The sequence below is a fragment of the Zingiber officinale genome, chromosome 11A (assembly GCF_018446385.1).
Source record: "Zingiber officinale cultivar Zhangliang chromosome 11A, Zo_v1.1, whole genome shotgun sequence".
Classification (NCBI taxonomy): domain Eukaryota; kingdom Viridiplantae; phylum Streptophyta; class Magnoliopsida; order Zingiberales; family Zingiberaceae; genus Zingiber; species Zingiber officinale.
The window spans coordinates 5,964,326-6,036,414 of record NC_056006.1 but is presented as its reverse complement, the minus strand read 5'-3'; the positions used below and the strand labels follow the sequence as shown (position 1 = coordinate 6,036,414).

Genomic DNA, 72,089 nt, shown 5'->3' with positions numbered 1-72,089 from the left:
GAGTCTTGTGTATACAAGAAGTGTAACAGAAACGTGGTGGTATTTCTTGTACTATACGTAGATGATATTTTGTTAATTGGCAACAATGTCAAGGTATTATTAGACGTAAGGGTATGGTTGTCCAAACAATTTGATATGAAGGACTTAGGAGAATGTGCACATATTCTTGGGATCAAAGTTATAAGGGATCGCAAGAAAAGAATATTGTGCCTATCTCAAGTTTCATATATAGATACAATCTCTGCTCGTTTTAGCATGCACAACTCCAAGAAAGGTTTCTTACCTTTTAGGCATGGAGTAGCATTATCTAAAGAGATGTCTCCGAAGACATCAAAGGAGATAGAGGATACGAAGACAGTTCCTTATGCTTCGGCTGTAGGAAGCCTTATGTATGCAATGTTGTGTACGAGACCTGATATTTGTTTTACCGTGGGCATGGTTAGCAGATATCTTAGTAACCCTGGACAAGGACATTGGACTGCTGTAAAGCGTATATTGAAGTACCTGAGAAGGACTAGAGATTATATGCTAGTTTACCAAGCAGACGATTTACTCCCTATGGGTTACACGGATTCAGATTTCCAATTAGATAGGGACAACAGTAAATCTACATTAGGCTATGTGTTTACTTTAGGAGGTGGAGCCATTGCATAGAGGAGTGTTAAGCAGAAATGCGTTTTAGACTCAACCATGGAAGCTGAGTATGTGGCAGCCTCTGAGGCAGCCAAAGAAGCTGTATGACTCAGGAACTTTCTAATGGACTTAGATGCGATTCCTAGTTTGCCCAAAATCATCACAATTTATTGTGATAATAGCGGTGCAGTTGCAAACTCGAAGGAACCACAAGCCCATAAGGCGAGTAAACATATAGATCGTAAGTACCACCTGATACGAGACATCGTCAAGCAAGGAGAAGTTGTCGTCATCAAGATTGCATCAGCAGATAACCTGGAAGATCCTTTCACTAAGGCCCTTCCGGCGAAAGTTTTTGATCGGCATGTGGAAGGGATGAGAATCAGATGTAAGGCAGCAGATATGGCAGCTTAGTCTTTTATTATAAGTGGAAGATTGTTAGAGTGTAAACTAAAAGCCTAGCTTTTGTAAACATTTATTTTTGAAATAAAAGAATCACACTAGTCAAATGTCTATATTTATTTGTTGAATATAGTTGTTCAATTAATTTATAAAGTAGATAATATGGTGTGTGACATCATACACAGAAGATCATGTTATCAGCTTTTTATAATTTATAAATAGTTGCTCATGACTAAGATGGAAAGGAACAAACCATTGGTATAGTCATAGAGTAATTATGTATTAGTTTATCTTGACTAATAAATTACACTAGTACACTCTAAGTGTATTGAGTATGACCATTTTAGGTAAGTTCTTTTTATACTGACTTAATAAAAGAACTAGACCTTAGTTATTATGGAAGTGTACTCTTAATCCTAATATAATAACAAGCATATGTATTTAATATCTATTTCTTTAACTTATCAAAGGGTGAGATTTTGCTTGATAAATCAATAGGCCCGATAAGTTGGGAAATGATATTACTTATAGTGTGTGTTGTTGATTATAGAAGGAAACTGTGTCCTAGTAATCTAGGTTGAGAATGTCCCCAAGAGGAGTTCAAAAGGATTGCCATGTTAAACCCTATAGGTTGACTTAGTCCGACATGACAATAAAGTTGAGTGGTACTACTCTTGGAGCTAGATATTAATTAAGTGAGTTGTCAGTAACTTACTTAATTAGTGGGCATTCGTTATCTTAAACACAGGGAGACTAACACACTCATGGTAAGAAGGAGCCCATGATATAATTTGGGATTGGTGCGGTAGTGCAACAATAATTCTCTAGTGGAATGAGTTATTGTTGATTAACTTGAGTTGTGTGTTCGGGGTGACCACAGGATACTCAAGCTCATCGGAAGGCCAAAACCAATTTCTCCTCTAGGTCCCTGTCATAACCTCATTAGTGCCTTATAAACCACTCATTAAAAGCCCTTCTTGGTATCCAAGAAAGGAGGCCGCCCCATTGCTTGGTGACCAAGCAATGGCCGACCACCATCTCCTCTATGGGGCTGACCCTATTGCTTGGTGAACAAGCAAGTAGGGGCCGACCATAATAAATTCAAATAGGAGGGGTGTTTTGAATTTTTAAAATCTTCTCTTTAAAGAAAACTATAAGTTTTAAAAGAGAGATTTTAATTTTTAAAACTTTCCTTATTTGAATTAGGCCACATGGTTTAATAGAGAGTTTTAAAAGTTTTAAAACTTTCCTTTTTAAACCATCCTTATGGTTTTAGAAAAAAAAAAAAGAAAGTTTTAAAAATTAAAATTTTCTATTCATGTTAAAAAGGAAAATTTTTGAAGAGAAGTTTTAAATTTTAAAACATGATTTTAATTTTTAAAAACTTTCCTTTTTAACATGCACTTTAGGAAAGAGAGCTTGTAAAATTTTATAAGAGGATTTCTTCTTGTAAAATTTTATAAAAAAATATTTTCTTATCCTTGATGAGGTGGCCGGCCACCTTTCTTGGTGCCCAATCAAGGGGTCGGCCAATCAAATTAAATCCTCAATCAATCCATGATTGGTGATTGATTCAATCAAGAGGAAAGAAAAGGAAAAAGGAAAAACTAGAGGAAGATTTTAATTTTTGTATAAATTATTCCCTTATTTGCCTTGGGCAAGTAATATAAAAAAAGGGGTGAGGATGCCTCATGGAGAACAATTCTTATTCTCTTGCTTGGTGTTCCTCTTGGTGTGGTCGGCCCTCTCTCTTCTCCCTTTCCCTTTGCTCTCTTTTGCTATCTGTTGGTGGTGGCCGAATATTAGAAGAAGGAGAAGAAAGCTTTGGGTGGTGTTCATCTTGAAGGATCGTCGCCCACACGTTGTCCAAGGCGACGCGAGGAATACGTCAAAAGATCTTGAGGTCATTAGCTTGCAAAGAAAAGGTATAATTAGCAATTATTTTCCGCATCATGATAGTTATTTTTCTTTGTTAGAATTCCAAAACACAAGAGGCATTAGATCTAATTTTTTTTGAATTAGTAATTCGTGTTTGTGTTTTCTTTATTTTTCGAATTTGTGATTCGATTGTTCTTTTTAGTTAAATCTAGAGTTATATAAGGAAATTAAATATTAGCTTTCCTTAAAAGACTTTGTCTAGGCGGTGGTGGATGCTCCCATACCCAAGAAGGCCATGTGGCTCGCCATGAAGTCTTAGAAGCCAATTTTGGAAATTAATATTTAATTGAATTTATAACGTAAATGGGTTTGGATCAATAGTGTTAAGTTTCGCTTGCGATCCAAGTCTAAACCATTAAGAATATATTAGTTTAATTTGGAATCAATAATGTTAAGTTCCGTTTGCGATTCCTAATTTAACTTCTAAAGAACACAATAGGTTATTTAAGGAAAGGTTCGACACTTGTACAAAATTTTTGTACAGTGGAACCGGTACAATTTCCTAGGACTAACCAACAATCTTGACTTTGTCCTTTTTTAGTTCTGGGCAGTCTTCTTTTAAATGTCCTTCTTTTTGACATTGGTAGCAACACATCCTTTTTCTATTTCTTGGATTCTTTTTATTCTGCATTTCTTTAAATTTATTAGATCTAAAAAACTTTTTAAAATTTCTTACCATATATGCTTCCTGATCCTCTTTTGAATCTGACTCGAGTTCATCCTTCTTGGTTGCGTTTAGTGCGATCATCTGGCTTGATTCCTTTGTTGTCCCTGCACACCTGGTTTCATGTAATTCAAGAGTAGAGAACAATTCTTCTAAAGTACTTACCTCCAAGTCTTTTGAAATATAGTAGGCATCGACGATTGATGTCCATTCTGGAGTTCTAGGAAACGCATTGAGTGCGTAGCGTATGGTGTCCCGGTTTGTTACCGTTTCACTGAGGTTCTCGAGACCAGTAGTCAATTCCTTTACCTTCGCGTGTAGATCGGCTACCTTCTCACCTTTTTCCAGACGGATGTTCGTCAGTATATTCCGGAGGATGTCTCTTCTTGCTAGCTTAGTTTCGGATGTTCCTTTGTGAAGCTCCAGAAACTTCTCCCAGAGTTCTTTAGCCGACAAGTAGCTTCCGATGTGGTTGACTTCTTGAGGCAGCAATACACTCAGCAGGTGATATTCCGCACGGTTGTTCGCTACGGAATCACTCTACTCCTTCTTTATCCACTGGCTTTCTTCTTTTTCTTCTCCATTCTGATTCGTCGGAGCTACAAAGCCATACTTTATAATTAACTAAATTTCAAAATCAGTTTTTAGGAATACCTCCATACGACGCTTCCAGTGTGCGAAGTCTCCCTCAAATTTTGGTGGAACAATGCTTGGTCCGGCCATCTCGTTGCTTCGATCCGCGGTTAGTCCTCCTGAAGCGCCTTGCTCTGATACCACTTGTTGGTCCCTTTGGAGGTCGGCAAGAGGGGGAGGGGTGAATTGCACTACAAAAATAAATCTAACATTTCTCGGATTTTCAACTAATTAACAAACACTTGTAATCATAAAAAGAAGAGACTAATTAAAGAAATCAGATACAGAGGGTTTACTTGGTTTGCAATCAGAGGATTACGAATCCAAGGAAAAGATGGCGCACTATCTGAAAATCTCCTCTGGGCGGAGTAGCATCTTACAACGTTGACAGCACAAACAAAAAGTTAAAGCACAGAGAAATTGATTACAAGTTGAATGATTAAGCTGTGCAAATCAGTGCTATATTTATAGCACTGTTCGGGGCGCCCCGAAGGGTTCCAGGTGCCCTGGGGGGATAAAACTTTATCCCTCAACGTTCAGATCGAGTCAAATCTCGATCTGGTCAAAATCCACTTCCAGGCGCCCGGACGGTCCGGGCGCCCGGAATGGATCCGAGCACCCGGACCACTTAAGTCATCCCAGTTGATTTTTTATGGTCTGGTTCCACTGCTCTGATTCAGCTCGTCTTGGTCCGGGTCTTCTGTTCCTGCTCTATTAGCTTGGGTGATCTCGGGCATCCGGAATAGGGCTCACCCAAACCCAAGTTCCGGCCTTCTCCTCGAGCAGCCTTCCTTCCCGATTTCTCATCCCTCGAACATCGCGTACGTTCTTCTCATCCACCGGTGTACTCTTCCGATCACCTCGTCTCTCGGACGCACCGAGCCCGTTGGCTCTCTCTCCATGCCGTCCTTCTCGTTAGCCATGTCTTCCGCTCCACTTCCTGTGTTCCTAAGATTCTGCACACTTAGACACAAGGATTAGACAAAATAGGACCTAACTTAACTTGTTTGATCACATCAAAACTCCTTGGGGTTCCAACATCCAGTACCTCTTAGGAGAGTTTAGGAGTCACTTATCAGAAGCCGGGATTTAATCCCAACTGTCTACACCTGGTACACCCCAACAGAATGGTGTAACAGAACGAAGGAGCAGGACTCTTATGGAAATGGTTAGATCAATGATGAGTTATTCAGAATTACCAAATTCATTTTAGGGATATACTCTGGAAACGGAAGTGAATACCTTCTAAGTCAGAACCCTCTACTTCCATAGAATTATAGAATGGGCGTAAGCCTAATCTGAAGCATATTCGGATTTGGAGTAGTCCAACACATGTTTTGAAGGGAGACACTGATAAGTTGGAATTATGAACAGGAGTTCACTTGTTTATGGGTTATCCTAGAGAAACGAAAGGAGGTTTTATAGTCTTAAAAAAATCAGAAGGTCATTGTTAGCATCAATGCCCTATTTTTAGAAGAGGATTATGTAATGAACCACAAGCCCATAAGTAAAATTATTCTTAAAAAATAATAAAAGGCACGTCTAATCTAGTACCAACAGTACAAGATAAGATACCACAAGAAACTGCAACATGTATCACACATGATGCACTATTACAGACAGTGCCTCGTCGTAGTGAGAGGGTTGTTAGGAAACCTGAAAGATTCATGTTTTTGGAGAGTCGTCGGACTTCATCCCAGGTAAACATGAACCTGATCTCTGAACATATGACGAAGCACTCCAAAATAAAGATGTAGCATCTTGGCAAAGAGCAATGAATATAGAATTAGAATATATGTATTCTAATAAAGTTTGGAAACTTGTAAAATCACCAAATGGAGTAAAAGCCATTAGGTCTACAATAGAAAAAGAAGGACAGACGGGAAGGTGGAAACTTTCAAAGCAAGGCTGGTTGAAAAAGGGTATCGATTATGAGGAAACATTTTCACCAGTAGCCATGCTTAAGTCTATCAGGATACTCTTATCTATAGCTGCTCATATGGATTATGAGGTTTGACAAATGGATACCAAGACAGCTTTCCTTAATGGAAGTCTTGAAGAAAACATCCATATGAAGCAACCAGAGGGGTTTATTACAAAGGGCAAAGATCATCTAGTATGTAAGTTCAATCGATCTATTTATAGACTGAAGCAAGCTTCGAGGTCTTGGAACATCCGGTTTAATGAAGTAATCCAGTCATATGGATTTATTCAGTGTCCGGGTATGTCTTGTGTATACAAGAAGTGTGATGGAAACGTGGTGGTATTTCTTGTACTATACGTAGATGATAATTTTGATAGTTGGAAACAATATCAAAGTGTTGTCGGAAGTAAGGGTATGGTTTTCCAAGCAATTTGATATGAAGGACTTGGGAGAAGATGCACATATTCTCGGGATCAAAGTAATAAGGTATCGCAAGAAAAGAATGTTGTGCTTATCCCGAGCTTCATATATCGATAATATCCTAGCTCGTTTTAGCATGCAAGACTCCATGAAAGATTTTTCTACCTTTTGGGCATGGAATATCTTTATCTAAAGAGATGTCTTCGAAGACACAAAAGAGATAGAAGAAATGAAGGTAGTTTTTTATGCTTCAGCTGTAGGAAGCCTAATGTATGCTATGTTATGCACGAGACCATATATCTGTTTTGTCGTGGGCATGGTTAGCAGATATCAAAGTAATCCAGGACAAGGACATTGGACTACTGTAAAGCATATATTAAAGTACCTAAGAATGACTAGAGATTATATGCTGGTTTACCAAGCAGATGATTTGCTCCCTGTAGATTACACGGATTCGGACTTCCAATCAGATAGGGACAATAGTAAGTCAACCTCGGGGTTTTGTGTTTACTTTAGGAGGTAAAGTCATAACTATGGAGGAGTGTTAAGCATAGGTACTTTTTCGAACTCCACCATTTAAGCTGAGTATGTGGCAGCCTCTGAGGCAGCCATAGAAGTTTTATAGCTCAGAAACTTCATGATGGACTTAGATGTGATTCCTGATTTGCCCAAAAATTATTACAGTGTATTGTGATAATAAATGGTGCAGTAGCAAATTCGAAGGAACCACAAGCCCATAAGGCGAGTAAACACATAGAGCGCAAGTACCACCCAATACGAGACATCGTATAACGAGGAAAAGTTGTTGTCGCCTAAATTGCATCAGATGATAACCTGGAAGACCCTCTCACTAAGGCCCTTAAGGCAAGAGCCTTTGATGGGCATGTTGAGGGGTTGAGAATCAGATGTATAGCAGGGTATATGGCAGCATAGTTTTTTAGTATAAGTGGGAGATTGTTGGAATGTATACTAAAAGTCTAGCTTTTTGTATAAACATATAAGAATCACATTGGTCAAATGTCTACATTTATATGCTAAGTGTAGTTGTTCAATTAATTTATATTGTAGATAACATGATGTGTGATGTCACATACAGAAGATCATGTTATCAGTACCTTATAAATTATAAACAGTTGCTCATAACCAAGATGGAATGGGACAAACCATTGGCGTGGTTGTAGTGTAATTAGGTATTAGTTTATCTTGACTAATAAATTACATTAGTACATTATGAGTGTATTGAGCAGGACCATTTGAGGTAGTTTCTTTTTATAATGACTATATAAAAGAACAATACCTCTATTATTATGGAAGTGTGTACTCTTAATCATGATATAATAACAAGCACATATACTTAATACTTATTTCTTTAATTTATCAAATGGTGTGATTTAGCTCGATAAATCAATATGCCCGATAAGTTGGGAAATGATATTATTTATATGGTGTATTGTTGATTATAGAATGAAACTGTCTCATAGTAATCTAGGTTGATGATGTCCCCTTGAGGAGCTCATAAGGATTGTCATGTAAATCCTGCAGGTGAACTTAGTCCGACATGATGATAAGGTTGAGTGGTACTACTCTTGGAGCTAGATATTAATTAAGTGAGTTGTCAGTAACTCATTTAATTAGTAGACATTCAATATCTTAAACACAGGGAGACTAACACACTCATGATAAGAAGAAGCCCATATAGTAATATGGGATTGGTGCGGTAGTGTAATAATAACTATTTAGTGGAATGAAATATTGTTGATAAACTCGAGTTGGGTGTTCGGGGCGAACACGGGAAGCTCAAGTTCATCGGGAGACCAAAACCAATTCCTCCTCGCGGTCCCTATCGTAGCCTCTTATTTATAAAATCTTATACCCATCTAAACCCACCTTCTTACCCATCTAAAGGTGGTCGGCCAAGCCAAGCTTGGAGCCCAAGCAAGGGTCGACCAAGATAAACCTTGGATGGATCAAGTGGTGGCCGACCCTAACTTGGAGCCCAAGTAGGTGGCCGGCCATAATAAAAATAAAAAGGATTTTATTTTAAAAATATTTCCTAATATGGAAGACATGATTTTAAAAGAGATTTTTAAAATTAAATCTTTCCTTTTATAGTTTCTACAAAAGGATTAAAAGAAAGATTTGATATCTTTCCTTATTTGTAGTTAAAAGGAAGATTTTAATTTTGGCAAAAATTTTCCTTTTTGTAATCATCCACATGTTTTAATAGAGAGATTTTAATTTATAAAAGTTTCCTTTTATAACCAACCATGAAGAGAATTTTTAAAAGAGACATTTTTATTTTAAAAATTTTCGGAAACAAATTAGAAAGTTTTAATTTTGTGTTTAAAACTTTCCTTGTTTGGAGGACTTGTAGGGGCCGACCATTAAAAGAATAAAAGGAAATTTTTAATTAAATTTTTCTTGTGTTCATTGGCAAGTGAAAATAAGGAAGTTTTAATTACGTTTACAACTTTCCTTAATTGCCAAGATTAAGGAATATAAAAGAGATGGTAGAGGTGCCTCACCTTACAACACATCTATTATTTTCCTCTCCTCTCTTCCTTGGTGTGGCCGGCCCTCTTCCATAGTTCTTCCTCTTCTCTTCTTCTTTAGAGGCCGGCGGCATCTAGTCTTGGAAAGATTTTTGGTGGCCGGATTTTACTTGGAAAAGAAGGAGAGAAAGGAAGCTTTGTTTCCTAGCATCTCTTAGAGCTTGGTGGTGGTGGTTAAAACTTGCAAGGAGAAGGAGGCATGGGTGGATTCGCATCTCGGTAGATCGTCATGTACACGACGTCCGAGATAAGAAGAGGAATACAACAAAAGATCGTGAGATCTATAAGCTACAAAAGGTATAACTAGTTATTAATTTCCGCTTCATAACTAGTTTATTCTTTTGTTTAGATCTTGAAATACCAAACACAAGAGACTAACGATTCTAGTTATCGAATTTATGTTTCGATTTTGTGTTTCTTTTGTTTTTTTGATCTTGTGATTCGATTGTTCTTATTGGTTAAACCTAGGGTTACTATAAGGAGATTAAATATTGAATTTCGTTGAAAGGCTTTGCCTAGGAAGTGGTGGATGATCCCATACCCAAGAAGGCCTAGTGCCTCACCATGTTTAACCTGGAAGTTGATTCTTGAAATAAATATTTAATCAACTTTGTAACATGGGTGGATTTGGATTAATAAAGTTAAGCATCATTTGCAATCCAAGTCTAAACCTCTAAGAACAGATAAGTTGAATTTGGAATCAATAATGTTAGGTTTCATTTGCGATTCCAAATTTAATTTTTAAAGAACACAATAGGTTGTTAGGAAAGGTTCGGGACTTGTACAAAATTTTTGTATAGGGAAACTAGTACGATATGTAGGTCCCTTTGGAGGCCGGCAAGAGGGGAGGGGTGAATTGCCCTACAAAATAAAACCAAAAACCCTTCTCGGATATTCAACTAACTTAAAATAACTTGTAATTAAAAAGGCAGAGACTAATTAAAACAGAATATAGACACAGAGGAATTACTTGGTTTGCAATCAGAGGATTGCTAATCCAAGGCAAAGAAGGCGCACTAATTGATTCTCCTCTGGGCGGAGTAGCCTCTTACAGCGTTGAAAGCACAGAAAGAAATCACACAAATGAAAGCATTGGATTACAAGTAGTTGTTCTTAATTAATGATTGCTTCTGGACCAAGGCTATATTTATAGTGTTGGTCCGGGCGCCTGGAAGGGTTCCGGGCGCCCTGGGGGGGGATAAATTTTATCCCCCAACGGTCGGATCGAGTCAAAACTCGATCCTGTTGCAAAGTCGATTCCGGGCGCCCGGAAGGGTTCCGGGCGCCCCGGTCGGTTCCGGGCGCCCGGAGCCCTAAGGTCAACATAGGTTGACTTTTCGACTCCGGTTCAGCTCGTCTCGATCCAGCTCATCTCGGTCCGGGTCTGTTTGCTCCGGCTCCGTTTGCTTGGGTGATCTCGGCCTTCCGGAATAGGGCTCACCCGAACCCATGTTCCGGCCTTCTCCTCGAGCAGCCTTCCTTCCCGGTTTCTCGTCCCTCGAACGTCGCGCACGTTCTTCTCGTCCGCCGGTGTACTCTTCCGCGGTTACCTCGTCCCTCGGACGCACCGAGCCCGTCGGCTCTCTCCCCGTGCCGTCCTTCTCGTTAGCCGCGTCTTCCGCTCGACTTCCTGTGTTCCTAAGCTCCTGCACACTTAGACACAAGGGTTGAACAACGCAGGACCTAGCTTAACTTATTTGATCACATCAAAACACCTCGGGGTTCTAACAATCTCCCCCTTTTTGATGTGAGCAACCCAAGTTAAGCTAGGGAAAAAACAGATGCAATAAAAATAATTTATTTGCAATTAAGTCCAAAGATATTTCAAAAAAAATTTATATACCTCCCCCTAGACTTAACATTCTTCTCCCCCTTTGATCACATTAAAAATAGGGGTTCTTTAAACAAGTCTAAGGTAAACAAAAATTTAAGTGAATTTAAAAAAAAAATTCTAAGGCAATTAATATTAACTTGTAAGGCAATGTTTCAAAGGAAAAAATATATAGGACAGTATTCATAGAAAAATTTCTAAGTAAATAAAAAAATTTATTTTCCAATTTTTTTTTTAATTATAAATTAATTTTAAATATTTTCTAACACAAATTGAATAACTCTTTTAAAGCATTAGGTAAATTAAATTAATGCTTTTTCAGTTAGTCAATTAAACTTTTCATTTCGATATTTGGCTTCCAGGTCGTGGTGAGACACTAGGCCTTCTTGGTTATTGGAGCAACAACCACTTCCTTAGCCAAAGCCTCATAATGAAATTAGTCGTTTAATTTCCTTGCTGAAAATGCTAAGTCTAAATTTAAATTAAATAGGTTTTTGGAACCCAGTAGAGGTCCCTACCTACAGGGTTAACCAAGTATTTCCTAGGTACATAGATTTTTGATATATTTCTAATTTGACTTTGATGAAATCTATAATACCAATTTAAACCTCTATAATTTCTAAAAATAGAAATATTTGAACTTTTATATTTTTTCAATCTTTCTATTTCTTCTTTTAGTTTTTCATTTTCAATTTTCAATTTATCAAAATCCTTTATAAGACATGATTTTGCTAAAATTCTTTTTGTTTCAAAAATTTTATCTTTTAATTTGATATTTTCATTTTCTAATTTATACATGGATTTAGTCATTGCCTTAATCCCAGAATAAAGTTGATCAGGGGGTAAAAGGCATACCTCACTTACCATATCGGACTTGAAGCCTAAATCTCCCCCTGCTTCGCTGCCTTCATCTGAGGTCGCTCCCCCTTCATCGATGCTAGGTTCTGATGAGCTTTGCCCTTCGTAACTTGCCATCAGCGCTATCCCAGCATATTCTTGAGCTTCTGATTCGGATGAAGAAGTGTCGTCCCAAGTGGCTTTTAGGTTGTGTTTCTTGGGTGTCTTCATTTTGACCTTCTTGAGTTCTGGGCAGTCTTCCCTTAGGTGTCCCTCCTTTTGACACTGGTAGCACCATACCTTTCTTTTACCTTTTTGATTCTTGTTATTCTGCATTTCAAATTTATTAGATCTAAAAAACTTTTTAAAGTTTCTTACCATGTACGCTTCTTGATCGTCTTCGGAGTCTGACTCGGGTTCATCCTTATTGGTTGCGTTCGGCGCCATAGTCTTGGTTGTGTCCTTTGATATCTCTGCACATCTAGTTTCGTGTAATTCAAGGGTAGAAAACAACTCTTCTAAAGTACTTACCTTCAGGTCTTTTGAGATGTAGTAAGCATCGACGATTGATGTCCATTCCGGAGTTCTTGGAAACGCATTGAGCGCGTAGCGTATAGTGTCCCGGTTTGTTACCGTTTCACCAAGATTTTCGAGACCAGTAACTAGTTCTTTTACCTTTGCATGTAGACCGGCTACTTTCTCACTTTTCTCTAGACGGATGTTCATCAGTTTGTTGCGGAGGATGTCCCTTCTAGCGAGCTTTGCTTCGGACGTGCCTTCGTGGAGTTCCAAGAACTTCTCCCAAAGTTCTTTAGCAGATAAGTAGTTTCCGATGCGGTTGACCTCTTGAGGCGGTAGGTGATGTTCCGCACGGCTGTTTGCTACCGACTCATTCTGCTCCTTCTTTGTCCAATCGCTCTCTTCTTTTTCTTTTCCATCTTTATCTATTGGAGCTACAAAACCATATTTCATAATAAACCGAATTTCAAAATCTATTTTTAGGAATACCTTCATACGACGCTTCCAGTCTGCGAAGTTCCCCTCGAATTTTGGTGGGACGATACTTGGTCCGGCCATCTTTGTTGCTTCGATCGGTGGTTAGTCCTCCTAAGCACCTTGCTCTGATACCTTTGGAGGCCGGCAAGAGGGGAGGGGTGAATTGCCCTACAAAATAAAACCAAAAACCCTTCTCGGATATTCAACTAACTTAAAAGAACTTGTAATTAAAAAGGCAGAGACTAATTAAAACAGAAAGTAGACACAGAGGAATTACTTGGTTTGCAATCAGAGGATTGCTAATCCAAGGCAAAGAAGGCGCACAAATTGATTCTCCTTTGGGCGGAGTATCCTCTTACAGCGTTGAAAGCACAGAAAGAAATAACACAAATGAAAGCACTGGATTACAAGTAGTTGTTCTTAATTGATGATTGCTTCTGGACCAAGGCTATATTTATAGTCTTGGTTCGGGCGCCTGGAAGGGTTCTGGGCGCCCTGGGGGGGATAAATTTTATCCCCTAACGGTCGGATCGAGTCAAAACTTGATCCTGTTGAAAAGTCGATTCCGGGCGCTTGGAAGGGTTCCAGGCGCCCCGGTCGGTTTCGGGCGTCCGGAGCCCTAAGGTCAACATAGGTTGACTTTTCGACTCCGGTTCAGCTCGTCTCGATCCAGCTCATCTCGGTCCGGGTCTGTTTGCTCAGGCTCTGTTTGCTTGGGTGATCTCGGCCTTCCGGAATAGGGCTCACCCGAACCCATGTTCCGGCCTTCTCCTCGAGCAGCCTTCCTTCCCGGTTTCTCGCCCCTCGAACGCCGCGCACGTTCTTCTCGTCCGCCGGTGTACTCTTCCGCGGTCACCTCGTCCCTCGGACGCACCGAGCCCGTCGGCTCTCTCCCCGTGCCGTCCTTCTCGTTACCCGCGTCTTCCGCTCGACTTCCTGTGTTCCTAAGCTCCTGCACACTTAGACACAAGGGTTGAACAACGCAGGACCTAGCTTAACTTGTTTGATCACATCAAAACACCTCAGGGTTCCAACACGATATTCCAGGTAGCAACCAACAGGTAGTAGCTTACCTTTTTTTCAATTTTTACACTTTATTGCAAAATTTATTGCTTTTACTTTATGTTGGTTTACGCTAACTTAACTTGGGTTGCTCATATCAAAAAGGGAGAGATTGTTGGTACCCCAAGGTAATTTTGATGTCATCAAACAGGTTAAGTTAAGTCCTGTTGTGGTTAACCCCTGTGTCTAAGTGTGCAGGAACTTAGGAGCACAGGACATCAAGCAAAAGACGCGGCTAGCAGGAAGGATGGCACGGGAAAGTGCTGACGGGCTCAGTGCGTCTGAGGGGCGAGGTGCTGCAGAAGAGTACACCGATGGATGAGAAGGAAGCGTGTGGTAGTTCTGAGGGATGATAAATTGGAGCGGAAGTTTGCTCGAGGAGCAAAAGATGTAGCTGTCCGAGGGATGAAAAGTTGTGGAAGAGTACGCTGACGGAAGAGAAGGAAGCAAGCAAATTTTTCGAGGGACAAGAAGCCGAAGTGGAAGGTTGCTCGAGAAGTCCAAAAGTTGATTTCGAGTGAGCCCTATTCTGGATGGCCAAGATCACCCAAGCAAGAGGAACCGAAGCAAAAGACCCGGACCAAGGTGAGTGAAACTGGAGCGGAAGTCCCGGACTGGAAAAAGTCAACTTGGTTAACTTTCCTGGTTCAGGTGTCCGGACCAGGAGTTTATCTGAATCACGGTCAAACATAATCTGTTGTGAAGGGGATAAAGTTTTATCCCCCTCCAAGCACCTCGAGCAGGGCTATATAAGTAGCAACACTCCAGAAGTTAAATGTAGAACAAGAAAAAGAGAAACAACACTTGTACTCGTTCGGTTTTCTATTTAGCTTTCTATTTCTATGCGTTCATTATTGTAAAGAGGTTTCTCCGCCTAAAGTAAAAATTAGTGCAACTTCATCTGCCTTGAATTAGCACCCCCCCCCCCCCCCCCCCGTCGTTATAATCGAGTAATTCATTGTGCCTCTATCTTTCAGTTTCTTTCTATGTTTATGCAAGTGTTTTAATTAAGTTATAAGTTCGAGAAAGGTTATTTTATTTTTTATTTGTGAAGGGGTTATCCACCCCCCCCCTAGCTGACCACCAAGAGTCCTAACAGGAACTAATGCTAGAATGGGGGGATCATTCAAAGAGACAATGATGAAAGAATATGAGATGACAAAGATTGGATTGATGAAGTATTTTCTTGGGATTCAAGTGAAGTAATCAAATGGAGAGGTTTTCATTTCTCAAGCAAAATTTGTAGTAGATTTGCTCAAAAAAATTCATATGGAAAATTGCAAACCAACAGCAACTCCTATGGCTTTCAATGAAAATTACAACATGATGATGGAGCAGAAAAGTGTGATTCAAATATTTATAGAAGCCTTGTTGGTTTGTTGATTTATTTGGCCAATACAAGACCTTATATTGTATATCCTATCACCTTAATATCCATATTTTGTAATTCTCCAAGCAAGATTCATTTTGTTGCATTAAAGTGGATACTTTGTAACCTTCATGGCAATAAAACATTAGGAATCAAATATTTGAACGAAAAGGATAGCAAATTAGTCAATTTCTGTGATAGTGATCGGGTCGGAAGTCTTGATGATAGAAGAAGCACTTCAGCATATGTGTTTTGTTTGGGATTTAAAATCATTTCATGGAGTAAAAAAAAATAATTGCATTATCATCTACAGAGGCTAAATATATTACAGCGAATGAAGTTGTTTATGAAGCAGTTTGGTTATGAAGAATTTTTGTTAGTTTATAGCAAAAAGGTGCAAATCCTACTCTTATTTACTGTGACAATCAAGCTACTCGATTTTTTAACCCATCTTGGACTTTGACTAACACCAGTGCATGCCTATTGGTCCCACTGAAGGGTGCTTTCCTATTTACCACATCAATGAGAGATGTGAAATTTTTGACAAAAAATATGGTGAACTAATCGTTGTGGTGCTGACTTCTAATAATCTTTTTCCCCTCAATATGAAATCACTTCAAAATACTTACTTTAGGAGTGAAAGTGTTGATGAATCTTATCTTTGACATTTGAGATATGGTCAATTAAATCTTGCGGGCCTACAATTATTGAAAAAAAAATGAATATGATTGTTGACTTCCAAAAATTAATCAACAACATGATGGCAAAAGGCAAATACGTTCACCCCGAGCCCGCCAACCCGTCCCAGGGCCAAAAATTAATCAACAACATGAAGTTAGTGAAGGTTGCATTTATGGGAAAATGCATCAGCTTTCATTTCCAAAAACAACTTAGAGACCTCAATTCCTTCTTGAGCTAGTGCATGTAGATATTTATCGTCCAACTAGAACTCCTTGTCTTGGCAACAAGAGGCATTTTCTTCTCTTGTTGATGATTTCACTTGAATGATTTGGGTTTATATTCATGAGAAGAAATCTGAGCTTTCATCAAGTTTCTACACTTTAAGTCACTTGTTGAAAAGCAAAGTGGTTGTGTTTTAAAGACCTTAAGAACAGATCATGAAGGAGAGTTCATTTACAAGCCTTTTCTCAATTATTACAAAGAATAGGGTATTCAAAGATAGCTTTCAATCAGATATACACCGCACTAGAATGGTCTCATCAAAAGAAAAAATAAAACAATTGTAGAAATGGCTAGAAACTGTTAGAATAAGTAATGTTAGAATAAGTAAAGGGGTATTTTTGTCTTTTGGTGTATCTCTTCTTTTCTATATAAAGGCCTAACTCGTGGTATCTCTTGACACGAGATTTTAGGTTTTGCTTTGAACATGGTATCAGAGCCAAAACCCTAATTTCTTTTTCTACCCCGCCGAATTCCTACTGTGCCCTAATTTCTTTTGCTTTAAATCTTTTTTCCTTTTCTCCCGACACCTTCCTCTCACGCCGAAACCCACTCCAAGCCGCGGCATCAGCGCCGACGACATCCTCGGTCCGCCGCATCTCATCTGTTGCTGCCTCCCGCTTCCCCTTCGATCGGTGGCGATCTCGCCCTCGCTTTAGAGCTGCGCCTCCCCGCTCCGCCGACGCCGCGCTTCACGATGTCATTGTCGTCGGCGCTGGGATCGTGTTGAGCACCAGAAGGATCCCGTTCTGTTTGGCGGCACCGAATCGGCACTCCTGTTCCGGCTTCTTCTCCTGTTCCGGTTTCTTCCCCGTGGTTGGGTTTCTACGGGGTCCTTGCGGCCTGCTTCGCCACCGCTGCCACGCCCTCTTCGGTGTTTTTCTGGTCGGCGTCTTCATACCTAAGGGCGGCCCATTCGCCGGCGTCCTCATCGAGCCCTCTGGGTCCTCCTCACTGGCGTTGCCATCTTCATCGATCATGTGCTCTTTCGAACACCAGAAGCTAGCTGCTGTTCCCATGCCCTAGAGCGATCTCTCACTGCTTTCTTCCGAGCAGCCTCTGCCGCTGTTGGTTGTCTTCTGCCCGATCACCAACAGCCAACAAGTTAACGCCGATCTCTCGCTGCTTCCTCCCGAGCAGCCTCTGCCGCTGTTGGGTTTCTTCTGTCTGTCACCAGCAGCCAACAAGTTATATTCATGGCTACATCTGGCGCCCCGAAACCAGATACCTCAATCTTTACCAACCATATCACTGCACCCCTTTCTTCCGAGCAGTTGGATGGTAAGAATTATGTCTCTTGGGCATCTCACATTGAGCTTTGGCTTGTTGGACAGGGATATGAGACACATCTCACTCAAACTGAAGAAGATGTTCTAGTTGCCGATCGTCCTCTATGGAAGAAAATTGACGCTCAGTTGTGTTGTATTATCCGAGCTACGATTCATCCATCTCTTAGGAATGTCTTTCGTACTCACAAAACCTGCAAAACCGTTTGGACACAGGCTCAACAACTCTTTACAAACACCTCTCGACGACTCTATCAGGTTTGTGAAGATCTCATGACCATTCTCAGTGCCCATCAGATTAAGGATTCAATGTCAACGTATCTGGGTTCGGTTTCTAGTCTTCTTTGTGACTTTAATGAATTGCTACCGCCTGCGGCCACTCCTGTTGAAGAACTTGAAAATCGGAAGAAATTTTTTATGTCTCTGGCTTTATATGGTTTGCCCACAGATTATTCTCATGTTCGTGATCAGATCCTAGGCAGCCCCACCGAAGCTACCATGGACAATACCTGGGCGACTCTCCTCCGTGTCCCGGCCAAAGTCTTGACAATGCCTCCTTTAGTGTCCGTTGACTCGTCGGCTTTGGTCTCTCGACGCAACAACAAACCTCCACCTCACAAGGGTGGCAAAGGGCGTCCTTGGTGTGATCATTGCCACCGACCGGGACACACGATTGATAAGTGCTGGAATTTACATGGTCGACCGCCTCGCGCTGCTCAGATTATTCAGAGTTCTGTTGCTTCCGCAGCTTCTGCTTCACAATTAACACCGGAGCCGACCCCACTTCCTTCCTATAATGACTTTCTAAAATGGTTTGAGGATCGACAGGCTTCTGATTCCACTGCTACTGTTGCACATGCTGGTAATTCCTTTGCTGGCATATCTCGCTCTTCAGATTCTTGGGTTCTTGATTCAGGGGCCACCGATCATATCACTGGTAATGATTCCCTATTTTCTTCTCTTACTACTTCCGGTTACTTACCAATGGTCACCATGGCCAATGGTTCCCAAACTCAATCCCAGGGTATTGGTATTGTTCATCCTTCTTCGTCTCTTTCCATTCATAATGTTCTTTATGTTCCCAGAGCTCCATTTAATTTGTTATCAATAAGTCAACTTACTAGGTCTCTTGATTGTGTCATTTCTTTTACTAAAACATCTGTCTCCTTACAGGACCGGAGTACGGGGAGGATGATTGGCTTCGGATGTGAGTCTCATGGTCTTTATCGGCTTCAAAAGCCCTCTCTTGTTGGTTCGGCGGCGGCATCCCCACTTCTTATTCATGCTCAGTTGGGGCATCCAGGTCTTGATAAATTGAAACAATTACATCCTAGTCTTTCTCACTTGGAGTCTTTGTCTTGTGAGTCATGTCAGTTAGGTAAGCATGTTCGTAGTTCTTTTTCTCCTCGCACTGTGAGTCGGGCTATGTCCCCCTTTGCCTTGGTTCATTCTGATGTTTGGGGTCCGAGTCGTGTTCCTTCTACATTGGGATCACGATATTTTGTTACTTTTATAGACGATTTCTCTCGTTGTACATGGTTATATTTGATGAAGGAGCGTTCAGAATTGTTTTCTATTTTTCAATCTTTTTTTCATGAAATAAAAACTCAGTTTGGTATTTCTCTTCGTACTTTGCAAAGTGATAATGCACGTGAGTATCTTTCTACTCAGTTTCGTTCTTTCTTGGCATCCCATGGTGTACTGCATCGCACATCTTGCCCTCATACCCCACAACAGAATGGAGTGGCAGAACGCAAGAATCGTCATCTCCTTGAGACCACTCGGACTCTTCTTCTTCATTCTCATGTCCCTCTTCAGTTTTGGGTGATGCCGTACTCACCGCATGTTATCTCATCAATCGCATGCCTTCATCCACTCTTCAGGGCAAAATACCACATCATATCCTTTACCCTCGTCATCCTCTTCATCCTTTACCACCTCGGGTCTTTGGTTCTATATGCTTTGCTCATGATCTTGATCCTAGCATTGATAAACTCTCTCCCCGGTCTCATAAGTGTGTTTTCCTTGGGTATCCACGATCTCAGAAAGGGTACAAGTGTTATTCCCCTACTCTTTGTCGGTACTTCATCTCTGCTGATGTCACATTCTTTGATTCAGTTTCATTTTTCGGGCCTTCCGCTTCCCAGCCCGAGGTTTCTCCCTCTCCACCAACACCAGTGACTATCTTTTGTCCCCTAGAGGCGTCTCTGTCATCCCCAGCTTCGTCTCCTCCTTTACAGGTTTATCAACGTCGTTCCCGTTCTGCTTTGCCGCCGACCAACACTGACGTTGCCGTAGACACATCTCTGGAGCCAAGTCCTTCGCCAGTTCCTCCGGTCCCATCTGCTGACTCTGATATTCCTATTGCACTTCGAAAGGGTATGCGTTCCACTCGTAATCCTTCTCCTCACTATGTTTCTTTGAGTTATCATCGTCTTTCTCCTTCCTATTATTATTGTCTTCCTTGTCGTCTGTTTCTCTTCCAAACACTGCAGGTGATGCCTTTGCCAATCCAGGATGGAAACAGGCTATGCTTGATGAAATGAGTGCCTTACAGAGCAGTGGGACTTGGGACCTCGTTCCTCTACCTCCTAGGAAGTCGGTGGTTGGTTGTCGATGGGTGTTTACGGTGAAAGTTGGTGTAGACGGCACGGTTGATCGGCTTAAGGCTCGTCTTGTTGCTAAAGGCTATACTCAGGTATTTGGATTGGATTATGAGGACACATTTTCTCCTGTTGCCAAGATGTCTTCTGTGCGTCTTTTTCTGTCTATTGCCGCAATTCGCCATTGGCCCCTTCATCAGTTGGACATAAAAAATGCATTCTTACATGGTGACCTGCTCGAGGAAGTCTACATGGAGCAACCTCCGTGTTTTGTTGCTCGAGGAAGTCTACGGAAATCTTTATATGGTCTCAAGCAGTCACCCAGGGCATGGTTCAGTAGATTTAGTACTGTCATTCAACAGTTTGGCATGACTCGAAGCGAGGTTGATCATTCTGTTTTTTATCGCCACTCATCTACTGGTTGCATCTATGTAGTGGTTTATGTTGATGATATTGTCATCACAGGTAATGATCATCTTGGGATTTCACAAGTAAAACAACATCTTTTCAGACATTTTCAGACAAAAGATCTCGGCAAACTCAAATATTTTCTAGGGATAGAAGTGGCACAGTCTAAAGATGGAATCATTATATCCCAAAGGAAGTATGCAATGGATATTCTGGAAGAAACAGGAATGTTAAACTCAAATACAATCGACAATCCCATGGATCCTAATGTCAAGCTTCTACCAAATCAGGGGGAGCCTCTTTCAGATCCTGAACGGTACAGGCGATTGGTAGGGAAACTAAGCTACCTTACTGTCACTCGTCCGGATATCTCATTTGCAGTGAGTGTAGTAAGTCAGTTTCTTAGCTCTCCATGCAAAGAACATTGGGATGCAGTGACTCGCATTGTTCGATATATCAGGGGAGCACCAGGAAAGGGTCTTCTATATGAAGACAAAGGACATACTAAAGTCGTAGGATACTCTGATGCAGATTGGGCAGGGTCTCCCTCTGATAGAAGATCCACTTCTGGATTTTGTATATCTGTCGGAGGTAACCTTATTTCTTGGAAAAGTAAAAAACAGAATGTTGTGGCAAGATCCAGTGCAGAGGCAGAATATCGAGCTATGGCTATTGCTAGTCAAGAACTTATATGGTTAAAACAGTTGCTTCAGGAACTAAGGTTTGGAGATGTTACACAAATGTCACTCATATGTGACAACCAGGCCGCTATGCATATTGCCTCAAATCCAGTCTTCCATGAGAGAACAAAACATATTGAAGTTGACTGTCACTTTGTCAGAGAGAAAGTCATATCTAGAGAAATATCTACTAGTTTCGTCAACTCAAATGATCAGCTAGCAGATATATTCACTAAATCACTTAGAGGTCCCCGGATTGACTACATATGTAACAAGCTTGGTGTATATGATCTATATTCACAAGCTTGAGGGGGAGTGTTAGAATAAGTAATGTTAGAATAAGTAAAAGGGTATTTTTGTCTTTTGGTGTATCTCTTCTTTTCTATATAAAGGTCTAACTCGTGGTATCTCTTGACACGAGATTTTAGGTTTTGCTTTGAACAGAAACATATTAAAACTTAAAGGACTTACCAATAAATTCTACATTAAAGCTATTATTGTGCATATTCTCAATCATTCTCCTAAAAAAATGGTTCAAAATAAAACTCACTTGTAAAATTTTGATGATAGACTTCACCACTGGTTAGTTCGGCAATTATTAAGAATGAAATAATATATAGTGATCAACTTCGATTATAAAATTGATGTAATAAATATCATTTAAGAATTCATATGTTAAAAAAAAAGTGGGCTTCACTTTTAATTTTAAGTAGCAATTTTCTTCGTAATATTTCTTCGATGAAGTAATAAGTCTTTAAATCAAATTTATAAGTTAAATTACTGAAGTAAACAATTTGAATTAGTTAAAACATAAATTGAATCGGTTAATATTTTTTTATTCGATAGCTACTTTGCTAAAATCCTAAGACGACCCCTTTTTCTCCAACTCATTTCACCGATTGACTCTTCTTCTTTTCCTTCAGTGACCTCTGTTTCCCATCCTAATCAAGTACGAGTAAGATACTCTTTCTCGCAAGCTCCTTTCATGTGTTTTTTTTCTTATTCTTGTTTATTTCTCTCCTTCTCCTCCTCCTCCTCCTCCTCCTTTTCGTCGCCAGTGGTAGCTAGCATGACCATGCCAGAGTGCAACCGCCCTCTCGAGTTGCATCCACAGGGTCTGTCTTTCCCTCAACGACCAGGCCTTCGTCGGGGCCTCTACGCCTGTCCTTGGTCTTAAGGTGCTCGCTTTTTACCCTTTTCTCTTAGATTTTAGTTTAGGTTAAAAGTGGGTACCTTTGATTGGCCACAAGGCAAAGACACTAAATGGGTGATAGTGGAGCTTGGAAGCTCTAACCCAATACCGGACTGGAGGCACCTTCCAAGCCCTTTGGAGGCGCTCTCAAGCTTCGGATGAGATTTTCTAGGGGCTATAAAAAGACCCCTGGATCTAGGAAATTAGTATCAACTTCTGTAATCAATTTTCTAGCAATAGTATGAGCTATTAAAATGTGTAAGAGGTTTCTCCACCTTCATAGAAGGAGATTCTTTTATATCTTTCATTTGTCTTGGATTAACAATCACATAGGTTGTAACCAAGTAAATTCTAATGTCTCTTTCTTTAGTTTTTTCTTTGTTTATTTTATTTATGCTATTGCTACTAATCTAAGTTAAAGAACGAGAAAGGTCCTTTTTGTTTTTATTTTTTATTTTTAGATGTTGCGCCCTTTTACTGGCCCCGCCACTACGCCTACAAGTGGTATCAGAGTCCAACCGTCTCAGAAGGACTAATCGCCGACTGAAGCATCAAGATCAAGATGATGGCCAGTGCAAGCATTCAACCACGAAAATTCGACGGAGACTTCTCACAATGGAAACGCCGAATGGAGGTATTCTTCAAAACAGATTTTGAAATTCTGTTAATAATGAAATACAGTTTTGTAGCACCTTCGGATCAGCACGGAGCCAAGAAAGAAGAATATCAGTGGACAAAGAAAGAGCAAGCAGCCTTCGTGGCGAACGGAAAAGCAGAGTTCCATTTGCTCAACGTCCTTCCGTCCCAGGAGGTCAATCGAATCGGCAGCTACGACTCTGTCAAAGATCTCTGGGAGAAGATTCTAGAACTTCATGAAGGCACCTCGAAAGCAAAGTTAGCAAGATGAGACATTCTCCAAACCTAGCTAACAAACCTGAGGATGAACAATGGAGAAAAGGTAGCGCAACTCCAAGAATGAATCAAGGAACTGATAACTCAGTTAAGTAATCTCAAAGAATCGGTAACAAACAGAGATTCAATCCGGTATGCGCTTAATGCCTTCCCGAGAACTCCAGAATGGACGTCCTGTTGGTTGCTACTCGGAAAACCTAATGGTTCCACTGTACAAAAATTTTGTACAAAGGTCTGAACCTTTTCCTAGCTATCATGTGTTCTTTTAAATTAAACTTGGATCGCCTGCAGAACTTAACACGTTTGATCCAAAGTTTAATTTATTTGTTCTTTTAGGTTTAGACTTGGATATCGTGCGGAACTTAACACGTTCGATCCAAATCACCTAGGTTATTAATTCCATTAAATATTAATTTCCAAAATTGGCTTCCAGGACTGCATGGCGAGGCACATGGCCTTCTTGGATATGGGAACAACCACCATCGCCTAGACAAAGCCTTTTAAGGAAAGCTAATATTTAATTTCCTTAAATAACTTTAGGTTAACCAAAAGGAACAATCAAATCATAAGGAAAAGAAAAATAAAAGAACACAACATCGAAAACTAATTGAAAATACTAGAATCACATGCCTCTTGTATTTGGTATTTTACAAAGAAATAAAACTAGTATGATGCGGAAATTAAATACTAGTATACCTTTTCTTTTGCAAGCAAAAATCTCTAGGTCTTCTACCGTATTCCTCTTCTAACCTCGGACGTTGTGTGGGCAACGATCTTCCGAGATGAGAAACCACCAAAGCACCTTCTTCTCCTTTCTTCAAGTTTCGGCACAAAGCTTCCAAAAGATGAAGATCTTTTCCACCAACCAAGCTCCAAGGGATGCAAGCTTTCTCTCCTTCTTCTCCAAGCTAAAATCCGGCCACCACTTGATCTCCAAGGAGGATGAGAGGTTCGGCCACAAAGATGGAGAGAAGAGAAAGGAAGAGGCCGGCCACACCAAGGAAGAAAGAGGGAGAAAATAATAGAGGTTGTTCACCTTGAAGGCACCCAAAACCCCTCTTTTATAATCCTTTAGCCTTGGCAAATAAGGAAAATTTAAGAAAAACTTCCTTAACTCTATTGCCATTGAAAAAGAAAATTTTAATTAATTAAATTAAAATCCTTTTCTTAGTGTATATGGCCGGCCACACCAAGGAAGCAAACAAGGCAATTTTCAATCAACCAATTAAAATTCCTTATTTGTTTCCGGAAATTTTAAAAAATAAAATTTCCTTTTAAAATCCCTTCATGGTTGATAAAAAAAATTTTCTATAATTTTAATTTTTCAACATGTGAATAATTTACAAAGAAGAAAAATAAAATATCCTTCCAATCTACAAATAAGGAAAGAGATTTAATCTCTTTCTTTAATCTTTTGTAGAAACTTATAAAAGAGATATTTTAATTTTTAATCTCTCCAATAAATTATATCTTCCACATAAGAAAATTTTAAAATTAAAATTCTTTTCTAATTTAATAGGGCCGGCCACCTAAGCTTGGGTTCAAGCTAGGGCCGGCCACCCATGGACCAAGGCTTGGCCGGTCCTAGCTTGATCCTCAAGCTAGCTTGGTCAGCCCCTACAACATAGGTATGAAGGTGGGTATAGGTGGGTATAGTACTCTATAAATAAGAGGCTACGATAGGGACCGAGAGGAGGAATTGGTTTTGGTCTCCCGATAAAATTAAGTATCCCATGTTCGCCCCGAACACACAACTTAATTTTATCAATAATAATTCATTCCACTAGAAAACTATTATTGAACTACCGCATCAATCCCAAATTACATTTTTGGGCTCCTTCTTATTATGAGTGTGTTAGTCTCCCTGTGTTTAAGATGTCGAATGTCCACTAATTAAGTGAGTTACTGACAACTCATTTAATTAATATCTTAGTCCAAGAATAGTACCACTCAACCTTATCGTCATGTCGGACTAAGTCCACCTGCAGGGTTTAACATGACAATCCTTATGAGCTCTTCTTGGGGACATTATCGACCTAGATCACTAGGACACAGTTTCCTTCTATAATCAACAACACACACTATAAGTGATATCATTTCCCAACTTATCGGGCTTATTGATTTATCAAACTAAATCTTATTCATTGATAAATTCAAGAAATAAATATCAAATATATGTGATTGTTATTATATTAGGATTAAGAGCACACACTTCCATAATAACTGAGGTATTTGTTCCTTTATAAAGTCAGTATAAAAGAAACGACCTCTGATGGTCCTACTCAATACACTCTAAGTGTACTAGTGTAATTATATAGTTAAGATAAACTAATACCTAATTACACTACGACCTTCTAATGGTTTGTTCCTTTTCATTTTGGTCGTGAGCTACTGTTTATAATTTATAAGGTACTGATAACATTATCTTCTGTATGTGACATCACATACTATGTTATCTACAATATAAATTAATTGAACAACTACAAACAAATGTAGATAATTTGACCAAATGTGATTCTTTATTCAAAATAAATGTTTACAAAAGGTAGATCCGCTACCTTAGCGGCCCCCCTAGTGCCGACCCCACGGATATGGAGGGAGGTTCATGCAGGTACACAAGCCATAGGCGCATGGCGAGGTAAACCCCAGGTCGTCAGTTCTTGAGAATCGACCCCTGGCCATTACGCCAGAAATACCATGCGCCCACCGTCTGCGCTACGCCCTGGGGGCAAAATAAATAAATGTTTACAAAAGCTTAGGCTTTCAGTATACACTCTAACACGTCCTTAGTAGATCCATACCACATCTCTAAAGATCTTGAGGTAAGTACTGTTGGGGCAATTTTCCTAGGTCAAGTTTGACCAGTTTGACAAAACTTGAGTTGAGTCAAGCTTGAGTCGATATTTGAGTTTTGATATTTGACAATATATGGAGATTGCTAGGGCAATCGTCCGGTTGTGGAGATGGTCAAAGGGTTGACCAGGTTGAGAAAAAGACAAGTCAAGTAGGTCAGGGATGATAGGAGACTTGACTGAGTAAGTCCTAACTGGAGGTTAGGTGTCTGGAAGTCCTAACTGGAGGTTAGGTACTGGAGAAGTCCTAATTGAAGTTTAGGTAATGGGAAAGTCCTAACTGGAGTTTAGGTATCTGGGAAAGTCCTAATTGGATCCTTGATAATAGGAAGTATCTGGGAACTTGTGTCAATATTTGAAAATAGGAAGTATTTTCATAGAAAATTATTTTTCTTTGATAAAGTATACCCTAAATAATGTCTACATGAATTTTCATGATTTTTAAATTTTTTGGGGAGTTTCTGAATTTCGCTGAAATTGAATTTCAGGAAATCAGAAATCCAATCGATCGGCCGATCAATTGGAATGGTTTCGATCAATCAGCCGATCGATTGAAAAGACAATTCCTGCGAACAGAAGGGTAGTGAATTGATCAGCCGATTGATTGACCCAGTCTGGATCGATCAGTCGATCGATTCAGAGGGAATTTCTGCGAGCAGTAGCTTGCGGAATCGATCAATGGATCGATTAAAGTGATTTCAATTGATTGAGTCCCAACTTCAATCAATTGGGAAGTCTGATTTTGGCTGGAAAAGCCTGATTTCAGCACTTCAAGTCGCTTCGAGTCCCATTGATCATTCCAAACCCCTTGGAATACATTTGTATACATTTAGGGAGAGTTTTCATGTAAAAACAAGTATGGATTGGTTAAGAAATACCAAAGTGAAGTTTAGGATAAGGTTTAGTTTCAATTCTGAATTTTGGAACCTTAAAACTTCAAGTTTTGGTTTTCAAGGGTCATTAACCATTACTAACCCTTTGGAATACATTTGTATACACTTAGGAGGAGTTTTCAGGATGAAAACAAGCATAGTTTGGTTAATATCGACTTAGGTGTAGTTTAGGTTGAGGTTAGTTTCATTATTGAATTTTGAATCTCAAAACTTCGAGTTTTGGTTTTCCTAATTATTTAGGAACCCCAAGTCATTGTTGGTACAATGATAGAAGTTTGACCATGTTTTTAGGGGGAGTTACTCTTTGAAAACATAAAAATATTTTCAAAGACCTTGGAAGGTGGGTTAAACCTTCGTGATGAATTAATACTCAGGGTCGAGTATTGGAGAGCAATGGAAGGTTGGTTATCTTCATTGCTAGGATGTTAAATGCTCTTGGATGAGCATTTTGGAGTAGATGTTTGCTCAAGGGGGAGCATTGGGTTCAATGAGGGGGATCGGGCATTCATTGGTAAAGTGAAAAATACTTTTGGATGAGCATTGAGAAGAAGATTATTGCTCAATGGGGAGCATTGGATACAATGAATGGGATTTTCATTGGTCAAATGGTGAATGCTCTAGGTTGAGCATTGTGGAGTCAAGTAGAGCTCAAGGGGGAGCTTTGGAGACAATGAAGAGTATGTGATCTTCATTGTAAGGTTAACTCTTATGGGGAAGAGTTGTTTTCTATTTTTGATGTGTGACAAAGGGGGAGAATTGAAGGTTAAGTTAGGCCTTCATTCATACTTTGTCATGGAAAGGTTATGACTATGGGATTTAGCCTTGTGATAAAGAAGAAGTTAAGGCTATGAGATTTAGCCTAACTTAGAGGTATTAACTAAGAAGGATTGTCAAACATCAAAAAGGGGGAAATTGTTGGGGCAATTTTCCTAGGTCAAGTTTGACCCGTTTGACTAAGCTTGAGTTGAGTCAAGCTTGAGTCGAGATTTGAGTTTTGATGTTTGACAATATATGGAGATTGCTAGGGCAATCATCCAGTTGTGGAGATGGTCAAAGGGTTGACCAGGTTGAGAAGAAGACAAGTCAAGTAGGTCAGGGATGATAGGAGACTTGACTGGGTAAGTCCTAACTGGAGGTTCGGTGTCCGAAAGTCTTAACTGGAGCTTAGGAAGTGGAGAAGCCCTAACTGGAGGTTAGGCAGTGGTGAAGTCCTAACTGGAGGTTAGGCAGTGGAGAAGTCCTAACTGGAGTTTAGGCAATGGGAAAGTCCTAACTGGAGTTTAGGTATCTGGGAAAGTCCTAACTGGAGGTTAGGCAAGAGAGAAGTTAAGTAGGTCAAAGTTGACAGGAGACTTGACTGGGAAAGTCTTAATTGGAGATTAGGCAAAGGTAAGTCCAACAGGAAGGTTGGCAAGAGTGAAAATCCAAGTAGGTCAGTGTTGACTATACTTGGTGGTGAAAGTCCTGATAAGTGAGATCAGGCAATTAAAAAGTCCAAGTGTGATCTTGGCAAAGGGAGAAAGTCCTGATGAGGAGCCAGGCAATTGGGAAAGTCCAAGTTTGATCTTGGCAAAGGTTGAAAGTCCAAGCATGTGGTCTTGGCAAGGTAAGTCCTAGTGTGACTTGGCAAGAAGAACTCGATAACTAGGATGAGGCCGAAGGAAGCTCCTAAAGGCAAGGCGTGAAGGATGGGAGATATCCGAGGGACGCAAGGCTGATGGAGGAGGCTAGAAGGCTAGTTCAAGGATGATCGAGTGTGGTGTATAATCTGACAACTAGGATGAGGTCGAAGGAAGCTCTTGAAGGCAAGGCGTGAAGGATGGGAGATATCCGAGGGACGTAAGGTTGATGGAGGAGGCTAGAAGGCTAGTTCAAGGTTGGTCGGGTGTTGGCCAAATGCTAGGCATGGATACCCAACAGGTCATGGTTGACCGGGAGTTGGATTTGGGACCTTGAACTTGAGTTTGAGGCAAGTTCAGGGTGTTTAATTGATCGGTCGATCAATTAAACCAGTGTCCAATTGATCGGTCGATCGATTGAACCAGTGTCCAATCGATCGGTCGATCAATTGGAGTGTGCTACGAGTGTAGGATGACTCCAATCGGTCGGACGATCGATTGGGAGCATTACTCGCAAACATAGAAGCTTTCTCAATCGATCGGGCGATCGATTGGGATCTACCAATCGATCGGTCGATCGATTGGGGAGGAGAAGCTCTCGCGCGGACACAAGAGCACAGAATGAGTTTGAATCGATCGGCCGATCGATTCAGATGGTCCCAATCGATTGATCGATCGATTGGGAAGTGACCGTTGAGCAGGAAACGAGCAATGGACGGCTGGGATTGTGCAGATGTGATGTGTCAATCGATTGGGACTAATTTGGATCGATTGGGAGCACTGTATAAAGCCTGGGCGGAGCGTTTTCTTCGCCAGAATTTTACGTTCTTCTTCCTGCCAGATCTTTGCGATTTCTCTTGCGATTCTTCATGCGAGCTTTCAGATCTTCACTGCCAGTTCTTGAAGGCTCTTGGGGTGCATCTCCAAGGTTCAAGAGGCAACCTACATTAGCAATATCAAGTAAGGAGGTGTTTTATTTTATACACTTGTGTATTTTCTTCTTGTTTGAGTGACTCTTGTTGTGAGGTATTTGTGTAAGGCTTCTCCACCTTCGGCTGCGATCAAGATGGAGTGTTTTATAGTGGAGGTGTGTACTCGGTGTGTGGATCCTTGGATTAGTCACCTCTTCTTGAGGTGGATACCAAGTAAATCCTTGAGCTAGCATTGGTTGTATTTGTATTAGTATTCCGTTGCATATTATCAAGACAAAGCAACCGACAAAGCGACGAAACGCTATTCACCCTCTAGCGGGAATATCGGTCCTAACAAGTACGCTATAGAGTTTGTTTTCCACATTTGAACTTCATAAATCTCGACAGATCCTAAAGAAATAGAAAAGATAAATCTCAATGTTTCCCTAATAGCAAAGACGGAAGATCAAGACTCCAAAAAATCCATCGATGAAGTCAAAGCGGCTCTTATGATAAGAAAGTTCAATAAATTTATTAAATCTAATAAATTTAAATCGCGGGCGAGAAAGCATCTTCGAAATAGAAGGACCATCTGATGCTACAATTGCAACGAAGAAGGGCACATCAAAGATGACTACCCGATATTGAAGAACAAAGACAAGGAAAAAAATAAGAAACCAGCTCGGTTCAAACATAATCTCAAAGTCAGAGCATATGTCAGACTAGCCCAACGGCATTCCATCAAGAAGAAGATGAGACCAGCTCAGAGATGAGCATAGATGAAGGGGGAGGATCATCAGAAGAAATCAACGATGAGATGAAGGGTGAGGTACGTGCTCTATCCCCCAAGAAATCCTTTCAGTTTATTAAAATTCTTACCAAAGATTTGGAAAAATTAGAAAAAGAAAATGATGATTTAAAAAGACAATAACTTTAAAAAACCTTTATCCACTGTGCACGCTGGAGGTGCCTTCCAAGCCCTTTGGAGGCACCCTCAAGCTTTGGATGAGATTTTCTAGGGCCTATAAAAAGACCCCTGGACCTAGAAAATTAGTATCAACTTCTGTAATCAATTTCCTAGAAATAGTCTAAGCTATTAAAGAGTGTAAGAGGCTTCTCCGCCTTCATAGAAAGAGATTCATTTTGAGCTTTCATTTATTTTGGATTAACAACTACCTAGGTTGTAACCAAGTAAATTCTGGTGCCTCTTTCTTTAGTTTTTTCTTTGTTTATTTTATTTATGTTATTGCTACTAATCTAAGTTAAAGAACAAGAAAGGTTCTTTTTATTTTAAATTTTTTTTTAGATGTTGCGCCCTCTTACCGGCCTCACAACTGCGCCTACAGGAAGTCTTGATGATGAATAAGCATTTCAGCATATGTGTTTTGTTTGGGATCAAAAATCATTTCATAGAGTTAAAAAAAAAAAATCAATTGCATTATCATTTGTAGAGGTTGAATATATTGCAACGAATGAAGTTGTTCATGTAGCAGTTTGGTTAAGAATAATTTTGGTTGATTTATATCAAAAAGTAAATATCCTACTATTATTTACTGTGATAATCAATCTATAATTTCAATTACCAAAATCCCAATCATTTATAGAAGAATGATATATAGAGCTGCAGCATACAAGATAAATTTCAAAAGAAGGAAATTTATTTGGACTTTATCAAGACCACAAATCAATCAGCAGATGTTCTTATCAAGATTATATCTATTTAAAAAAAAAATAGATCCGCTACCTTAGCGGCCCCCCTAGTGTCAGAACCACGGATATAAAGGGAGGTTCATGCAAGTATACAGGCTATAGGCGCATGGTGGGGTAAACCCTAGGTCGTCAGTTCCTAAGAATCGACCCCTGACCATTACGCCAGAGATACCATGCTCCTACCATCTGCACTACGCCTTGGGGACAAGATTGTATCTATTTAAAAGCTTTAATGGTTCGAGGATATTACGAAGATTACAAATTAAGAGGGGTGTTAAATGATAATTTATTGATTAATATAAAGTATTAATTGTGTTTATGTTTCTTAGGAGTCAATTAGTTGTATTTTATATTTTCCATATAATCAATGTATTTATGAAGTATTTCTTTATAAATTAATGTAATGCATCTATGAAAATAACGACAAAAGATCAAAAGTTAGAGAAGCAAATTTAAATCTTCTCAGAATTTCCATTATCTTTTCTTCTATCTCCAACACGAAGTGCTCAGAAGTGCAACTCATATGGCATTTGGCATTTAGGACTCGATATCTGACAGTCGAGTAGGCTTGGATTATCTCAGATCAGCTCAAATCAGCTAGCAACTCTAGTCCTAGCTTGGTGCTCTACAATCTATTGCTTGGCTTAATTAGTCTATCTTAGGTGACTTAGCATGGTGACTTAGCTGGCTCAAGATAGAGCTACATAGGTGAACTGAATAGATATCGATGGTAATAATTTAACTTCAGTACTGTAAAATTACATGATTTTGAATCGTTAATCTTGTAATGAATCGATGAATTGAATGAAATTCATATCATTTCCTTTTCCTTAAATTTCTCAAGGATTATAGGAATTGTTTTTGGATGTTTTGAACAAACAAATCTTGTTTAAGTGCTAATTGTGGAACAACATACAAAAGTCAATTACATGACCATTTCATTCGAGTTCAGGACAACCCTTGGGGATGTAGGCACCGGGCTCGGTAGGGCATTTAGCGAGCTGGCAGTAGTCATCGGTGACGCCTCCCCACCAATTGACGGAGTTGATATTATAGTTCCCGAGGGTGAAGAAGGCGATGACGGCCATGAAGCTTGTGCCGGCGTCGAGGGCGGCAGACAGCACATAGGCATAGCGGCCCCACCACTGCTTGTGGTGCTTGAGCACCCAATAGTTGAAGACAAAGCCGACAATGAACCAACAGTTGAAGTTAATGGTCTTGACTAGGGGAATGTAGCCGGCGGCCGCGAAGATGACGGGGAAGTTGATGAGCCGAATCCATTTCTTCTCTAGGAAGAGGCGGTGGAAGAGGTAGACTGTGGCAGGGGCGAAGAGGCCAAGGAGGAAGAAGTAGTTAAGGCCGGAGTAGATGGAGTCGGGGCCGAACATCCGACGAGGCCCAACCACGCCCCATATAACAGAGGAGCTGAAGAACACAGTGTCGCTAGGGCACGTCCACGGGGAGCCCTTCGGCAGCAAGTTGGTCTCACAAATGTGGGGGACGTCGGAGAGCAACCACCACGCTGTGCCGAAGTAGCTCGCGTTGGCGATCACCGAACCCGCTAACTGATCAAACACAAACAAATTAATATTATTTCTTTCTTTATTATTATTATTATTATTATTATTAATCTAATTGTTTTGAGTAATTGATGGTCTTCCCTCTCTTAGTGATTCAAAATCTATATATGTAAACATACCTGATTAAGAACTCTTGCCCCTACACAATAAGAACATCTTCAACCCGCAATATCTTTCTCTACTCATACACTATGAGAATATTCTCATACACTATGAGAATATTCTTGACCGAGAATATTTATTATTTAAATATCTGCTTATCAAGCACATCTCCACTCCATAGATACACTATGGAAACATGCTCGTTTTCACGGGGTAGGCGCAGTTGGTACTTGTATGAGTGCTTGTTCTAATAGGTTTTTAGATCAATTTTCAGAGGGTGTAAAATGTTTTGTTAGATTTCTGATCTCCCTCATAAAAAGGGTTGCTGCACAAGGGAAAAATATCCTCTCCCCTCCCCTCCAATTTACTTGTCAATGTCTTACCGTGGAGCCAACAGTACTAGATCATTTGAGATGAGCGATATCAAATTTAATTTTCTCCACTATGGAGCATGCCCAATTGGAAACATCCTTGCTTTACTTACAACCTCTCCTTAGGGATAGAACCTACATCCACCTTCACACAACCATGTGGGACTACACTTGCACATTTCAGCACGGTCAGTCGATAGTTCCATAATTATCGGTAATTGCCATTAGACATGACCAGATGGTAACTAAGAATTAATACTTAATGGTCACCTTTCCTTGTTGTCGGCCACAAGGGGCCAAACCCTAACGTCAAATGTATAAGAGGGGATCTAAACCCTAAAATCTAAAAACTCTAAATTCTCGTTTTTCTTATTCTTCCACTATAGACAGCGTCTTCCATTCCTTAATAATGTTACAATAGATATAAGAACCAGAGTTGCAAAGGCACCGAAGCAGTTGACTCTATCGATCAGAGCCCATGGAGAGGACAGTGAGACATGGAGTAACATGAATCAACAACTTAATTACCTGTGCGATGAACATGGATCTAGGAGGAATCTTCATGTAGTAACCGAGCTTGAAATCGGACAGAAAGTTGATGGCTTGACCCATACTCGTGCAACCGTAGGTTTTGAACACCACACTCGCCAATGGATTCCCCGGCATTATGTAGCCAATCACTATTTCTATTATTATGTTGATCCCAGGCATCTGCTCATGCACGAAATTAATTAACTAATTAATAAACGAATCATATGATTTTCAAAAAATAGATTACTGTGGTATTAATTTTCAAAATACAATACTATGTTATTTTAAGATTTATGTAGCACGTACGAGATTGAGTTTTAAAATACCCCACCACAATACTACTGTTTTTTGTTTTTTTGAATGAAGTATTAGTGGGCAGTAGAGATAAAATCAAAAAGCAAATGGAATTCTATCTGTAATTTAGAATGCACCCCTCTGCCTGGTTAATTGCAGTTATAATTTTGATTATAATTATAATTATAATTATAATTATATACCGTATTGGTGGTGGCGGCGATGATCCCGATGGGCAGGGTGAAGAAGAAGGCCATGGCCATGGCCAGGAGGAGGCCCCAGTAAGGCAGCTGCAGGGCGCGGCCAAAGCCCTCGACGGTGTAGATGGAGAGCGCGGTGACGAGGAGGAGGAGGAGGTGGAACCACCACTGCGGCACGGCGGCGTAGTTGGCCTTCATCATCCGGCCGTGCACGTCGAGGAACTTCTCGTTGGCCTTGGACGTCGCCTGCCGCCACAGCTTGAGCATGTACTGGCCGTCGAAGAGGAGGACGTGGCAGAGGGTGGCGGTGAGGGTGGCGAAGCCGATGCCGTAGTTGATGGCGAAGGAGGTGCTGATGCGGATGTCGCTGTAGTTCTCGTACTCCTCGACGTTGAGGGTGAAGGTCTTGTTGTCGAGGACGCGGCTGAGGTCGTAGGGCTTGCCGGAGCGCTCGAAGAGTTGGGAGGAGAGGAAGGTGAAGCGGCGGGCGTCGTAGAGGTTGGACCAGTAGCAGAGGGGCAGGAGGATGTAGACGAGGATGACGTAGCCTGCGAGGACGTTGCAGAACACATAGGTGGGGGCCGCTATGGGGCTGCCGATCATGGAGGCGGTGGCCCAGTCGAAGCCGATGGCGCCGACGCCGAGGCCGCGCATGCCGGAGCCGATCTGGTGGATGGGGATGGAGTCCTTCCAAATGAGGCAGAGGATCGAGATGGAGCTGATGGCCGGGAAGAAGTAGTTGGGGACGATGTAGTAGGAGAAGCTGCAGATCATGCAAATGAGGAAGAACTGGAGCCGCGTCACGCCGCCCTTTACCCGCCGTTCTTCCTCGTTCAGTGCTCTGTAATATTGCACAAAGCTCGTTCAATGCAACTTACGGATTGCACAAAATATTAGTCAATTAATCAATGGATTCGATCAGCAATATTAGTCATCGTTTAATTACCATGTAATAATCGATTGATATTTTTCAAATTATTTAATCAATTTGTGAAATTTAAAATCAAAATTGAATTGAATAAATAAAAAAAATTGGTATTTTTTTTAATTAAATAAAATTTTGAATTAACCCAAATGAACTTTTAGAATCCAAGAATACACATACCTGAACAAAGATGCTACTACTAAAGTGCCAGGCCACCACATGTAAGGGGAATCCACCAAGTATTTTCTGAACAATCCAGCCCATCCAAATCCTAACAACTGAGGCAAAAAATTTTAATAAAAAAATCAAAATTTAATCGGAAATAATTCATTTTTTTAATTTAATTTTCAGATTTGGGTGTAGAGTTTTTGTGATGATTAATTACTTGAGTGGTTTGTGTGAGGAGGATGGCGGCCATGACGTTGATGCCGCGGTGGTAGAAGGCCTTGAGGATGGTGATGATGTGGACGGCGTAAATGCCTCCGGTGCCGGAGTTGGCAATGATGACGCTCACGACGTGCTCCTTCATGTTGAAGGGGCCGGGGTTGAGGGAGAAGGACCAGTCGAGGAGGGGAATCCTGATGATAGTCGGAGGGAGGACGCGGGCCATCCAGCGGCCCACGGGCAGCGCCAGGATCTGGACGAAGATGGAGTTGACGGAGATCTGGTTGGTCCGATAATTGAAGAACTGGTTGACGAAGGAGAGGAGGACGCAGCTAACGGCACCAAGGATCCATGTTCGGATCGTCAAGCACGGCTGCGATGGGTCGTCGGTCGTCAGCATCGTCATTCGCACTTGCTCGATCGGGCAATCGTCGGCTTCTTTCTCTATTAGAGATCAGAGCTGCTAAGTAAGAACACGAGGTGACAAGAGGAAGAGAAAGAGATTTCAAGAACACAAACCATTGAATTGGGAAGGAGAAGGTTCTGGGGCAACTGAAGTCATTGACAATGATAATATTGTGATCGATTAATTGAACAACGCAATAATAAAATTTTATCCCACTAGATCAGATCAGCAAATTAAAGGTTAATTATAATTTTAGAGGGATTGAGATTGAAGTTGAAGGAATGAGAGAGAGATTTTGCAAGGAGTTGAATTTATAAGGCAGTGTCAGTTAGGATTCTCATAATTAAGCTTAATTTCCTATATAAAGCAATAGAACTTTTGTTACTAATTATGGGTCCAGTCAACCTTGTTATTATTATATAGTAGTTGTTGTTGTATTGTGGTAGATTTCGATCCAACTGTCTTTACTACTCTTCTGGTTATTGTTGCTTTATTTATCATAAGGATGCATTCATTTTGAAAATTGATTGTAATTTCCTTGACAGCTCAATCCATTTGAATTATGTGTCAATGTGATAAATTTGACTTTCTATAACATACAGTTATTCAATCTGTTACGTGTCGCTGCACAACTTCAAATTGTTAAAAGTTAACATATCGACAACACTGCAATTAAGTACATTTGCAACTCATGATTGAGTGTTGTAGACACTTTATTAGGTTCGTTGTAAATATTATTATCAACAACATGTTATAATCACACACTGTTGATGACACATTGTAAAAAGTTAAATTTGTTATTGTGTGTGCTGATTCATGTAATGCTCAATAGATTGTGCCTAGAGTGATGTATAGATCTTGACATAATGACTTACTAACTCTCTGTCTATTTGAAGGTGCAACCAGAGAAAAGATAGATGGTGATTTTTATTCCCTAGTTATCTATTATAAAATAATGACATGATGAATTATAAAATCAATTTATATATCAATTTTTAGAGAATATTTAATCCATCCAAAATTAATTAGAATGAGTTTTCCCTCCTATAGCATCATCACTAGCGACCACAATCATTTTTCTCTCCTTTCCCCCTTTTTTTTTCTTTTTTCCTTCTTTTCCTTGCCCCTGTTTAATTGGAAGGGTAAAAATAAAAATTGAAAAAAAAAATAATTATCATGGAAAATTTTCTCTATTTATTTTTTTATTGGCACATGAACATGTTTATATATACAATATACATACCCTTGAAATTACTCGCATCTAGGACTTATGTATATGTAGTTACACCAATCCATTTAATTTTTCTAACGGATTCACCTTAAAGGTGACCAATTCGATCCCACAAAAAATTTTATTGGTCATCAAAGTAAATCCAAAAGTGCAAGTGTTGTTGTCATTCCACTAGAGGAAAATATCTTATAATACGTCGTAGTTGAGAATTGAATCATGGATACTTGAGAGCGACTAGAATATCGTTGATGCACCATCATAGTCTAGGATAATTTACTCGCTGTCATGGGTGGCTTCCATCGTGGCTGCAAGCGACGTCATTAACAGAACACGGACAAATAGCGATCAAATTAGTGACAGAATATAAATTCGGTTGCTAATTTAAGATGAAATAAACATCTCATCTCTAATTCAGTTTATAAAATAGTGACTGTAATTAAATTTTTACTATTAATTAGTAATGGAATTAATGTTTCATTGCTAAAATAGCAACGGAATTAATGTCTCATCATTAAAATAGCGACCAATCAAAGTCGTTAAACTATAAACGGAATTACTGAAATAGAACCCTAAACACATTCCCCAAAATTCGTCGCCATTTCACTTTCCAATCTCATGTGATCCCCATATGTCAATCTCCTATTCTGCAATTTCCTCTTTCGACATCCTCTTCCTCTGACTATCTCCTTCGTCGATCCTCATGTAATGCTTCTCTCCCCTCTCACCTCGTGCCACAGGGTCTTGCCTTTGTTGCATTCCTCTTCCTCCGACAGTCTCCTTTCATTGACCTCGGCATGGTCGCAAAGGGCCTTGCTCGTAGCTATAAGCAAGATTACGAGTTTGCTTATTAGGCGGGAGGGTACGAGGCATGGGAGCAAGAGGGCGAAGAAGGCAAAAGAAATAAAAAACAAATAAAGAAAAGATACATAGCAGTACTATATGCTCCTCACAATCATGCAAACAACGATGCTTAGAATATCACTATTATAGCTTATATATACATAGCCCATCATTTCACTTTTATAGGCCTCATCATTCTATATATCTAGTAGCATTGCTTATTTCCATGAGATTTTTTCCTCAAAGTATATAATTTATATATATGTTCAAGGAAATATATATATATATATATATATATATATATAATAAAAATATTCAAAAAATAAAAAAATGATTTTAAATTTATTATCGATCAAATTAAAACCATTAACTTAAATTAAAAAAATAAAGCCCAAATATATAAAGCAATTATATTTATAGAAAGCAAAGCTAACTAAATGGGACATTAATGACCACCTTGACTAGAGAAGTCATCCAAGACGTCGCCCCACCAATTAACGACGTAGATGTCATAGTTTCTGAGGGTGAGGTTCATTCATTAAAATTGTACTGGAGGGTTCGCCCGTACCGAAGCCTTTTTCATCCGTAGCGAACGATTCATTCATTTGTAATCGATGTAACTATTTCATAATAATCATAACTGTCGCAGAGCCATAAATTGTCTAAAATCTTTGCAAAAACTCCCATGTATCTTGATGTGGAGATAAGTTGAGGGGTAGAGAAGAAATTAGGGGGAGGAAGGCGGGTATTTTAGTCTTTTTGCTGGTTAGGACTTTAAAGGGGAAAGGGAGGCACTATAGCAAGGGGGGTTTTCGTGTTTTTTTGGCTTCGTGGACTCATCCCCCATCCTATTATGCAAATCAATCTTGATAATTTTCATAGCAGAAAAAACTCTTTCAACAGAAGCAGTTGCAACTGGTAAAACCAATGCTAACTCGATCAAACGATAAACCAATGAAAAAACTGTATTCTTGCCCGTTTCAACCATCTTTTTAGCAAGACTTCCCAAATCTTCAATCATAGAAAATTCACCTCGCACATTTTGAATGTAAGTCTCAAGTTGGTCCTCAAGTATTACACAATCGGTCAATGAAAAGTCCTCCGGATAAAGTTCAGCAAGGCGGAGTAACTTACCAATATTAAATTGAGAAAAAGAGTCGTTTGGATCTAAGCAAGCAATGCAAGTAAGTACCTCCGTACTTGATTCTGAAAATCGATTATTCATCTCTTGAACCATCATATCAAGAACCTAATATTGTAACAATAAAAAATAAAAAAAATATTTAGAAATAATACCTCACAAAAAATTTCAACACGATAGTGATGAAAATTAGTAATCATTTGTCCATTACGCCTGCTGCGACCACGAGTTCTCATATTTTCTTCCATATTCGGTATTGGGATCATATGGTTACTACAAAATTTGTTGACGACATTCAAAAGATTCTCCCATCCTTCCTCTCTCAATTTTTGTAATCGAACTGTCATTGTCTTGATCAAACTAATAGCCAGTACAATGTTTTGATCCTTTTGTTGTAAGGCAAGTGACAATTCATTTGTGATTCCCAATAAAGATTTCATCAAATGCATCACAAACACAAATTCATAACTCTCCATATTATCAATCAAACTGGCGGTGATACCATTATTATCATCATTAGTGTCATCATCATACACATTTTCAAGCACTTGTAAAATAGAAGTCCACGTAGACATCAAACGGATAATAGTCATGTAATGTGAACCCCAACGAGTATCCCTTGGTCGTTTTAAATTGATTTCCTGATTTTTTTCCTTTACCACTAACAATATCTCCTTTCTCTAAACATTCTACAAGTTTATCATGTTCAAGTTGTCTAAACTTATCTTTTCTTTTGCATGAAGCACCAGTAATATTCACAATCATAGTAACATATTGGAAGAAATCACTCACAATTCGATTGCTTTTTGCAACTGCAACAACAACTAGTTGAAGTTGGTGAGCAAAACAATGGACATACCTTGCAGATGAATTTTCCTTCAATATATGAGCCTTCAATCCATTATACTCACCTCGCATATTTGAAGCTCTGTCGTATCCTTGACCTCTCAATCTTGATAATGACAACTTATGTTTTGCAAATAATTCATCAATAGCCTTCTTCAAAGAAATAGCAGAAGTATCAGACACATGTACAATAGCAAGAAATCTTTCAATAACACATCCATTTTTGTTCACGTATCTTAAAATAACTCCCATATGCTCTTTGACTGAAATGTCTCGACACTCATCAACCATAAGAGAAAATATATTGTCTTTTATATCATTAAGAATGAAATTTGTGACTTCAGCAGCACAAGCACGTGTTAAATCCTTTTGAACTGTTGGAGATTTCATTTGATTATTTCCAGGGGCATTTTCATTCATTGTCTTAGCAACCTCATCATTTCTTTGGATATACCACTCAATCAATTCAAGAAAGTTACCTTTATTTGAGGAACTCAATGACTCGTCATGTCCATAGAAAGGCAAACCTTGTTTCAAAAGAAAGCGTGTAACATCCAAAATTGTCATTAATCGAGTGCGATATGCAACCTCCATTCCATGCCCCCGTGCTTGTAGCAAATGTGACACACTTTGTCGTTGATTTTGAAAAGCCTCAAGTTGTGTTCTTGCATCATTGTGAGCACTAGCTACACCACCAACATGCGTATAAAATACTTCCATTGCTTTTCTCCAATTATGCATCCCCGAATTAGTAAATGCCTCATCTCCAACTCGACATCCTCTATGAGAATTTTTAAAGAGATAGCAGCAAAAACAAAAAGTTGCATCTTTTGATATATTGTACTCTAACCATGAAAATTTTTTAAACCAAGCAACTTGGAAACTTCTATGCTCTTTACCAAATTATCTTTGGGGATAACTATGACCAAATGGTTGACAAGGTCCTCTAATCAAATATTCTCTTCGAATCTAATCTCTAATTGAAACATCAAATTCATTTATTGGTTTGCGTAGCCCTGGGTCACTAACAACATCATCCTGGTTGAATTCAACACAAGAATATTTTTTCTTACTATTTTCTTCCATAGAATTCTTAGAAGACTCAACACTTCGTTTTAAAAATTTCTCCATAACCTATATCAATTCATCAAAATTATTGATTTATGCAATCAACATAACAATTGAGCACTACAAAGTATAAATCACGAAATTAGGAATAAGATGAAATAAGGAACAAGATTCACTTAAAATTGAAGGGATTTTACTTGTTGTGGAGGAACGGCGATGGAGCACAGTGGTAGCGCGTCGACGGAACAGGCGAAGTGGCGAACAGCAGTGGCGTGAGGCGTCGATGAAGTGAAGAGGCGACAAAGATGAGGGCAACAGCTTGAGGAGACTAGAGAGAGAGAAAAGATGAAATCTCTTAGCGATTTGGGTTTTTGGTTTGAAGAACAAAGGTTGCTTGGCTTGTCTTTGGTTTGAAGAAGAAAGGGTGCTCGGCGGAAAAAGAAGTTCGGCTACTAGAAAAGGGTTAGGACAGGGATCGGGCAATGAGAAAGAGGAAATGTTATTTTTAATGTTACTTTTGAAAAAAAAAAGTCCAATAAATTTTAAAAATTACAAGTAGGTCCTTTTTTTTTTTAATAACCATTCCTTCACTTTTTTCCAGAATCAAGGGGGTGCGGAAGCACCCCCTCGCGCCCCCTTGCATCCGCCAGTGGCTGTCTAGGCACCCGAACCTTGTCTAGGTAGCCGAACAAGGTGCGGTAGGAGGTGACTGGCTGAGGTGGCAATCGTTGTTTGGCTGACACACAGGTTCGGGCGTCCGGAGGTGGATAAAATTTGCAAGATAAACTTTCAACGATGTGTAGCCATGTCAGCACACTCCAAGCACCCAGAGAGGAGCTCTAGGTGCCCAGAACAGCCTATAAAAGCAACTTCGACTAGCAACTTTAAAACACCTATTCCTATGACTTTTATATTCGTGCGCACCTCCGAAAAGGTCTCTAGGATATCGAAAAGATGCTCCAACAAGCTTCACTAATGTCTTCCATTTCTTTTATTGTCGGTATACATTTATTTCCCATAGTTTTTACTTAATTTTGGTATCTATCATTCTTGATTATAGTGATTGCGCAACAAAAGCACTCGGTGAGTGCGGACCTTGGAATAGGAGTCGTCAAAGGCTCCGAACCAAGTAGAACTACTTGTGTTAACCCTTTTTTTTTATAAGTTAATTAATGGATTAATTAATCAATGGGTTGATTTATTGTTTATAGCTCCTTAGATATTCCTCATGCCTTTATATGTCATATTTAAGCTCAAGACCGACCTTTAACTTAAAGATGATTAGGATGATCTATAATGAGGTGGGTAGTTCCTGCTTTGACCTCTTTAGTTCTTTGATAATGAGTATTTATTGTCATTTATTGATTAGACAACAATTATTACTTACCTTGACTCCACTTATTTGCTTCTTGAGTTGATACTTTATTGTTTGTCCTTATATTATTTAGTCTATTTGATATTCATGCAGTCTCGTTGTTATCCATGTCATTTATTTCTATTTATACTTGTGTCATTATGTTTGTGATATCATATTGTAGCTTGTAGAGTTTTACCTTTGGATGTGATTATTTCAACTGGTTTAGTTATTATGGAGTATATGCATTTACCTCTGGACTACCTACTAGACCAAATAGTGGTAGCGTGTATTGTCGCTCATAGTCCATAACTAGGTATCTACACTTCCTGACTGCCCACTAGATAAGGTAATGGTAGCGTGTATTGTCGCCCGCAGATAGTGACATTTATATGCTCTAATTGCCCATTGGACCATATGATAGTAGCATGTATTGTCACCCGTAGTCAGTAGTTGAGGAGCTATATAGTTACCTCGTCCTATCTGCCCACTAAACCAGATGGTGGTAGCGTGTATTGTCACCTGCAGATAGTGGACACCCTGACTGCCCACGAGACTGATTTGTGGTAGCATGTTGTTGCGTGCAATCAAAACTTATTTTATGGTTGTTATATGCTTGTTATGTGCTGAGTTTATGAAGGTGGTTTTTGGATGTACTATATGTACTTCATATTTATTGGCTATATCTGGTGGAACAGTTCAATGAAAGATTTCAGTGTTGGTTACAGTTTGTTTAGTAGATGATTTTATATAGGTAAGTACTTTTGTAGTAAATATTATTATTACCTGAGATTGTATCCTTTGATCATCTTATATACAGTATCATACACTATCTTCTTATGCTCACTGAGTGTTTTGTACTCACTACCTTTTATTTTTCTTTGAATTCCAGGTTAATAGATAGAGGATGTGTTGTGATGCTCAAAGGACCTGGCTGCCAATCCCACTTGAGTTGGATTCATCCTTTGCGAGTCATTTGATTTGTTTTTTCCACAGCCATTGTTTATGATTGGATTTTCTAGTTGAATCTTTTAGTTTCATTATAATAGTTTAATTGTTTAGTTTGAATTTTCTAGTTGAATCTTTGAGTTTAATTATAATAGTTTAATTGTTTAGTTTAGTATGATGACTGTACATGCATGCATATACACATCAATTGTTATGAGTTGTGATTTTATATTGCATTGATGTTTAGTTTGCTTGATCTAAGTTCGATATCATATTTCTCATATTGTCAAAAGGGGATACTATCCGGTTTGATGAACAAATATACTCTCGAGGCGTGACAATAGAATATGGTTGTTTGACTTCTAGAAATTAATCAACATCATGAAGTTAGTGAACGTTGCATTTATGGGAAAATGCATTGGCTTTCATTTCCAAAAACAAATTAGAGAGTTCAATTCCCTCTTGAGCGAGTGCATGTAGATATTTGTCATCCAACTAGTACTCCTTGTCTTAGCAACAAGAGATATTTTCTTCTCTTGTTGATGATTTCACTAGAATGATTTGGGTTTATATTCTTGAGAAGAAATCTGAGGCTTTCACCAAGTTTCTACAGTTTAAGTCACTTGTTGAAAAACAAAGTGGTTGTGTTTTAAAGACCTTAAGAACAGATCATGAAGAAGAGTTCATTTACAAGCCTTTTCTCAATTATTACAAAGAATAGGGCATTCAAAGATAGATTTCAATCAAATATACACCACAATAGAGTTGGTCTTATCAAAAGGAAAAATAAAACAATTGTAGAAATGGCTAGAAACATATTAAAAGTTAAAGGACTTACCAATAAATTCTACATTGAAGCTATAAATAATATTGTGCATATTCTCATTCATTCTCCTACAAAAATGGTTCAAAATAAAACTCACTAGTAAAATTTTGATGATAGACTTCACCACTGGTTAGTTCAGCTATTATTAAAAACAAAATAATATATAGTGATCAACTTCGATTATAAATTGATGTAATAAATATCATTTAAGACTTCATATGTTAAAAAAAAAAAACGGGCTTCACTTTTAATTTTAAGTAGAAATTTACTTCATAATATTTCTTCGATGAAGTATTAAATATTTAAATAAAATTTATAATTTAAATTGTTGAAGTAATAAATTTGAATTAGTTAAGACATAAATTAAACCGGTTAATATTTTTTTATTCGATAGCTACTTTGCTAAAATCCTAAGGCGACCCCTTTTTCTCCAACTCATTTCACCGATTGACTCTTCTTCTTCTCCTTCAGTGACCTCTTTTTCCCATCCTAATCAAGTACGAGTAAGATACTCTTTTTTGCAAGCTCCTTTCATGTGTTTTTTTTCTTCTTCTTGTTTATTTCTCTCCTCCTCCTCCTCCTCCTCCTCCTCCTTTTCGTCGCCAGCGGCTGCTAGTATGACCATGCTAGAGTGCAACCACTCTCCCAAGTTGTCATCCACAAGGTATGTATCTCCCTCAAAGACCAAGCCTTCGTCGGGGCCTCTTCGCCGCTCCTTGGCCTTAAGGTGCTTGCTTTTTACCCTTTTCTCTTAGATTTCAGTTTAGGTTAAAAGCGGGCACCTTTGATTGGCTACAAGGCAAAGACATTAAATGGGTGATAGTGGAGCTTGGAAGCTCTAACCCAATACCGGACGACTGGATCAGGGTGTTCTCTCCTTTTAACTTTAATTTAGCCATCTTTGTACACTACAACTTTACTGGATGCATTCATTCTGTTTCTCTAAATCATAGCTCATTCACCTGTTCATTGGGAACCCTGAGGATCAAGTTCCTGCATATCATTTATGTAGGCACTAATGCTAGAATGGGGTGATCAGTTAAAGAGACAATGATGAAATAATATGAGATGATAGATCTTGGATTGATGAAGTATTTTCTTGGAATTCAAGTGAAGCAATCAAAAGGAGATATTTTCATTTCTCAAACAAAATATGTAGTAGATTTGCTCAAAAAATTTCAAATGGAAAATTACAAACCAACAGCAATACCTATGGCTTTCAATAAAAAATTACAACAGAATGATGGAGCAGAAATGTGTAACCTAAATATTTACAGAAGCATTATTGGTTTGTTGTTTTATTTGGCCAATATAAGACCTTATATTGTATATCCTATCACCTTAATATCCATATTTATGAATGCTCCAAGCAAGATTCAATTTGTAGCATTAAAGTGGTACTAAAACATTAGGAATCAAATATTTGAAGGACAACAAATTAGTCAATTTTTTTGATAGTGATTGGGTCGGAAGTCTTGATGATAGAAGAAGCATTTCAGCATATGTACTTTGTTTGGGATCAAAAATCATTTCATAGAGTTAAAAAAAAAAATCAATTGCATTATCATCTGCAGAGGTTGAATATATTGCAACGAATGAATTTGTTCATGTAGCAGTTTGGTTAAGAAGAATTTTGGTTAATTTATAGCAAAAGGTACATATCCTACTATTATTTACTGTGATAATCAATCTATAATTTCAATTACCAAAATCCCAATCGTTCATAGAAGAACGATATATAGAGTTGCAGCATACAAGATAAATTTCAAAAGAAGAAAATTTATTTGGACTTTATCAAGACCACAAATCCTTCAGCAGATGTTCTTATCAAGATTATATCTATTTTAAAAAAAAAGGTAGATCCGTTACCTTAGTGGCCCCCTAGTGTCAGCCCCACGGATATAGAGGGAGGTTCATGCAGGTACACGAGCTATAGGCGCATGGCGGGGTAAACCCTAGGTCGTCAGTGTTGGTCTCTTTGGAGGCCGGCAAGAGGGGAGGGGTGAATTTCCCTATAAAATTGAAACCAAAAACCCTTCTCGAATATTCAACTAACTTAAAAGAACTTGTAATTAAAACGGCAGAGACTAATTAAGACAGAAAGTAGACACAGAGGAATTACTTGGTTTGCAATCAGAGGATTGCTAATCCAAGGCAAAGAAGGTGCACTAATTGATTCTCCTCTGGGCGGAGTAGCCTCTTACAGCGTTGAAAGCACAGAAAGAAATAACACAAATGAAAGCACTGGATTACAAGTAGTTCGTTGTGTTTAAGCTTCTGGACTAAGGCTATATTTATAGTCTTGGTCCGGGCGCCTGGAAGGGTTCCGGGCGCCCTGGGGGGATAAATTTTATCCCCCAACGGTTGGATCGAGTCAAAACTCGATCCTGTTGAAAAGTCGATTCCGGGCGCCCGGAAGGGTTCCGGGCGCCCCAGTAGGTTCCGGGCGCCCGGAATGGTTCCGAGCGCCCGTAGCCCTAAGGTCAACATAAGTTGACTTTTCGACTCTGGTTCAGCTCGTCTCAGTTCGGCTCGTCTTGGTCCGGGTCTGTTCGCTCCGGCTCCGCTAGCTTGGGTGATCTCGACCTTCCGGAATAGGGCTCACCCGAACCCATGTTCCGGCCTTCTCCTCGAGCAGCCTTCCTTCCCGGTTTCTCGTCCCTCGAGCGCCCGCGCACGCTCTTCTCGTCCACCGGTGTACTCTTCCGCGGACACCTCGTCCCTCGGACGCACCGAGCCCGTCGGCTCTCTCACGTGCCGTCCTTCTCGCTAGCCGCGTCTTCCGCTCGACTTCCTATGTTCCTAAGCTCCTGCACACTTAGACACAAGGGTTAAACAAATGCAGGACCTAACTTAGCTTGTTTGATCACATCAAAACACCTTGGGGTTCCAACAATCTCCCCCTTTTTGATGTGAGCAACCCAAGTTAAGTTAGGGAAAATATATGCAAAAAGAAAAAATTTATTTTCAAATAAGTCCAAGTATTTTTCAATTGAAAAATTATAGTACCTCCCCCTAGACTTAACATACTTCTCCCCCTTTGATCACATAAAAATTGGGGTTATAAATAAGTCTAAGGTAAATTAAAAAAAACTTTAAGTGTAAAATATTTAATAATGTCTAAGTAAAATTCAATTTAAAGACACTCTTCAGAATTTTTTTTTCGAAAGAAAAATATTTATTTAAAACATTTTTCAGATAAAACAGTCATAAGTGTTAAAAAAAAATTAAGTTTTGAAACTTATCTCAACATTAAAAAAAAATTTCTAATTAAAAAATTCTAAGTTAATATTCATAAGAAACAATTCTAAGTCAATTTTAAAAAAAATTATAAGGCAAAAAAAAATTCTAAGTCAATTTTCATAAAAATTTCTAAGATGATAAAAAAAATTTCTAAGAAAAAAAAATTTAAACACAAATTGAATAACTCTTTTAAAGCATTAAGTAATTTAAATTAATGCTTTTTCAGTTAGTCAATTAAACTCTTCATTTCAATACTTGGCTTCGAGGTCGTGGCGAGGCACTAGGCCTTCTTGGTTATTGGAGCAACAACCACTTCCTTAGACAAAGCCTCATAAAGAAATTAGTTGTTTAATTTCCTTGCTGAAAATGCTAAGTCTGATTTTAATTTTAAATTAAATAGGTTTTTGGAACCCAGTAGAGGTTCCTATCTACAGGATTAACCTAGTATTTTCTAGGTATATAGATTTTTGATATATTTCTAATTTGACTTTGATGAAATCTATAATATCAATTTAAACATCTATAATTTCTAAAAGTTGAAATATTTGAACCATTGGATTTTTTCAACCTTTCTATTTCTTCTTTTAGTTTTTCATTTTCAATTTTCAATTTTTCAAAATCTTCTATAAGACATGATTTTGCCAAAATTCTCTTTGTTTCTAAGATTTCATTTTCTAATTTGGTATTTTTATTTTCTAATTTATACATAGATTTAGTCATAGCTTTGATACCAAAGTAAAGTTCATCAGGGGGTAAGAGGCATACCTCACTTACCATATCAGACTTGAAGCCTGAATCTCCCCCTGCTTCGCTACTTCCATCTGAGGTCGCTCCCCCTTCATCGATGCTGGGTTATGATCTACTTTGTCCTTCGTGGCTTGCCATCAGTGCAATCCCCGCATATTCTTGAGCTTCTGATTCAGATGAAGAAGTGTCATCCCAAGTTGCTTTTAGGTTGTGTTTCTTGGGTGTCTTCATTTTAACCTTCTTGAGTTCTGGGCAGTCTTCCCTTAGGTGTCCCTCCTTCTGACACTGGTAGCACCGTACCTTTCTTCTACCTTGATTCTTTTTATTCTGCATTTTAAATTTATTCGATCTAAAAAACTTTTTAAAATTTCTTACCATGTATGCTTCTTGATCGTCTTCGGAGTCTGACTCGAGTTCATCCTTCTGGGTTGTGTTCAGCGCCATAGTCTGGGTTGTATCCTTTGTCGTTCCTGCACACCTGGTTTCATGCAATTCAAGAGTAGAAAACAACTCTTCTAAAGTACTTACCTCCAGGTCTTTTGAGATGTAGTAGGCGTCGACGATTGATGTCCACTCCGGAGTTCTTGGAAACGCGTTAAGCGCGTAGCGTATAGTGTCCCGGTTTGTTACCGTTTCGCCAAGGTTTTCGAGACAAGTAACTAGTTCTTTTACCTTCGCATGTAGACCAGCTACTTTCTCACCTTTCTCCAGACGGATGTTCATCAGTTTGTTGCGGAGGATGTCTCTTCTAGCGAGCTTTGCTTCAGACGTTCCTTCGTGGAGTTCCAAGAACTTCTCCCAAAGTTCTTTAGCAGATACATAGTTTACGATGCGGTTGACCTCTTGAGGCGGTAACACGCTCAGCAGGTGATGTTCCGCACGGTTGTTTGCTACCGACTCATTCTGCTCCTTCTTTGTCCAATCGCTCTCTTCTTTTTCTTTTCCATCTTTATCTATTGGAGCTACAAAACCATATTTCATAATAAACCGAATTTCAAAATCTGTTTTTAGGAATACCTCCATACGTCGCTTCCAGTCTGCGAAGTTCCCCTCGAATTTTGGTGGGACGATGCTTGGTCCGGCCATCTTGTTGCTTCGATCGGCGGTTAGTCCTCCTAAAGCGTGTCTTGCTCTGATACCACTTGTTGGTCCCTTTGGAGGCCGGCAAGAGGGGAGGGGTGAATTTCCCTATAAAATTGAAACCAAAAACCCTTCTCGGATATTCAACTAACTTAAAAGAACTTGTAATTAAAACGGCAGAGACTAATTAAGACAAAAAGTAGACACGGAGGAATTACTTGGTTTGCAATCAGAGGATTGCTAATCCAAGGCAAAGAAGGCGCACTAATTGATTCTCCTCTGGGCGGAGTAGCCTCTTACAGCGTTGAAAGCACAGAAAGAAATAACATAAATGAAAGCACTGGATTACAAGTAGTTCGTTGTGTTTAAGCTTCTGGACCAAGGCTATATTTATAGTCTTGGTCCGGGCGCCTGGAAGGGTTCCGGGCTCCCTGGTGGGGATAAATTTTATCCCCCAATGGTTGGATCGAGTCAAAACTCGATCCCGTTGAAAAGTTGATTCCGGGCGCCCGAAAGGGTTCCGGGCGCCCCAGTAGGTTCCGGGCGCCCGGAATGGTTCCGAGCGCCCGTAGCCCTAAGGTCAACATAAATTGACTTTTCGACTCTGGTTCAGCTCGTCTCAGTTCGGCTCGTCTTGGTCCGGGTCTGTTCGCTCCGGCTCCGCTAGCTTGGGTGATCTCGACCTTCCGGAATAGGGCTCACCCGAACCCATGTTCCGGCCTTCTCCTCGAGCAGCCTTCCTTTCCGGTTTCTCGCCCCTCGAGCGTCGCGCACGCTCTTCTCGTCCACCGGTGTACTCTTCCGCGGACACCTCGTCCCTCGGACACACCGAGCTCGTCGGCTCTCTCCCGTGTCGTCCTTCTCGCTAGCCGCGTCTTCCGCTCGACTTCCTGTGTTCCTAAGCTCCTGCACACTTAGACACAAGGGTTAAACAAACGCAGGACCTAACTTAGCTTGTTTGATCACATCAAAACACCTTGGGGTTCCAACAGTCAGTTCCTAAGAATCGACCCTTGGCCATTACGTCAGAGATACCATGTGCCTACCGTCTGCGCTACGCCTTGAGGACAAGATTATATCTATTTAAAAGCTTTAATGGTTCGAGGTTATTACGAAGATTACAAATTAAGAGGGGTGTTAAATGATAATTAATTGATTAGTATAAAGTATTAATTGTGTTTATGTTTCTTAGGAGTCAATTAGTTGTATTTTATATTTTCCATACAATCAATGTATTTATGAAGTATTTCTTTATAAATTAATGTAATGCATCTATGAAAATAACGACAAAAGATCAAAAGTTAGAGAAGCAAATTTAAATCTTCTCAGAATTTCCATTCTCTTGTCTTCTATCTCCAACACGAAGTGCTCGGGGGTGCAACTCATATGGCATTTGGCATTTAGGACTCGATAGCTGACAGTCGAGTAGGCTTGGATTATCTCGGATCGGCTCAGATCAACTAGCAACTCTAGTCCTAGCTTGGTGCTCTACAATCTATTGCTTGGCTTAATTAGTCTATCTTAGGTGACTTAGCATGGCGACTTAGTTGGCTCAAGATAGAGCTACATAGGTGAACTGAATAGATATCGATGGTAATAATTTAACTTGAGTAGTGTAAAATTACATGATTTTGAATCGTTAATCTTGTAATGAATCGATGAATTGAATGAAATTCATATCATTTCCTTTTCCTTCAATTTCTCAGGGATTATAGGAAATGTTTTTGGATGTTTTGAACAAACAAATCTTGTTTAAGTGCTAATTGTGGAACAACATACAAAAGTCAATTACATGACCATTTCATTGGAGTTCAGGACAACCCTTGGGGATGTAGGCACCGGGCTCAGTAGGGCATTTAGCGAGCTGGCAGTAGTCATCAGTGACGCCTCCCCACCAATTGACGGAGTTGATATTATAGTTGCCGAGGGTGAAGAAGGCGATGACGGCCATGAAGCTTGTGCCGGCGTCGAGGGCGGCAGACAGCACATAGGCGTAGCGGCCCCACCACTGCTTGTGGTGCTTGAGCACCCAATAGTTGAAGACAAAGCCGACAATGAACCAACAGTTGAAGTTAACGGTCTTGACTAGGGGAATGTAGCCGGCGGCCGCGAAGATGACGGGGAAGTTGATGAGTCGAATCCATTTCTTCTCCAGGAAGAGACGGTGGAAGAGGTAGACGGTGGCGGGGGCGAAGAGGCCAAGGAGGAAGAAGTAGTTAAGGCCAGAGTAGATGGAGTCGGGGCCGAACATCCGACGAGGCCCAACCACGCCCCATATAACAGAGGAGCTGAAGAACACAGTGTCGCTAGGGCACGTCCACGGGGAGCCCTTCGGCAGCAAGTTGGTCTCACAAATGTGGGGGACGTCGGAGAGCAACCACCATGCTGTGCCGAAGTAGCTCGCGTTGGCGATCACCGAACCCGCTAACTGATCAAACACAAACAAATTAAATTAATATTCTTTCCTTCCTTCTTTCTTTCATTCTTTTATTATTATTATTATTATTATTATTATTACTCTATTTGTTTTGAGTAATTGATGGTCTTCCCTTTCTTAGTGATTCAAAATCTATATATATATAAACATACCAGATTAAGAACTCTTGCCCCTACACTATAAGAACATCTTCAACCCACAATATCTTGCTCTACTCATACACTATGAGAATATTCTTGACCGAGAATATTTACTATTTAAATATCTGCTTACCAAGCACATCTCCACTCCATAGATACACTATGAAAACATGCTCGTTCTCACGGGTAGACGCAGTTGGTACTTGTATGAGTGCTTGTTCTAATAGATTTTGGAATCAATTTTCAGAGGGTGTAAAATGTTTTATTAGATTTCTGATCTCCCTCATAAAAAGGGTTGCTGCACAAGGGAAAAATACACTCCCCCCCACTCAATTTCTTACCGTGGAGCTGACAATATTAGACCATTTGAGATGAGCGATATCAAATTTAATTTTCTCCACTATGGAACACGCCCAATTGGAAACATCCTTGCTTTACTTACAACCTTTCCTTAGGGATGGAACCTACATCCACCTTCACACAACCATGTGGGACTACACTTGCACATTTCAGCACGGTCAGTCGATAGTTCCATAATTATCGGCAATTGCCATTAGACACGACCAGATGGTAACTAGCAATTAATACTTAATGGTCACCTTTCCTTGTTGTCGGACACAAGGGGCCAAACCCTAACGACAAATGTATAATTAAGAGGGCATCTAAACCCTAAAATCTAAAAACTCTAAACTCTCGTTTTTCTTATTCTTCCACTATAGACATCGTCTTCCATTCCTTAATAATGTTACAATAGATATAAGAACCGGAGCTACAAAGGCACCGAAGCAGTCGACTCTATCGATCAGAACCCATAGAGAGGAGAGTGAGACATGGAGTAACATGAATCAACAATTTAATTACCTGTGCGATGAACATGGATCTAGGAGGAATCTTCATGTAGTGACCGAGCTTGAAATCGGACAGAAAGTTGATGGCTTGACCCATACTCGTGCAACCGTAGGTTTTGAACACCACACTCGCCAATGGATTCCCCGGCATTATGTAGCCAATCACTATCTCTGTTAGTATGTTGATCCCAGGCATCTGCTCATGCACGAAATTAATTAACTAATTAATAAACGAATCATATGATTTTCAAAAAATAGACTACTGCGGTATTGATTTTCAAAATACAATACTATGTTATTTTAAGATTTATGTAGCACGAGATTGAGTTTTAAAATACCCCACCACAATACTAGTGTTTTTTGTTTTTTTGAATGAAGTATTAGTGGGCAGTAGAGATAAAATCAAAAAGCAAATGGAATTCTATCTGTAATTTAGAATGCACCCCTCTGCCTGCTGGTTAATTGCAGTTATAATTTTGATTATAATTATAATTATAATTATATACCGTATTGGTGGTGGCGGCGATGATCCCGATGGGCAGGGTGAAGAAGAAGGCCATGGCCATGGCCAGGAGGAGGCCCCAGTAAGGCAGCTGCAGGGCGCGGCCAAAGCCCTCGACGGTGTAGATGGAGAGCGCGGTGACGAGGAGGAGGAGGAGGTGGAACCACCACTGCGGCACGGCGGCGTAGTTGGCCTTCATCATCCGGCCGTGCACGTCGAGGAACTTCTCGTTGGCCTTGGACGTCGCCTGCCGCCACAGCTTGAGCATGTACTGGCCGTCGAAGAGGAGGACGTGGCAGAGGGTGGCGGTGAGGGTGGCGAAGCCGATGCCGTAGTTGATGGCGAAGGAGGTGCTGATGCGGATGTCGCTGTAGTTCTCGTACTCCTCGACGTTGAGGGTGAAGGTCTTGTTGTCGAGGACGCGGCTGAGGTCGTAGGGCTTGCCGGAGCGCTCGAAGAGTTGGGAGGAGAGGAAGGTGAAGCGGCGGGCGTCGTAGAGGTTGGACCAGTAGCAGAGGGGCAGGAGGATGTAGACGAGGATGACGTAGCCTGCGAGGACGTTGCAGAACACATAGGTGGGGGCCGCTATGGGGCTGCCGATCATGGAGGCGGTGGCCCAGTCGAAGCCGATGGCGCCGACGCCGAGGCCGCGCATGCCGGAGCCGATCTGGTGGATGGGGATGGAGTCCTTCCAAATGAGGCAGAGGATCGAGATGGAGCTGATGGCCGGGAAGAAGTAGTTGGGGACGATGTAGTAGGAGAAGCTGCAGATCATGCAAATGAGGAAGAACTGGAGCCGCGTCACGCCGCCCTTTACCCGCCGTTCTTCCTCGTTCAGTGCTCTGTAATATTGCACAAAGCTCGTTCAATGCAACTTACGGATTGCACAAAATATTAGTCAATTAATCAATGGATTCGATCAGCAATATTAGTCATCGTTTAATTACCATGTAATAATCGATTGATATTTTTCAAATTATTTAATCAATTTGTGAAATTTAAAATCAAAATTGAATTGAATAAATAAAAAAAATTGGTATTTTTTTTTAATTAAATGAAATTTTGAATTAACCCAAATGAACTTTTAGAATCCAAGAATACACATACCTGAACAAAGATGCTACTACTAAAGTGCCAGGCCACCACATGTAAGGGGAATCCACCAAGTATTTTCTGAACAATCCAGCCCATCCAAATCCTAACAACTGAAGCAAAAAATTTTAATAAAAAAATCAAAATTTATAATTCATTTTTTTATTTAATTTACAAATTTGGAGATGAGTTTTTGTGATGATTACTTGAGTGGTTTGTGTGAGGAGGATGGCGGCCATGACGTTGATGCCGCGGTGGTAGAAGGCCTTGAGGATGGTGATGATGTGGACGGCGTAAATGCCGCCGGTGCCGGAGTTGGCAATGATGATACTGAGGACGTGCTCCTTCATGTTGAAGGGACCGGGGTTGAGGGAGAAGGACCAATCGAGGAGGGGAATCCTGATGATAGTCGGAGGGAGGACGCGGGCCATCCAGCGGCCCACGGGCAGCGCCAGGATCTGGACAAAGATGGAGTTGACGGAGATCTGGTTGGTCCGATAGTTGAAGAACTGGTTGACGAAGGAGAGGAGGACGCAGCTGACGGCACCAAGGAACCACGTTCGGATCGTCAAGCACGGCTGCGATGGGTCGTCGGTCGTCAGCATCGTCATCCGCACTTGCTCGATCGGGCAATCGTCGTCTTCTTTCTCTATTAGAGATTAGAGCTGCTAAGTAAGAACACGAGGTGACAAGAGCAAGAGAAAGAGATTTCAAGAACACAAACCATTGAATTGGGAAGGAGAAGGTTCAGGGGCAACTGAAGCCATTGACAATGATAATATGGTGATCGATTAATTGTATACCAATAAAATTTTATCCCACTAGGTTAGATCAATAGATTGAAGGTTAATTATAATTTTAGAGGGATTGAGATTGAAGTTGAAGGAATGAGAGAGAGATTTTGCAAGGAGTTGAATTTATAAGGCAGTGTGTCAGTTAGGATTCTCATAATTAAGCTTAATTTCCTATATAAAGCAATAGAACTTTTGTTACTAATTATGGGTCCAGTCAACCTTGTTATTATTATATAGTAGTTGTTGTTGTATTGCGGTAGATTTCGATCCAACTGTCTTTACTACTCTTCTGGTTATTGTTGCTTTATTTATCATAAGGATGCATTCATTTTGAAAATTGATTGTAATTTCCTTGATAGCTCAATCCATTTGAATTATGTGTCAATGTGATAAATTTAACTTTCTATAACATGCAGTTATTTCAATCCGGTACGTGTCGCATGCTGCACAATTTCAAATTGTTAAAAGTTAACATATCGATCGACGACACACATGCATCGCACACTGCAATTAAATGCATTTACAACTTACGATTGAGTGTTGTAGACGCTTTATTAGGTTCGTTGTAAATCAACAACATGTTATAATCACACACTGTTGATGATACATTGCAAAAAGTTAAATTTGTTATTGTGTGTGCTGATTCATGTCATGCTCAATAGATTGTGCCTAGAGTGATGTATAGGTCTTGACATAATGACTTACAAACTCTCTGTTTATTTGGAGGTGCAATGAGAGAAAAGATAGATGGTGATTTTTATTCCCTAGTTATCTATTATAAAATAATGACCTGATGAATTATAAAATCAATTTATATATCAATTTCTAGATAATATTTAATCTATCCAAAATTAGTTAGAATGAGTTTTCCCTCCTATAGCATCATCACTCGCGGCCGCAACCATTTTTCTCTCCTTTCCTTCCTTTTTTTTTTTCTTCTTTTCCTTTCCCCTGTTTACTTGGAAGGGTAAAAATAAAAATTGAAAGAAAAAATAATTATCATGGAAAATTTTCTCTATTTTTTTTTTATTTGAAAATAAACATGTTTATATATACAATATACATACCCTAGAAATTACTCGTATCTAGGACTGATGTATATGTAGTTGCACCAATCCATTTAATTTTTCTAACGGATTCACCTTAAAGGTGACCAATTCGATCCCACAAAAAATTTTATTGGTCATCAAAGTAAATCTGAAAATGCAAGTGTTTTTGTCATTCCACTAGAGGAAAATATCTTACAATACGTCGTAGTTGAGAATTGAATCATGGATACTTGAGAGCAACTAGAATATCGTTGATGCAATATCATAGTTTAGGATAATTTACTTGCTGCCATGGGTGGCTTCCATTGTGGCTGCAAGCGACGTCACTATTAGAACACGGGCAAATAGCGACCAAATTAGCGACAGAATATAAATTCGGTTGCTAATTTAAGATGAAATAAATATCTCATCTCTAATTCAGTTTTTAAAATAGTGACCGAATTAAATTTTTACTATTAATTAGCAATGGAATTAATTTTTCATTCCTACGGAATTAATGTTTCATCGTTAAAATAGCAACTAATCAAAGTCGTTAAACTATAAACCGAATTAAATGTTCGTCTCTATTTTAGCCATGGAATTAAATATTCTTCACTATTTTAGTATCAGACTTAAATGTCATAATTATTAGAGACAGAATTAAATTACTGAAATAGAACCCTAAACACATTCTCCAAAATCCGTCCCCGGCCCATTTCACTTTCCCAATCTCATGTGATTCCCATCTGTCAATCTCTTATTATGCAATTTCCTTTTTCGACATCTTCTTCCTCTGACTATCTCCTTCCGTCGATCATCACGTTATGCTTCTCTCCCCTCTCACCTCGTGCCACAGGATGTTGCATTTGTTGCATTCCTCTTCCTCCGACAGTCTCCTTTCATTGACCTCGATCATGGTCGCAAGCAGCCTTGCTCATAGCTATGAGCAAGATTACGAGTTTGCTCATTAGGCAGGAGGGTACGAGGCATGGGAGCAAGAGGGCGAAGAAGGCAAAAGAAAAAAAACAAATAAAGCAAAGATACATAACAGTACTATATGCTCTTCACTCACAATTTCCTCTTAGGATATCACTATTCTAGATTATATATATAGCTCACAATTTCACTTTTTATAGGCCTCATCATTTTATATATCTACATTACGTATTTCCATGTGATTTTATATATCTATCATGTATCTGGACCTGAATTTTACTCGGGCGCTCATGAGCGCAATCCGCTATGGCATTCGGGGCGTTAAATGGTAATGTGTAATTGATTAGCATGAAGTATTAATTGTGTTTATGTTTCTTAGGAGTCAAACTTCAGTAGTTTTAAGTTTGACTATTAATGAGGAAAGATCAAAAGTTAGAGAAGCAGCTTTGAATCTTCTCAATATGTCCTTTCCTTTTCCTTATGTCTCCAACAAATTTGGTATTAGAGCATTTTTTAAAATTAATTGCTCTACCAAATTTAAACTCTATTTTCTCATACATAACAAGTCAAATTCTAGTTTTCAATGATTTTTCTAGTTATTATTTAAAATAAGTGAGAATCAGTTTTCCCGCCTCCTACACCATCTTCACTCACAGCCGCAACCATTTTCCTCTCCTTTCCTTCCTCTTTATCTTCTTTTTCGTACCCATTTTACTTGGAAGGGTAAAAATAAAAATTGAAAAAAAAAATAATTATCATGGAAATTTTTTCTATTTATTTTTTTATTAGTAAATGAACATGTTTATATATGCAATATGTAGGATCCTTAGCGACCAATTAGAGGGAGATGAATAGTCCTGCTAAAAAATGAACACCATTTCTCGATCTTTATAAGCTTTTATTAAGAAAGACTTGTATAAAAAGAATTAAAAAGCTAAAAGAAAGAGGCACAGAAAGAGTTACTTGGTTTGTAATCAATGAATTGCTAATCCAAGGAAATTAAAACTCACTAAAGTCTTCTTTGGATAGAGAAACCTCTTACAGCAGTCAAAGCTCATAACTACAAAGATAAACTCAATTAGAATTGATTACAAGTGTCGGACTAAATCCACCTGCAGGATTTAACATGGCAATTCTTATGAGCTCCTCTTGGGGACATTCTCAACCTAGATAACTAGGGCATAGATTCCTTCTATAATCAACAACACACACTATAAGTAATATCATTTCCCAACTTATCGGGTATATTGATTTATCGAGCTAAACCTCACCCTTTGATAAGTCAAAGAAATAAATATTAAATATATGTGCTTGCTATTATATTAGGATTAAGAGCACACACTTCCATAATAACTAAGGTTTAGTTCTTTTACTAAGTACAAAAAGAATATACCTAAATGGTCCTACTTAATACACTTAAAGTGTTTCAGTATAATTTATTAGTCAAGATAAACTAATACTTAATTACACTACGACTATTCTGATAGTTTGTTCCTTTCTATCTTAGTCGCGAGCAACTGTTTATAATTTATAGAGAACCGACAACATAATCTTCTGAGTGTGACACCACACTCTATGTTGTCTACTATATAAATTAATTGAACAATTACATTTAATAAATAAATACAGATATTGACCAATGTGATTCTTTTATTTCAACAAATAAATGTTTACAAAAGCTAGGCTTTTAGTATACACTCTAACACGGAGAGTTCCAGTCGCTAGTCCCCTGCCATCCACGAGGACGTTTATTGGTCTTTTGTTATGTTTCTTATTGCACTATCTGGACTTGTATTAGTTTACTTTATAGATATTATCAATGAGTTTTATTTGGATTTGTTTTACTATATGCCTACCTAGACGGCAGAAGAGGTGAGTGGATTTATTCCATCGGATTTGTGCTTTATGGGTGTAGTGGAGTAGGAAATATGTTTTGAGCTTTATGGGTGTAGTTAAGTAGAGTTGGTTTTTAGTCTTCTTATCATTGCTTTAGTTGTTCACTATTAAACTGCGTGGATGTTTGGATGTGTGTTATGTTTTATTATTATTATTGTTCTGGCCGTGTTGGCCGATGTATATGTGGCCAAGAGGGCATTGTAGGAAGTTTCAGATTGTCACCCGTACAGGGAAGGTGCTGTCAAAATTTCTTCGGACAGGGACTCCTCCAGGGCGTGACAACCCTAATATAAGACATAAAAGATTTAGAAGAGACAATATCTATGCAATCAGCTTAACCAGCTCTTTACTTAAGTGTCACTTGACATAAAAAGCAAAAAACTTGGCTATGGCATAGAAGACTATTTCACACTCACTTTAGAAACCTCACCAAACTAAATGGCTTAGTTAGATGACTACCAAAACTATCCAACTTAGACTCAATAATTTGTAATGTTTGTCAATAAATCTGTCAATGAAATCAAACTCAAATAGACTAAATCAACTCACAAACCAACTAATCAAACTCAATTCAATTTAACACTTGAATTATTACACTTAAATTTATTCAATTCACATGGGATTAAATCTGTCAATGAAATCCTATATTGTATAATAATAATTTATGATTACTCAATATTTACGTAGGTAAAATTCTTAAAAAACAAAGATGAAACATTTAGTGATTTTTTGTAAACAAACTAAAAATGGAAAAAATTTAATGATGGAGAATTAAAAAATCATAGGTTTACAAAATTTTACTTAGAAAATAGCTATCACCAAGAATTCTCACGTCCTAATACACCTCAATAAAATGAAATAGTTGAAAGAAAAAATAGAACCTTTCAAGAAGCCTTTAGGACAATGCTTAATGAATACCAACTACCAAAATATTTCTGGGCAAAAGTTGTTAGTACATCATGCTCTGTACAAAATAGAGCAATAATAAATAAGAAACATAATAAAACCTTATTTGAAATTTAATATAATAAAATACCTAATATCAAACATTGTAAAGTATTTGGGTGTTTAGTCTACATATTAAATTCAAGAGAATGTTTAGGAAAATATACCTCAAAAGTCAAAAATAGAATTTTTGTAGGATACTTACTAAATAGTAGAGGGTATAGAGTATATAATAAAAAAACTATAAGAATTGAAGAAACAACAAATGTAAAATTTGATTAAAAAAATCTAAGTCTAAGGAAACTAACTCAAATCAAACTCAACCTCAACCGATTGACTTTGTTAGAGCTAGCATTGATCTAGGGGGAGCAAGTGAAAACCTAAATCAAATAGATGAACATGAAGATGAATAAAATCAACCATACGAAAATGAACAAACACAAATTAAATTTAGAACAATAAGGGTTAGATCAGACCACCCAATCAAATAAATAATTGGTGACCCGAACCTAAGAGTTCAAACTAGATTGTCATTTAGAAACCTAAGTCAAATATTTTAAATTTTTAAAATTGAACCCAAAATAGTAGAAGAATCGTTACTTGATCTAGACTGGATTATTGTCATACAAGAAGAACTTACCCATTTTGTTAGAAATGAAGTCTCAGATTTAGTAGCATTACCCAAACATAAAAAGGTCATAGTACATTGATCAAGTTAAGTAGTTATTTTGCGCAAATATCTAATTGGTAATATTACTTAACTTGACTAATCAAGTGAAAACTATGATATGCTATATATCTATCTAGTAAATAAAGGTTAGACATTTAAGGACCAATTTTAGATGAGTATTTTTTTTAACAACTTAATTAAATTTATAATAACTCAATTAACAATTCGAATGGGAGAATAAAAAATATTAGTTTATCAAAATAATATATTTTCTGAAAATGAGTATTCCTAGCCATAAGTCCCTTCGACACTTAGTTAGAGCTCCTAGTAACTAACAAGGGTAACTTAAGGGGGAATGCCGGGGAGTGTCAACATAAGGGGAAGAATTTGGTATTTGCATGGAAAATATTGCTTTAAAAATTACTTATTTTGAAAAATGTATTACAAAATACTTGTAAATTTTTATTTATTTGAAAAATTAGTGAAATATATAATTGCCAAAATTGTTTGACAAATTTTGTTTAAAGAGTATTGTTTTTAAAAATTATATTTCAAAAAGTGTTCAAAACTCATTTGAAAAATTTCTCTATTTTCAAAAATTGGTTGAAAAATATGTTTCCAAAAGTGGTTGACAAATGGTGTTTTCAAAAATTTGTTTAGAAAAATTATTATTGTAGAAAATATATTAGTTGCAAAATATATGCCTAAAAAATTTCTTTCAAAAGATTGCACTTTCTATTTGAAAAAAGTGTTTGTTTTCAAAAACTTATTTCAAAACATTACTTGAAAATTTATTTGAAGCCTTACTTAAAATCTTATTTCAAACTGTACTTGAACAAATTATTTAAAATCTTGTTTGAAAAACTTGGCTTGCAAAATCTATCTATTTTATTAAAAATAAAATTGCACTTGTTTCAAATCAACTTCAAAAATTTAACATGTTCTTGAGAAACTTGTTTGGAAAAGTTAAAAATTGATAAATAGAACAACTAAGTGCATTTTGTATTCTTAAACCATCTAAATTTTTCTATTATGTAAATGATTACATTTACTTGTGTTTAATGCGTTGCATTATTTATTTTATACTATCCTAACTCTATGTTGTAGAGTATTTTACTAACACTTTGATTCAGGGAAAAAGCTAGAGGAAGGCTATCTACAGTGGCGGATCCAGACAAACATTTAGAGGAGTGCTCAAAGAAGAGACTAAAAATAATTTTTACTATCAAATAAATATATCAAAAGATAAAAGTACTGAATTAAGAAAGTTAATGATACAGATATAAAAACATGTGCATACCAATAAAGTAATGTTTTGATACTTGAACTAGTACCAGATCCGGACATACAAACAAGAGGAGGCAACTGTATCCTACGAGTGTTCATCTGTTGAAAATGTTGTAAAATTTGTTCATTTTCAATTATGGCAATAAATATCCTTCTCGATGTATACTACTAAACTAGCATTCATCCACTCATCCCCCATCCTATTACGCAAATCAGTCTTGATAATTTTCATAGCAGAAAAAATTCTTTCAACAGAAGCAGTTGCAATTGGTAAAACCAGTGCTAAGTCGATCAAACAATAAACCAATGAAAAAACTGTATTATTGCCCGTTTCAACTATCTTTTTAGCAAGACTTCCCAAATCTTCAATCATAGAAAATTCACCTCGCACATTTTGAATGTAAGTCTCAAGTTGGTCCTCAAGAATTACACGATCGGTCAATGAAAAGTCCTCCGGATAAAGTTCAGTAAGGCGGAGTAACTTACCAATATTAAATTGAGAAAAAGAGTCCTTTGGATCTAAGCAAGCAATGCAAGTAAGTACCTCTGTACTTGATTCTGAAAACCGATTATTCATCTCTTGAACCATCATATCAAGAACCTAATATTGTAACAATAAAAAAATGAATAAAAACATTATTAGAAAATTAAAATTTAATAAAATATTTAGAAATAATACCTCACAAAAAATTTCAACACGATAGTGATGAAAATTAGTAATCATTTGTCCATTACGTCTGTTGCGACCACGAGTTCTCATATTTTCTTTCATATTCGGCATTGGAATCATATGGTTACTACAAAATTTATTAACGACATCCAAAAGATTCTCCCATCCTTCCTCTCTTAATTTTTGTAATCAAACTTTCATTTTCTTGATCAAACTGATAGCCAGTACAATGTTTTGATCCTTTTGTTATAAGGCAAGCGACAATTCATTTGTGATTCCCAATAAAGATTTCATCAAATGCATCACAAATACAAATTCATAACTCTCCATCTTATCAATCAAATTGGCGGTGATACCATTATTATCATCATTAGTGTCATCATCATACACATTTTCAAGCACTTGTAAAACAGAAGTCCACGTAGACATCAAACGGATAATAGTCATGTAATGTGAACCCCAACAAGCATCCCTTGGTCATTTTAAACTGATTTCCTGATTTTTTTTCCTTTACCACTAACAATATCTCCTTTCTCCAAACATTCTACAAGTTTATCATGTTTTAGTTGTCTAAACTTATCTTTTCTTTTGCATAAAGCACCAGTAATATTCACAATCATAGTAACATATTAGAAGAAATCACTCACAATTCGATTGCTTTTAGCAACTGCAACAACAACTAGTTGAAGTTGGTGAGCAAAACAATGGGCATACCTTGCAGATGAATTTTCCTTCAATATGAGAGCCTTCAATCCATTATACTCACCTTGCATATTTGAAGCTCCGTCGTATCCTTGACCTCACAATCTTGATAATGACAACTTATGTTTTGCAAACAATTCATCAATAGCCTTCTTCAAAGAAATAACAAAAGTATCAGACACATGTACAATAGCAAGAAATCTTTCAATAACACATCCATTTTTGTTCACGTATCTTAAAACAACTCTCATTTGCTCTTTGACTGAAATGTCTCAACACTCATCAACCATAAGAGAAAATATATTGTCTTTTATATCATTAAGAATGAAATTTATGACTTCAGCAGCACAAGCCCGTGTTAAATCCTTTTGAACTGTTGGAGATTTCATTTGATTGTTTCCAGGGGCATTTTCATTCATTGTCTTAGCAACCTCGTCATTTCTTTGGGTATACCACTCAATCAATTCAAGAAAGTTACCTTTATTTGAGGAACTCAATGACTCATCATGTCCATGGAAAGGCAAACCTTGTTTCAAAAGAAAGCGTGTAACATCCAAAGTTATCGTTAATCGAGTGTTATATACAACCTCCATTCCACGCCCCTGTGCTTGTAGCAAATGTGACACACTTTGTCATTGATTTTGAAAAGCCTCAAGTTGTGTTCTTGCATCATTGTGAGCACTAGCTACACCTAGAGCTGTCAGACGGGCCAACCCGTGGTGGGGCGGGTCAGCCCGTGGCGGGCCAACCATTTGGCTGGGCGGGGCGGGGCGGGCCAACCCGCCAACTTGGCGGGTTGGGAAATTTCCAACCCAACCCATTCTAAGACGGGTTGCAGGTTTGGTGGGTCAACCCGCGGGCCCATCAAAAATTTTTAAAAAAATTAAAAAATATTTCATATCTTCAACATTTTACTTTAAAAAAGTTTTCTACAATTAAATGAATACATAATCATGTATTTTAAATATAAATGAAGACAAACGAGTACTTATGTTGGAAGAAAAGTACTATTTTTATTTCAAAATTATAACAAAGAAAGATAATAAATTGACCTAAAACTTAGCTTACATGTGTTTTCCAACTCGCGGGCCAACCCAAGCCCGAGCGGGCCAACCCGCGCGGGTCGCGGGCCTAGGCGGGTCGGCCCACGACGGACTTGGGTTGATAAAATTCTAACCTAACCCGCTTAAATTGTTTGACGGGACGAGCCAACCCGACGGGCCCAACCCAAATTGACGACTCTAGCTACACCACCAACATGCGTATAAAATACTTCCATTGCTTTTCTCCAATTATGCATCCCCGAATTAGTAAATGCCTCATCTCCAACTCGACATCCTCTATGAGAATTTTTAAAGAGATAGCAGCAAAAACAAAAAGATGCATCTTTTGATATATTGTACTCTAACCATGAAAATTTTTTAAACCCAGCAACTTGGAAACTTCTATGCTCTTTACCAAATTATCTTTGGGGATAACTATGACCAAATGGTTGACAAGGTCCTCTAATCAAATATTCTCTTCGAATATGATTTCTAATTGAAACATCAAATTTATTTATTGGTTTGTGTAGCCCTGGGTCACTAACAACATCATCCTGGTTGAATTCAACACGAGAATATTTTTTCTTACTATTTTCTTCCATAGAATTCTTAGAAGACTCAACACTTCGTTTTAAAAATTTCTCCATAACATATATCAATTCATCAAAATTAATGATTTATGCAATCAACATAACAATTGAGCACTACGAAGTATAAATCATGAAATTAGGAATAAGATGAAATAAGGAACAAGATTCACTTAAAATCGAAGGGATTTTACTTGTTGTGAAGGAACGGCGGCGGAGCACAGTGGTAGCGACGTCAACGGAACAGGCAAAGTGGTGAACAACACCAGTGTGAGGCATCGACGAAGTGAAAAGGCGACAAAGATGAGGGCAACAGCTTGAGGAGACTAGAGAGAGAGAAAAGATGAAATCTCTTAGCGATTAGGGTTTTTGGTTTGAAGAAGAAAGGGTGCTCGGCTTGTCTTTGGTTTGAAGAAGAAAGGGTGCTCGGCGGAAAAAGAAGTTCAGCTATTAGAAAAGGGTTAGGACAGGGATCGGGCAATGAGAAAGAGGAAACGTTATTTTTAATGTTACTTTTGAAAAAAAAAAGTCCAATAAATTTTAAAAATTACAAGTAGGTCCTTTATTTATTTTTTTTAAATAACCATTCCTTCACATTTTTTTTAGAATCAAGGGGGTGCGGAAGCACCCCCTCGCGCCCCCTTGCATCCGTCAGTGGCTGTCTAGGCGCCCGGACCTTGTCTAAGCAGCCGAACAAGGTGCGGTAGGAGGTGACTAGCTGAGGTGGCAATCGCTGTTTGGCTGACACACAGATTCGGGCGTCAGGAGGTGGATAAAATTTGCAAGATAAACTTTCAACGATGTGTAGCCATATCAGCACACTCCAAGCGCCCAGAGAGGAGCTCTAGGTGCCCAGAACAGCCTATATAAGCAACATCGACTAGCAACTTTAAAACACATATTCCTATGACTTTTATATTTGTGCGCTCCTCCGAAAAGGTCTTTGGGATATCGAAAAGATGCTCCAACAAACTTCACTAATGTCTTCCATTTTTTTTATTGTCGGTATACATTTATTTCCCATAGTTTGTACTTAATTTTGGTATCTATCATTCTTGATTATAGTGATTGCGCAACAAAAGCACTCGGTGAGTGCGGACCTTGGAATAGGAGTCGTTAAAGGCTCTGAACCAAGTAGAACTACTTGTGTTAACACTTTTTTTTTGATAAGTTAATTAATGTATTAATTAACCAATGGGTTGATTTATTGTTTATAGCTCCTTAGATATTCCGCATGCCTTTATATGTCATATTTAAGCTCAAGACTGACCTTTAACTTAAAGATGGTTAGGATGATCTATAATGAGGTGGGTAGTTCCTGCTTTGACCTCTTTAGTTCTTTGATAATGAGTATTTATTGTCATTTATTGATTAGACAACAATTATTACTTACCTTGACTCCACTTATTTGCTTCTTGAGTTGATACTTTATTGTTTGTCCTTATATTATTTAGTCTATTTAATATCCATGCAGTCTCGTTGTTATCCATGTCATTTATTTCTATTTATACTTGTGTCACTATGTTTGTGATATCATATTGTAGCTTGTAGAGTTTTACCTTTGGATGTGATTATTTCAACTGGTTTGGTTATTATGGTGTATATGCATTTACCTCTGGACTACCTACTAGACCAAATAGTGGTAGCGTGTATTGTCGCTCATAGTCCATAGCTAGGTATCTACACTTCCTGACTGCCCACTAGATAAGGTAGTGGTAGCGTGTATTGTCGCCCGCAGATAGTGACATTTATATGCCCTAATTGCCCATTGGACCATATGATAGTAGCATGTATTGTCACCCGTAGTCAGTAGCTGAGGAGCTATATAGTTACCTCGTCCTATCTACCCACTAAACCAGATGGTGGTAGCATGTATTGTCACCTGTAGATAGTGGACACCCTGACTGCCCACGAGACGGATTCGTGGTAGCATGTTGTTGCGTGCAGTCAAAACTTATTTTATGGTTGTTATATGCTTATTATGTGCTGAGTTTATGAAGGTGGTTTTTGGATGTACTATATGTACTTCATATTTATTGGCTATATCTGGTGGAACAGTTCAATGAAAAACTTCAGTGTTGGTTACAGTTTGTTTAGTAGATGATTTTATATCGATAAGTACTTTTGTAGTAAATATTATTATTACCTTAGACTGTATCCTTTGATCCTCTTATATATAGTATCATACACTATCTTCTTATGCTCACTGAGTGTTTTGTACTCACTACCTTTTATTTTTCTTTGAATCCCAGGTTAATAGATAGAGGATGTGTTGTGACACTCAGAGGACTTGGCTGCGAATCCCACTTGAGTTGGATTCATCCTTTGCAAGTCATTTGATTTGATTTTTCCATAGCCTTTGTTTATGATTAGATTTTCTAGTTGAATCTTTTAGTTTCATTATAATAGTTTAATTGTTTAGTTTGAATTTTCTAGTTGAATCTTTGAGTTTAATTATAATAGTTTAATTGTTTATTTAGTATGATTACTGTACATGCAAGCATATACACATCAATTGTTATGAGTTGTGATTTTATATTGCATTGATATTTAGTTTGCTTGATCTAAGTTCGATATCATATTTCTCATATTGTCAAACGGGGGTACCGTTCGGTTTGATGAACAAATATACTCTCGAGGCGTGACAATAGAATATGGTTATTTGACTTCTAGAAATTAATCAACATCATGAAGTTAGTGAACGTTGCATTTGTGGGAAAATGCATCGGCTTTCATTTCCAAAAACAAATTGGAGAGCTCAATTCCTTCTTGAGCTAGTGCATGTAGATATTTGTCATCCAACTAGTACTCCTTGTCTTAGCAACACGAGATATTTTCTTCTCTTGTTGATGATTTCAGTAGAATGATTTGGATTTATATTCTTGAGAAGAAATCTGAGACTTTCACCAAGTTTCTACAGTTTAAGTCACTTGTTGAAAAGCAAAGTGGTTGTGTTTTAAAGACCTTAAGAACAGATCACGAAGAAGAGTTCATTTACAAGCTTTTTCTCAATTATTACAAAGAATAGGGCATTCAAAGATATATTTCAATCAAATATACACCACAATAGAATTGGTCTTATCAAAAGGAAAAATAAAACAATTGTAGAAATGGATAGAAACATATTAAAAGTTAAAGGACTTACCAATAAATTCTACATTGAAGCGATAAATAATATTCTGCATATTCAAATTCATTCTCCTACAAAAATGGTTCAATATAAAACACACTAGTAAAATTTGATGATAGACTTCATGTAACGACCCACCTTCTACTAACTAAGCTGTAAGACCGTACCGTCACATTAATCTGTGTTAACTATTCCATGACCGTTACTAAATCTAGGTGCGGAAGCTGTACTAATTAAAATCTTGCTAAACTATTAACATTTCTTTACTCTATATGTGCTATGAGGTGTAATCTAAGCTATTCATATCATGTTTTACATCCCCCATGGTCAAGGAACTGAAATAAACGTTCCCTAGCTGTTATCAGACCTCCTAATCGATCCACGGATCGATTGGAATGGTCTAATCGATCCAAAGATCGATTCAGCATGCTACTGCATGCGGGACTTGAGTTGGATCGATCCAGTGATCAATCCAGCACGCTACTGTGCTCAGGGCAATATTCTGGATCGATCGGCGGATCGATCCAGTCTGGTCAATCGATCCAGCGATCGATCCCAGAGCTCTCTGTTCGCGACAGAAATTGCTGGATCGATCGATTCGTGGAACAAATTTCCCAATCGATCAGCTGATCGATTGGGAACCCCCAATCGATCCACCGATCGATTGGGGTTTCTGATTTTGCAGCTAAGCTCTGATTTCAGCACTGTTTCGTGCCTCAATCACATTACAAGTTCTAAAATGACTAGAAAACATTCTAATAACAATTAGCTAGCATTCTAAACAGGTTTACTAACAATCTAAGCAGAGTTTCTATTACTCCATGTATGCAAACACTTAAATAAGCAAAAGTAGCGTAATAAGAAATGCTAAGTTCATAAATGTTCAAAACAAGGTTCATTGCAATTCCCTAAGATCTTTGTTCCAAGTTCCTTCCACACACATCTTCATCGCATTGTCCTCCAGCCTCCACTAATCTATTTTTCCTTTACCTCTATCTGCAGTATAAGGAAAAAGTATCTGTAAGCTTTCGCTTAATAAGAAACCATCTACCTCACAAAAACATGCATTCGATGCAATATGCTTTTAAAACATGCTATTTGAAATATGTACTGATTAGACTAAAACATGACATGCTATCATACATAGAAATCAAAGTTAGTCATGGCATACTATCATCTAAAGCATGTGTAACAAAAACTGAACATAGAGCTATCATACATAATCATAAGAGTTAGCTTAGCTGAAGCATGAACAGAGCTAAACTAAACTAAGCTAGTACTGAATTTAAACTGTATACACAACTGAATTGTGAGAGTTTAAAAAAACTATACATATAATAGATGAAAATGCATAATCATGCTGCTAATGGGCCCGGCAACTGTACGTGCTATGCGCGCATCTCTAACTAGACCCGGGTTTGCAAGTCCCGAATTTAGTAGGGTATACTAGGTTATATGAACCTAGAAATGACTGTGGGAGCCCAACCCAATGGATATCTAATCCAGTACAGTGCCACTGAAAAAGTAAAATATTGAACATAATCTAATAAATTCTTGTCTTGCTTTTACTAGGTTGTCTAAACCTAGAGGCGACTGTGGGAGCCCACCCATTGGACATCTAGTCCTGTAAAAGCTGAAGCAAGACTAAATAAACTATAAAATTCTTCTATTGCCTTTATCTAAGCTATTAAAATGCCTAAGTTGCATTTTTCTGTGCTAAACAATTTAATCGAGCACTTGGTATGCGCTAATTCGCATCATTTGTGTCGATAGTCAACATATTACTAAACTAAGACATGGAATTCACACGAAAGCTACTTATACTGCAGGTGAGGGGTTTCTTACCTCCTGTTCGGATTTTCTTACGGTTCAAATCTCTAGATCTCCGGAGGAGACGATCCTTTCGACGATCTTCCCGTGTCTACGCGTTCCTCTCGCGGAGGGGAGTGTCCTCGTGTCGAAGTCGTCGCCGGAAGGTGCCCTTAGAACCCTTGGGACGGAACCCTAGCTTCCTTGTGGTTGGCGCCGAGAGAGGAAGAAAAGGGAGAGGGGTCGGTGGGATTAGGTTGAGGAGAGGAGAAGTCTCGTTAAAAATTATCTCCTCACTAATTAATTCCCTATTTATATCAAGTGGACATTTCGGCCCAACTTAAACTTAAATATAAATGTTTCCCTTTCCTTTCAGCACGGCCCTGCTGGGTTCACTTGGTTACCATGGTTCACCATAAGTCATAGGACCTAGTAGGTCTCGGGTTCAATTCCCGCGTAGACTATTTTACGGTTCTATTTATTTTTGCTACTTCCGCTGCTCTAAAAATTCAATAAAAATATTCTAAAATTCCAGAAAAATCATAGAATATTTCTAAAATAGTTTTGAGAATTTTTGGGCGTTACAATCCCCCATACCTTATAAAAAGTTCATCCTCGAACTTAGAATAACTCTGGGTACTTCTGTCTCATACTAGCTTCTATCTCCCATGTTGCTTCTACTGCTATGTGACTGTGCCAAATAACTTTGACTAATGGTACTTCCTTGTTCCGCAATTTCTTAACTGCTCGGTCTATTATCTGAATAGGCCGACTGTCATAGCTGAGGTATTCGCGGATGTGTACTGACTGGGGCTCAATCACCTGGGTGGCATCTGGGATATGCTTCTTCAGCATAGAGACATGAAATACATTGTGGACAACTGACATTTCCTGGGGTAGCTCTAGATCATATGCTACCTTGCCCACTCTTCTGCTGATAAGGTATGGTCCCACATATCTGGGACTTAGCTTGCCCTTCTTCCCAAAACGCATTACTCCCTTCATGGGAGCTACTCTGAGAAATACTGTATCCCCAACTGAAAACTCTAAAGGTCTGCGCCGTGTATCATCATGGCTCTTCTGGCGGCTCTGAGTTGTCTCTATCCTCTGGCGGATGTGCTGTATAGCTGCTGTGGTGTCTGCTACTAGATCTATCTGAAGTTCTAGTTCTTTCTGTTCACCACTCTCATACCAGCAGATTGGAGATCTACACCTCCGCCCGTAGAGAGCCTCGTAAGGTGCCATACCGATAGTGGCCTGATAGCTGTTGTTGTATGCAAATTTTGCTAAACTCAGATATTTGCACCAACTTTCTTTGAAATCTAGGGCACACGCTCGGAGCATATCTTTGAGTACCTGATTTACTCGCTCCATCTGTCCATCTGTCTGAGGATGGAAAGCTGTACTGAACTTTAACTTAGTGCCCAAAGCTGACTGTACACACTCCCAGAAGTGTGGTGTGAACCTACTGTCCCTGTCTGAAATAATGGTTCGTGGGACTCCATGTAATCTAACAATCTCCTTGAGATACAACTGAGCTAGCTGCTCCATGGAGTAGGATATCCTGATAGCTAAGAAGTGGGCTGATTTAGTCAACCTGTCAACTATTACCCAGATGGTATCAAAACCATTCGTGGTTCTGGGTAGTCCCACTATGAAATCCATAGAAATGTCTTCCCACTTCCATTCTGGGATCTGAATAGGCTGTAAAACTCCTCCTGGTCTCTGATGTTCTACCTTAACCCTTTGACAGGTTAGACAGGTGCTGACATATCGAGCGATGTCTCTCTTCATCCCAGGCCACCAAAAACGTTTCTTCAAGTCCTGGTATATTTTGGTGGAGCCAGGATGCATCGCATAGGGAGTCTTGTGAGCCTCATCTAAAATCTTCCTTCTGAGTTCCTCCTAATCTGGAACACATAATCTGTCGCCAAAGTACAACACCCCGCTAGCGGACACTCTGAATTCTCCACTTTCTGTTTCTGCTATCCCTTGCTTGATTTTCTGAATTTCAGGATCCTGCTCCTGAGCTGTTTGGATGTCACCAAGCAAGGTAGACTCTAATGTCATAGTAGAGAGCTGTCCGACTATGAGTTCGAGACTAAAATCTGTGATCTCTTTCTGTAGGGGCGGTGACATGGCTGCTAGAGATAATAGGGCAGCACTGGA

The 72,089-nt window shown here is 38.8% G+C and overlaps 3 protein-coding genes across 3 annotated transcripts; all 3 read right to left on the bottom strand.

Annotated features, from left to right (window-relative positions):
* Positions 1-32,225: 32,225 nt before the first annotated feature.
* On the bottom strand, positions 32,226-36,080 carry LOC122032873 (oligopeptide transporter 5-like). The gene is made up of 5 exons (XM_042592187.1): positions 35,676-36,080; positions 35,471-35,568; positions 34,369-35,206; positions 33,869-34,051; positions 32,226-32,852 (listed from the first exon to the last, which is right to left on the bottom strand). The coding sequence occupies exons 1-5, from the start codon at positions 36,078-36,080 to the stop codon at positions 32,226-32,228; spliced, it is 2,151 nt and encodes a 716-aa protein (XP_042448121.1).
* A 2,837-nt stretch (positions 36,081-38,917) lies between these two features.
* On the bottom strand, positions 38,918-40,879 carry LOC122032872 (zinc finger MYM-type protein 1-like). The gene is made up of 3 exons (XM_042592186.1): positions 39,952-40,879; positions 39,448-39,839; positions 38,918-39,400 (listed from the first exon to the last, which is right to left on the bottom strand). The coding sequence occupies exons 1-3, from the start codon at positions 40,877-40,879 to the stop codon at positions 38,918-38,920; spliced, it is 1,803 nt and encodes a 600-aa protein (XP_042448120.1).
* A 10,326-nt stretch (positions 40,880-51,205) lies between these two features.
* Positions 51,206-55,190, bottom strand: LOC122032871 (oligopeptide transporter 5-like). Its single transcript, XM_042592185.1, has 6 exons — positions 55,148-55,190; positions 54,630-55,072; positions 54,439-54,536; positions 53,336-54,173; positions 52,843-53,025; positions 51,206-51,832 (listed from the first exon to the last, which is right to left on the bottom strand). The coding sequence occupies exons 1-6, from the start codon at positions 55,188-55,190 to the stop codon at positions 51,206-51,208; spliced, it is 2,232 nt and encodes a 743-aa protein (XP_042448119.1).
* Between the last annotated feature and the right edge of the window lie 16,899 nt (positions 55,191-72,089).

Coding starts and splice junctions, on each gene's coding strand:
- LOC122032873 (XM_042592187.1), bottom strand. CDS start 36,080: ATGACGATGCTGACGACCGACGACCCATCGCAGCCGTGCTTGACGATC. Junction 35,207..35,470: donor GTAGTAGCATCTTTGTTCAG/GTATGTGTATTC, acceptor GCAATATTACAG/AGCACTGAACGAGGAAGAAC. Junction 32,853..33,868: donor GATCCATGTTCATCGCACAG/GTAATTAAGTTG, acceptor GTGTTTGATCAG/TTAGCGGGTTCGGTGATCGC.
- LOC122032872 (XM_042592186.1), bottom strand. CDS start 40,879: ATGCATAATTGGAGAAAAGCAATGGAAGTATTTTATACGCATGTTGGT. Junction 39,840..39,951: donor GAAAGGAGATATTGTTAGTG/GTAAAGGAAAAA, acceptor CTATTTTACAAG/TGCTTGAAAATGTGTATGAT. Junction 39,401..39,447: donor GTGTTGAAATTTTTTGTGAG/GTATTATTTCTA, acceptor TTACAATATTAG/GTTCTTGATATGATGGTTCA.
- LOC122032871 (XM_042592185.1), bottom strand. CDS start 55,190: ATGGCTTCAGTTGCCCCTGAACCTTCTCCTTCCCAATTCAATG. Junction 53,026..53,335: donor TCGCCGCCACCACCAATACG/GTATATAATTAT, acceptor GTGCATGAGCAG/ATGCCTGGGATCAACATACT. Junction 51,833..52,842: donor GATCCATGTTCATCGCACAG/GTAATTAAATTG, acceptor GTGTTTGATCAG/TTAGCGGGTTCGGTGATCGC.